The sequence below is a fragment of the Rhipicephalus sanguineus genome, chromosome 4 (genome assembly GCF_013339695.2).
Source record: "Rhipicephalus sanguineus isolate Rsan-2018 chromosome 4, BIME_Rsan_1.4, whole genome shotgun sequence".
Classification (NCBI taxonomy): domain Eukaryota; kingdom Metazoa; phylum Arthropoda; class Arachnida; order Ixodida; family Ixodidae; genus Rhipicephalus; species Rhipicephalus sanguineus.
Window position 1 is genome coordinate 60,916,177 of NC_051179.1, and position 72,089 is coordinate 60,988,265.

A 72,089-nucleotide genomic window follows, 5' to 3' on the forward strand; every position below is an offset into this window, starting at 1 on the left:
TGTGCCATTTCTTCGAGTCCCCATGCCAGTATTTAGTGCACTAAGTGAATTGAAGGACATGTTATGCTGCTGCGCAGCTGCATACTGAGCAGAACAATGAAATGAATAGAGCCATGAGAAAATAGAGAATATTGTCACGCTACAATGCAACACCAAGACAGTGAGAGTTCTACAAGAGTAGGAGGACAGCTGTTGACACAAAAAATAGCAGGCACAAACAGTCTAGCACGACTGAAACTTGGCTAGTTGGTTGTCCTTCATGATGAACCCAGCATCAACCCACACACGAGGAAAGGTACACGAAACACAGCACTGTGTATGTCCTTCTTTCCTATGTCCGTGTGTGGTTGCACTGCCGTTTCATCATGACAAACATGATGTCTTCGGCAAAATCCCAAAGACCCACTAGACATTGATGTTCATTGATGTCCCCATTGTCTTTCTCACCTGCAGAGCACACGCATCACTACATATACAATAGGATGCATTGCAAGGGTTCTTCACCTATATGCTCTCTTGTTGGAGTAATAGGGCATTGTGTGAACAAAATAACGAAGGTAAAAATAAAATCACCCTAAAATACATGCCCATATTCTTTATTGCTCAATTTTCAACCTCCACGTGTTCCACTTCAGCACCTGTGCAACAAATGGCCCCCTAAAGGATCTCGGCAGTAGTTTCTCTGAAGTGGTTTTCAAAGCTGCTATTGGATTAGATTAAGCTATTTGAATCTCATGAACTTATCCTTTCAAAACAAATAAGGGGCAGTCACTTGTTATTTTCTAGCAAGCTACCTTAGCAATTTGGCTTTGAACGTGTGCACTTTCCTGCATTGTGTCCCAAACAATATTAACTACAAGACACATCATTCTACACTCTTAAAAGAAAAGGTATGCTACTTACTAACTTTGAGGTAGTAAATTGCTGTCACAACATCACTACCTAAGTAGTACTGCAGGTAGTAAACGGCAAGGTAGTAAAGTTACTACCATGTCATTTACTACCTGCAGCTATTACATACAAAGGTATTAACAGAAAGTTAGTAAATTTACTACCATGACAGTTACTAGTTCCTGTTACTACTTATTGAAGGTAGTAAGCTAAGCTAGTAACATTACTACCACGACGGTTATTACTTAGTTACTAATGCAGGAAAATAGTATTTGAAATTAGCAAATTTCCACCGTGAATGTTAGCTATTTGCAGCAACTATTGATGAAAATTTGCTACTTCATTTGATAACGTCAGTAAACTTCATGAACTAGAAAATTGCATCTTACTTAATACAAGGAGCATGCATCAGCTAATCTCACAGAAGTATCCCTTATGAAAAAAATTAATGTATTTCAATAAGAGACTAGTCTTTAGACATCAGAATCATTAAATGTCTTTTGCCCGTCTAATGCGCTTTCTCATGCACACCTAATGAGGTCTACAAGGAATTGGCTGCTGTTAGTGTGTAGAATCTGATGTATGAGTTTCAGCGTATTGCAGCCTTATGCCTGCAACAGCATGTTTGCTGCACACAGGTCAATAAATCTTTTGTGGTTAACAATACGAAATTGTGTAGGCTTTAGAGGATTGTAACAAAACTATCAGCAGAACATTTCCAGCAATGACTATATCAACAGCGTTCTTTACATGTAAGAGTATTTTGAAGCCAATAAATAATCTTGTAGCCTATGATGCAGACATGTGGAAACAAGCTCTACATTGTCAATTTATTTAGTTTAATGGGACAATAAATGGGGCTAGTTGATTCAATTCCCATGAAAGTGCAGTTTTATAATCACAAACAACCAATAAGATGATACGAGAAGTTTCCAGGAGTAAGTGCTTTTTTATTTAATTTTCTCGACGCGGCACTGACAGAAGCTCTCCTGTGCTGCGCTGTTGTGGTGGTACAGTTGCTGTATTTGAAACCTGCAAGAGAGAGTGTGAAAATGTAGTTTGGCATTGAAGCGAACAGCTTAGCGCAACACATCAACAGATGCTGCAATTTATGATTGATGACTTTCTGTTTCGAAATAGTGATATCATTTTTACTTACACTTTTACTTGAATAATCCACGTGTATTCAATGCCCAACCCCATAGCCTTGGCTTAATGCTGCTTTGATCAAAACATAAGAAAACGAACCGCTATACAGCACTTCTGAGGGCTGTGGTGTCATAGATAGGCCAGCTATCATATACAGGACAATTAGCTCGGTCAGCTTCTTTGATGTAACGTTGCATAACAGCATCCTTTCGCTACTCAAATGGTACTCCATGCATGACTCCTGGATGACTCCAGGAATAGGCTATTCTGCCATGAGAAACACCCTCATCCGATCATGCCCTCAGTGGACGGAAACAAGTTTTACGATTCAAGTGGAACGCTCGAGGAGCGCGGGGTTCCCTAGTGCTCTTTTGAGCTCCCTAGCTGAAAAGATGCTCGTCACTCTTAGAACGACAGAAATAACAGGCCAAACAAGCACACTCGCTCTCCCTTGGCTGACGTTCCCTACATTCACGGTTTCTCTCATAGGTTGAAGAAGACTGCAGGCAGAGTAGGCATAAGAGTTTTGTGCCCATCCCAAACCATCTGGCCTCCCTCTGCAGGCTAGTTAACAGGGATGAAACAGTATCCTTTTGCTGTGACAAGAAGCACAGAAATCATTTCATTGAATGCGTGAAGAACGTCGTTTATGACATTCCATTATTGCACGCATGCAAAAATCAAAACTACTGTCTTGTCTGGACAAAATCCGACGATGCACGTTGTTCTTAAATCCTACAAAATGATCCCTTTGTGAACATGCCAAATCTTTAAAAGCAACAACAGGCAGGAACCTGGCATTGTACATCATGCGGCTGCTCCCCATTGCTTGACAATGTGCAAGTTCTCATGAAAATATCGGGAGTAATGTGCTCACAAAATTTGTGAGGCGCACATAATTCACAAAAGGGGAGCAGCTTGCGCTAGCGCGCTATCACTAGCGCTATTTGACGAAGAAATTAGCTGCCATGAGCCTCAATTGTGATCACTAAGCTTGTTGTCACATGCTTTTGTTTTCTTGTTTTGTTTTCTGTTTTATTGTTAGTGGTTGCAGTTTTCTAGCCTTGCTGTCACTTGCTTCAAAAACCTTTTTTTTTCAGACCCTGGTTCTTCGTTTTGTTGATTTATGAATGTCAGACTTTTAGCGGTTTAATCAGTTTGGTATTGACCACCATGTCATTGTCTTTTTTGCCATTTTTGCTTGTGTTTATGTTTCAATGAAATCGGCTTCTGCCGCATCTTTGTAAACCCTATCCTGAAAAAAAGCCGGGCGGCCGAGTCACTTGATAGCATTTGTGCCATTTTTCTAATTTTTGCTCGCCTGCCTACAGATTCTCAGACTTTCCAATAAGGAAATCAGTTGATAGTCAGCTCTGTGCCCTGTATGTTCTTCGTCCCATTGTCTGCGCTCTTTTGCCACAAAGAAGAATCCACATTCAAGTGCGTTGTTACTTGTTAAACATCTTGACAGGATAGCACAGCTACTCAAGAAAAGAGCACATAGCAGTGCTGAACTCACGACTAACTTTTCTAGAAATCACGCAGATACTTAAGATATCACCTGAACCCAAGTGTTTTCACAGAGATAACATCATTTACAATGGTCGATTCCACGAAAGATAAAAAAAAGGTGTATACTTGATGTTTCCGATTTTCCTGATAATTTTGTATGTTGTGCACATATGACTGCACAGCACGAAATCGCAATTTGTTTTCACATAAAAATTTTTTTCAACACAGGAAAATTCGACGAGCGTCGCCGGTTGACGACGACCATCTTACGAAGAGTGCGTTTTCGTAAATTCGCAACCATGCTGGCAGCTACTGAAGCTATACATTACAAATATCTTTCTATTTAGCATAAGTAGAAGTGAAGAAGAAATAGCTCTTATAATTTCATGGAATTCTGAGCAAATTATGCATTTTTAAAAATTCACGAAAAACGCTGCGTTAGTGAAAATTAGTCAAATTTGGGACGCTATGGTTACTTCTGTAAACATCTTAGTTTGTTCATATTTGCTGTATGAATAGGCCTTTATGTGAATAATGAACCTCTGCATTTGTATTTCTCTAATAATTTTCAAAGTAGTAAATTTTCATGTATTATTTGTATGGTCGCCCATTTGATGTCGTCACCGATCATCATGCACTATGCTGGCTGTCATCATTGAAGGATCCCTCGGGCCGTCTCGCCCGCTGGGCACTTCGCCTGCAAGACTACGACATCCGCGTGCTGTACCGCAACGGACGCCAGCATGCTGATGCCGACGCCCTCTCGCGCTCCCCCTTGCCTGACGCCAATGCCTCCTGCTCAGTATCTCACATTGCTGTTTCTTCCATCGACGTTCACACCATCACTACCGAGCAGCGCAAGGATAAATGGATCACCTCGCTGATAGACTTGCTCACTGATCCGTCGGCAACACCAACCACTCGCCCGTTGCGTCGTCAAGCCCACAATTTCGCCATTCGTGACAACCTACTGCACCGACGCAATTACAACGCCAACGGCCGCCAGTGGCTACTTGTGATACCCCGAAGTCTGCGTGCTGAAATATGCGAGTCCTTCCACTCTGATCCGCAATGCGCGCACTCTGGGGTATCCAAAACTTACCACCGCATTCGACAACGATACTTCTGGCGAGGGATGTACCGTTACGTGCAGAAGTTCGTCCGCTCCTGCCTCGATTGCCAACACCGAAAACCTTCAACGCACGTGTCACCAGTCGGTCTACAACCATTACCTTGCCCTAACCATCCGTTTGGGCGCGTGGGCATCGATTTGTATGGACCACTTCCTCTGACCTCGGCTGGTAACCGTTGGGCCATCATCGCCGTTGACCATCTAACGCGATCTGCCGAAACCGCTGCCCTCACAGCGGCTACAGCGTGCGATGTTGCCTCCTTCCTGCTACACCGATTCATGCTGCGTCACGGTCCACCCTAGAAGCTTCTCAGCGATCGAGGCCGTGTCTTCTTGTCGGAAGTCGTCGAAGCCATTCTCAAAGAGTGCCATGCTGTTCACCGCAAAACTACTGCTTACAACCCGCAGACGAATGGCCTAACCGAACACTTTAACCACACGCTCGGCGACATGCTCTCAATGTATGTCGCCGCCGATCACACAAATTGGGATGCCATTCTGCCCTTCGTCACCTACGCCTATAATACCGCCCCTCAAAGCACTACTTGTTTTTCACCCTTCTTCCTGTTGTACGGAAGGCACCCGTCGCACACCATTGACACGATACTACCCTACAAGCCGGATCCATCTGAGTGTGCGCCTATTTCTGACACAGCCAGGCTTGCTGAAGAGTGTCGCAAGCTTGCAAAGACCTTTACAACGCACGAACAAGAGCGGCAGAAGAGCCTTCGCAGTGGCACCACCACTTCTGAGTCCACGTTAGTCGCCGGAGCGCTCGTATGGCTCTCGGTCCCTACCACTGCAACTGGCCTCTCTTCAAAACTACTGCCGAAATACGAAGGCCCCTACCGGGTCATCGAGCGCACATCACCGGTCAACTACCTGATCGAACCCATCGAACCAGCTTTGGACATGCGCCGTCGAGGGCGCGACATAGTCAACGTGGAGCGCCTCAAGGCCTACTAACCCACTGATAGTGACAAGCTGTTAGGTCGCCGGACGGCTCCCTTTTAACCATTAAGTTTATTGCAGAGAGTAGTGAAGACAGGACAAGAAGGGACACAGATAGGCGCTATCTTTTAAGTGTTTTTTGGACTCAGATCACACATATTTATAATTTAAAAAGAAAAACTTCAACATGCGCAGGCACAGCTGCGTCCAGGAAAAATAGTTATTTCTTTGACAAGTAGTGTAATGACACACTAACGCAATCTCGGCCAAGATTATGAATACTTGCTGACTCAATAATCAATGTAGTATAGTTTCTTTACTGTTTGGCAAACAGGCAATCGCTGCGTTTCTTTACATTGTTGCAATGTTCCCTGAATCTTTCCTTGAGATGTTGCCCCATTTGCCCTCTATAATGCTTACCCCATGATAGGAGTATCTGATAAACGGTACCTTATATGCAGGGCACGTAACGTGTCCTGTGATTCTTATTGCAGCCAAGCCTCTCCTCTGAGTATCTGGGTTGCTGCTTTTCCATAGTTTAGCATGCTTATTTGAGGCCATGAACATTATGCTGATGATCCCGAGCACCAACCGTTTTTATATTGTTGAATATTCCGTGCAGATATGGCATCGTGGCAAACATTTTTCGGCCATCAAGATTTGGCTTTTTTTTTTTGGCTTGGCAACTGGAAGGTGGTTTTCTGGGTAGGGCATATGCAAACGATACAGCAAGGTGAACAGGATATCCTGCTTGTGTCAGGGGAGTTCTTTGGAAATTAAGGCTTGTCCACAAGTAATAGGAACAGAAATTTTACTGCGTTAGCGAGCCACAGTGGCATAGGCAGAAATTCATTTCGGGGAAGAGGGCGAGTGGGGGCATGGGCCTGGTCTGCTACCCCCTCGCTACGCCACTGTCCAAGCAGTGTCAGACAATGCACCTTTCTACCATTATTGAGTGGGAGAAACTAAGAGGCAGCAATGGCTTGTTTCCCATCAGTTCGTATAACTAGCTCATGCACTTTTTATGCAAATGAAATTGTACATTCAGGAACCTGATATGGTACAATCCTTGCCCGGATGCTCGTGGGTAAGCACCAGTGGGTGTTAGTAATCATGTGCCAGTGTTAATATGTTAGTGGCTTCAGATTCGAAAGAACCTTTGTGGTATTTAATAAAGAAAGACGCAGTCATCCTCATATCTAAAACATTTAAAAACTTATGTGCTTGCATATTGTAGTAAATAATCATGTTCCTATTTCTTGTGGACGAGGCTTGATTTCAAGAACTCGCTGGATGCAAGCAGGATATCCTGCTCCCCTTGCTGTATTGGCTGCAGAAGCCCTACTAAACAAACACCTTCCAGCTGCCAGGCCAAAGAAATGGCTAATCGTGATGGCCAAAATATGTTTGCCACTATGTCATACCTGCACGGGATATCCGACAATATAAGAACGGTTGGTGCTCGGGCAATCATCAGCATAGTGTTCACGGCCTCAAATAAGCGTGCTAAACTATGAAAAGGTTGCAACCCAGACACTCACTTGGCTGCAATAGGAATCACAGGACACATTATGTGCTCTGTAAGGAAGGCATCGTTTATCAGATGATGGGATAAGCATTATGTGGGGCAAATGGGGCAGTGTATCAAAGAAAGGCTCAGGGAAGACTGAAACATAAAGAAAGGCAGTGATGACTGGTTAGCTGAACACTGGAGCATGTGTGGTTGCTTCCCACTTTTTGATGAGAGTTTCATCGTGCGTATGCACAGCAACGAAACTACTACATTAAAATTGAGTCGGCAACTATTAATAATCTTGGCTGAGATTGCATTAGTGTGCCTTCACTATCTTTAACAAAGAAATAATTATTTTTCTTCGATGGAGCTGTGCCTGCGCACGCCCAATTTTTTTTTTTTCATGGCAGCACCACACAGTTTCACCACAGTTTCATGGCAGCACAAACAACACAGATGTTCGATGGAAGATGGAGGAGGCTTGAAGAGACGAAAAAAATCTTCAAACGGTATGTCACTGCAGCCAACTCTTGTACGAGTAGACTTGCCTTCATCAAGATGGCAACATCAAGAATTAACAGTTGCTCCCTTTATGAAGACAACTCCAAGTTTCAAAACGTTGGCTCTGGCGACATCCCATGTTCAAAGATTACAAGTTCAACAATGCAAACTATTCGACGTTCCATGTTCAAGGAATGCAAACTAAATAATATGCATTGCACTGAAGTGCAGAAGGTACGTTTCTCACTCCTAAGCTAAAGGCCAGTATATGCTGTATATCAATAGACCTTATGCAAAATTGCTGCCATCTGTTGGAGGTTTGACGAAGCTAACGATTCGGCGCCATGTTGGAGGCTTGTGCCCGAATTCTATTGCTGTCGCCGCTATCACTTCTTGCTTGTATCCGCTTTGGTAGTCGGCAATCAGGGCATAAAAATGTCAGGCGGGCCTGTACACGTTACCGGCATTTCCTAGTTTTTACGTTGACGGTTATTACATGTAAAGAACCGCCTCACAGCGAGAAGAAGGTACAAGTTTGACACTGCGAGTCACGTGCAGGCCTGTCGTCGTCGATAATGAAGCTCTGCGCTAGGTTACAAATTGGCCTGTCTGTTTTCAGTGTAGCGAATAAAGCGTTGTTAGCTATCTGAATATCATGCTTGTATAATGTAGGATGGTTGGGAAGAGGCTTTATTTAGCGCGGCTAGGCGCAGCGATGACGGTAAGAAAGTGCAGTTGACCCAATTCAAAGCATATTTCATGAGGGACAGCCTATGTCGAGCCGACGTAGTGTCCATCTAATTTTAAATAAAACGTTGTCCTCTTTTTATCTTTGAAATAATATTATTTCGCTGTTGTAGTCATCCGACCTATGTTATGTACAGAATTACCGCGCGATTAAAATGCAGAAAATTGCGCATCTCATGCACGTGGAAAGTGAACATGAAAAGTGTAGTGTCTCCTAGAAGTAGATGCCGATCAGCTGGTATTTTATTGAATATCCTTCCGATATGTGATCCTATATAACAGGAAACGCCAAGAATATTCGTGTTCACATTGTCGCTTTAGGGGCCTACTGGTGCTTTACAATTTAAACCCGTTGCGGCAAGGCAGTTTTGCTTCGCCGACTGAAACCGCCTCAGCGCGTAACCAGCGGTAGCGCACCCACGGTAGAATGTAGCACATTTCCCGGAACAGCATTTTATTTAGTTTCATAAGAAAAGTACCACGCACTTGAAGCACCTGTTAACATTTCATAGCAAACTGGAGTGTACAGAGGATTTTTCCGAAGGGGGGATCAGCTTTTGGGAGAACCTGATTTGCTCTTCCTGGGGTATAAGTTAAACAAAAAAAAGTAAGGGGTGGGGGCGGTCAGGACATCCGGGCAACCCGTCTGAACCTGGCAGTGATACCACATGAAATGCTTGAAAAATACGCATAGTGAAGAAATACGCACGCAAAGCAACCCACCAGACACTACCTTGTTAAACTCCACCATCGAAAACAAACTACAAACAACACGCTCCAGCACAATCGGTCCGTCCGCTGCAAATCAATGACGCGCACGAGCTATCTGTCTAACATGTAATTGTTACCGCAATTTAATAAACAAGCTAATATCAACAGCAGCGCAGGCATGCGCGAGTAGCCGCGATGCAGCTTTGAAGCTCGTACACGAAGCGGGTTTGTGCCTGCAGCAAGCACACGGTGCGAAAACTTTCTTGTTCTGGCATGACATGAAAGAGTGTTCTCTGATGAGTGCCGATGCTGTCACATACCGCATATATTAACGGCGAACGGAAACACGGCGTTAGTCGTAAGCAGTAACCGAAGCAACGGAACGATCTGCTGATTCTCGTCGGCCACGAGGAAATGTACTAACATGGAGGCTTGTTTCCTGCAAACCTTCTTTCAGCATCCCAATTTCCTCAATCTCAGCAACACAGCACTCGAAAATATGTTGGCATTTTCGTTCTTATCAGCCGCCACACGTTGATATGTACGCTCCTTGTCTACATGCGGAGCGCGCTTAGCCTTCAACATGGCGGAAATGCACACAGCGGCCGCTAGATGGCAGCAGATTTTGCATAAGGTCTATAGGTGCTATGTGTCCAAACTGTCGCAATCTAGTGATGAAAAGAAATGCCTACCACTCATTATGGCTTGCCCGGGCTTGCAGGAAGTATGCTCCTATCTTGTACTGCAATCTGTCCTCTGTGTCGGTGCCATGAACAGCTCTCATCGCTGATACATGCATAATAGATACCACAAGGAAATGTTGATTTTCACTCAAGACAAACCCAACCACACACAGATAGTGAGTACCAAACATGTCTTCAGGCAAGTCTATATTCATATATTAAAGAGATCGATCCTTGAATGAAGGGATCAGGGTGCAATAAGAACAGGTATTAGTGGACCAGCCACTTGCAGACTATTGAAAGAGTGCCATTGCGTGTTCAACATTCACACATGTACACAGTAAGCAATCAGTCATGGGCACGTTACCAGTAAAATGTAACAGTGTTACAGTTACCTAAGCCAAAAAAGTGGGATAGGTTTCAAACAGGAGAAAGTGCCTCAGACAGGCTGGCCGACGTTTCCATAGGGGGACCTATCTTTATCGAAGGCACCTTGTCATCCTTGGCGTGTTAGTTTTAAAGGGTTAGTGTTGACGTCATGTCTAGCGGTGGTGCTTGTCGCTGTTGGTAATTGCTGCCTGGAAAGAGAAAACTAGAGAGAGGAGTGTAGCCCTTGCCACATCATTTCAAGAAAGTTTGCAACGGCGCTCAGGCCTCTCATCTCAGAAGTAAGGGGAGCTGCAAAGAAGGAAAAAAAAAGCAAGAAAAAGGAGAGAAAAAAAGAAAAAAAATGGAAAGGGGGGGGGGGGGTCTACTGAGCGAGAGCCGTCAAAGGCAAAAAAAAAAGAGTGGAGTATGAAAGCCACTTGGAAAGGCTGCAGAAGGGTGGCACGTCTAGCCCTCACAAAGGGCTGCAGAAGATGGTGGGTAAGGCAACTACAGGCGGGGAAAGCGGGCGGCGTACTTTTAAAAGCCCACATGTGGAATTTAAGTGATATTGAGAGGGGTGTCTGAAAAACACGTGCTTGATGGGTGAAGTCATTGGCTCTGTTAAAGTAACTGTTACAGTTACAGTTACAGAGTTTCCAAAAGTAACCTGTTACAGTTACAGTTACTGTGACAAGTAACGTCGTTACTTTGTTGGAGTTACTGTGACGAAGTAACGTCGCTACTTTTCCGTTACTGTATAAAATAAATAATAGATTACAAACCAAACGATAGAATTCATTTATTAAATATGTACGAAGGCATGCGGGCAGTCAAAATTGCACGTGGTAAAACCCTAGACGAAGTAAACCTAATAGGGGGCCAAACACAAGCATTTGTTGTGTACACCTCATTTTGTTGCATCAATTTTGTTGTTCATGCACCGTTGGTGAAAAAGGGAATTTATTTGCAAATAATAATAACAAATGTCCTCTGATACTCAAAATGGAAAATGTGGTTGATGCACTAGAACGACAGCAGTATCATAGGATGTTTATTAACGACACCCAGAAGCGCATGCGAATAGCAACGGAGAGTGTGTGACGAATGAAGATGACGTCCATTGTGTCTGTTCCATATATATGTTCAAGGTGTATCAGACCCTGTTCGGTTAGCTTTGCGTCCGCTGGGCATACAAACCGTTTCTAAGTCCCGTTATACTCTGGGGCATGTGTTCGCGAAACCCAAAGATTGCACACCTGCAGACGATCAGAGTAGGGTGATATACAAGCCCGATGCGGGCATTGCGACGTGACTTGCATTGGCGAAACGGGAAGGAAAGAATCAACGAGGCTTAAAGAAGGCAAACGGGATGTTGTTAAAGCAACTCATGCAACGCATTCTAAGACGGAGCTTGTTTAACACTTCCGGAGAACGGGGCATAGGTTTGACGTAAACACTGTGACGATGCTGGCTCGAGAACGAAGGTGAGGGGAAGAAACTCCTGGAATCGCGGTTCATTCGCCGCGACGCGTCGGCTTGCAATATAGTTACTGTATATGGCACCTTTAGGAGCCATGTCGTAGCATATACAGTAACTATAGTCGGATACAACTTAAGAAGTCAGGAGAGACTAAAGAAAAGAAATAGTCCCGCTCATGCACGCGCCGATGTTCTCCAAAGGCGAAGCCACCGCCATCCCGCTCATGATGTCCGTCCCGAGTGCGCGCCCATTGGTGCAGGCTTGTGTTCATCTGCCTTTGAGGAGAAAATGCCGCTGACTTCTAAAGTTGTATCCGACTATAACATGCAACAACCACATTCCCCTACTGGTTTACACGGACGTATGGGACACTGGTCGATCTCCGCAAATTTTTTTCTTTCTTTCCTTTTCTTTTTCTTGTTGCCAGTGTATACTGAGGATGTCACATGCATAGGAGGCGAAACGTCCATGTGATTTTGTTAATAATTGTTGTATTAAGTTGGAGTAAACCTTTTACAATTAGTTTCAAAGAGGTTTTGAAAAATTACTTAGTTCACGGTATTTGTGCCTCTCAACCATTTCGCGCTCTGCTGCTTTCTAGCCGTCAGTCAAACACGATTATTGCGCAGCCTCGGACGAAGGAGAATATAAACTTGGCGTCGTGATGTTCCACCGGTACACCAAGAACCGAGCTAGAAGCTCAAGTGACAAAAAGGATATATATACGCCGGAAAAAAAAACTACTTGAATTTAGCAAGTTGTTCAGTTCCAACATGATTGACTTACGACATGTAGTTTACAAGTAAACTTAAGTTGTGTTAAAGACTGACTGCTGACCTCGGTCTTCTGCAGGGTAGATAATTCTCTAAGCGACCTCCACCCCTAAATTGGTAGGGGAGCCGTGCTGTGGAAAGATGAAAGGTGGAGAGGATATGGGAAAGTAACTGTAACGGTATTTCCCATTACAGTTACTCTGTAAAAAAGTAACAGTGTTACCGTTACAAGTTCCTATAAATTAAAAGTAACTAGTTACAGTTACAAGTTACCGAAAAAAGTAACTAGTTACCGGTAACGCGTTACTAGTAACTAGTTATTGCCCAAGACTGTAAGGAATACCCGAAATATGCACATAGCCCTATGGGCGATCCACATGAAAATAACGATATGCACACTTTTATCGAAATATAAAAAAAATGAAAGAGTGTGCGTGGTCCATGTGCACTTGGTGTGAGGTGGGAATGAGCCATGCATATTGTATTGCATCATGAATGTAAGCCATTCAGGGAACAAACTTTTGGTTCTCTAAAGCGAATTCCCGTGTAGTTTGTCTTGTAGAGTTGAGCTGTCAATTTGATTTCATTTTAAGTTATGTAAGGCCTTCACAAAACCGATAATATTTTCCAACTTTCTGTGAACTTCTGGAAACATATATGAGAATTGAGATCTTTTTCTTTTAATTTATGACCTTACAAAGCTCAATAAACCCTAAATCACTGCATACTAAACCTTGGTTATGCATTTAAGTAAGAGAGCAATATTGGTACTATGCTGAGTAAAAAAAAGCGTGAAAATACAATAACTTAAAGCACCACACAATAAAGCAACATTCTCGCAACATGAGCACAATCTAAGTTATTTGTGATAGAGAACCTCGTGTGCTTAAAGATGCTAAGAAAAATATATAAAGGCAGAACACGAGCTCACGCATATTTTCTCAAACACACAATATTGAAACAAAGAGTAGCATGTGTTAGCTTAATTAACCTAATTGAATTGACATATTCGTCTACTAACACTATTTGATATAAACATGTGCTTCTTCACATTAAGTACACATTTGTTGGAGTGTGCACTTAGTACCAGTACGTAACATAATTCACTCAAATACATTACTTCGAGTGAGCTCCTTTAAAACATTTATGAGGCAGCTAGGTTAAAATCCTAACCACAAAACAACTGCATGGATTTCTGGCGAAAAGCTCGGGGACGCAACCACGAAAACATATCCATCATCGTGTGCGCGTGTCAGGGCTGTGTGTTTTGCTATCACGTCAGGGGCGTAGCCAGAAATTTTTTTCGGGGGGGGGGGGGGGTTCAACCATACTTTATGTATGTTCGTGCGTGCGTTTGTATGTGTGCGTGCCTATATACGCAAGCAAAACTGAAAAATTTCGGGGGGGGGGGGTTGAACCCCCCCCAACCCCCCCCTTGGCTACGCCCCTGTATCACGTCCCCAGTCTTGTGATAATTTTGCGTGTTATTGCCGAGTTTGGTGAACTCTCGCATCACCACAGTGAAAACATTATGGGACGACCCCATGTGTTTAAAAGCACACACTTTCTAACGGCGACAAGGGATTCTAGAAACACTCTCAAGCGATGATCTCGTACAGTAAACAGTCAAGGAATAACAGCACAACGACACGAGGCCTGCATGATCGAAGCATAAGATTGCGTAGCGCAATGCGCATCCTTCAAACATGTCATTTATGGTGGTGTATATAAGTGCACCCAAAGCACAAAACATACCTGCCTATCGGGTATCTGTTGATCATCCTCGCTGTGCCAACACGACGGTTCCTGCAAACAGTTGTCATGCAATGAAGTAACAAAGTTACGTAGTTCAGCGACCTTCTTCAACTTACCCAAGTTTGGCATTGGCACTCTTCACAGTCGCTCGTCAAAAGGCTCAAGCTTCCGCTCCTGTGGAACCGCGGTCGCCGCTTGTCAAAACACTCGGACGCGGATTGTCTTCGGAAGTACACTCGATCACTCGATCAACGTGAGTAATCGATGAACGAAGCAAGAAAGCACTTTTGAGCGCGGACACAAAGCTGTGCGTCCCGTGAGGCTGTGTTGAGTGGCAACGAACAACGACCATCATCCGCCACTGGATCAAGGCAGGAGAACGCCCCAACACGCGGAAAATGCCCAGTCGACGAATGTCGCGTACGATAAGCACGCAATAAACGCACACAATACACGATAAACATGTAAGCGCGGCACACATGTGAAGCTGGCGGCGGCGCTCCGGCAGTACAACGAGACCTGTTGCAACTGTTAGCTTACAGTCTAAACCAAAAAGAATGTAGGTGGCAGAAGTGTCGTCATATGCTACAGGTCATATTTTTTATTAAAAATTTGTGGCTTTTCACACAGGCCAAAGTCAGGGAGGCGCGGCTGTATCTTGAATTCACCGGCCGCATTCGGCGCCAGCACAGGAAACACTACGCGACGTCAACGTGGACTTCGAACTTTGAGCACGCTCGCTCGGCGCTGTTGCTAGAAGTTTCTCTCTCGCTTCTCGCCGCGGCGCCGATTTCAATTCCTGCATAAAACAACGGACTCTGTATATATAAACGTTGCGTTCGCTCGAGCCATTTTCGCGTCGGGCTCCATATAAGCGTTGCGTCCGCTCGAGCCATTTTCGCGTCGGGCTCCATATAAGCGTTGCGTCCGCTGGCGGCCGCATATAGCGGGCCCAATCCGTCACCGCAGAATTTGTCACGCTTAATGGCGATTGAAGGGCCGCTTATATGCAGTACCTTGTGGTGGAATAAAAATGGGCCGTTTATGTGCCGGACGTTATACGGTACTTGAATAAGAGTGTAGTAAGTATTGTAGGAAACTCTATGCTGCGAACGATATTGTTCCATGGTCAGCTGCTCGTGATATCGAGATATCATAGCTTTCTTCAGCTTGGCACTGAAATTGAGGGATTTGCAGCGGCTGAAACTTTGGTAGAAGACGGCGGCTCCGTTCTGTGCTGCACATGACGTCACACGCGCCATTACAAAATGGCGGTCGCCGGCGGCGGGCGGGGTTTACAGCCGGCGACTTCTAGGGCTTGTTTTGCACTGAAATATTCGTTTACGGCCCACTTTTGAAATCTGTATAGGCATAATAGACTCTCTACTTCTAGTTTTCGCTGAAAACCACAAATCTGTGGGCGACCGTGTCATGGCCCCTTTAAGATGCATGATACATTCTTTCATGCATTGGATATACAGAGACTGATACGCGTCTTGCCAGACGTATCATGACACAGATACAAGATACCCAAGGAGTGTCAAAGACGCTATCTAAGATTCACGTATCTTCGATACTGCCTAGCACTGCAACTTGTTCCCGATCACACTTTAGGTACAAAAAAAATTATGTTCAACGATTCGCAAAGATAGCGCGCAAATTATCATTGGCTTCATAGACGCTGCCTTAATGGATCAAGTTGCTGCGCAGTCTGCACATTGCTTCCTCAGCGCACTGCTTAAATCTACAATTAAGCGCGTGCGGTATTCTGTCGCACTGTGACGTTGACAAAGGTCGCCACGAAAGCAGCAGCCTTGCCAGTTCGGTTCCCTAATGTACCAAGTGGAGACGCCTACGCTTCTAGCGACTAATCAGCTAAGTGCTCTCGACATTTCGTTTGTCTGTACGTGTAAGTGGCTTATGCTGCGTTCTCATACATAGTATCTCGGTCGCGGCGACGCTCGCATTTCGACGGAGGCTAAATGCTAGAGGCCCGTGTACTGTGCGATGTCAGAGCACGCTAAAGATCCCGAAGTGGTCGAAATTTCCGTAGCCCTCTTCTACGGCGTGCTTGTAATCGTACCGTGGTTCTGGCACGGGCAACTCTAGTAATTATTATTATTATTATCATACACAGTGTGTCACTGTCGCGAACTCACACTAATGCCTTAACTGGACAACAAGGCATCAATTATCCAGTTGTTTTTGTACCTTAGCATAACCATATTTATCAGGAAATGCAGCTTATACTGTAGGAGATTTTATCTCCTATATCGCGGATAGCCATCTAGGGACTTGTACTCGTAGGTTTTAGGGGCGAAGCTCCTTAAGGCGGCACCCGTTCGTCCCTCGTAGTCGTAGTCGTAGTGCGTAACCAGTCTTACGCTTTGACCTCCAAGGTGGTGCCGGTGGGAGATTTTTCCTGTGTGTTGTTGAACAATAAAAAATTCGCAGCGTGCGCGTTAACTAAAAGCGGAATTCTTCTGTCTCTCATTCCCCATTAGCAGCCATTGGCATGTTCCAGTAGGAAACGTTAGTTGAAGTAGAAGTGTAAGTGTTAGCTAAAAGCCGACTTCTTCTGTCTCACATTCCCATTAGCAGCAATTGTTTACCTCCAAGGTAGTGCCTGGTGAGATTTCTCCTGTGCGTGATTAAACAATAAAATTTTTGTTCAAAACGCCGTTGATTGATGAAATAAACCAACGAAAGACGCCAGATGTTTTGTAAAAGCAAAACAAAAGACGACAGATGTTTTCTAAAGCAATGGTTTTCTAAACAATGAAAATTCACAGCGTACATGTAAAATTAAAGTGAGCTGCAAGTCGTCATAACTCATCGAACCTTTAGTATAAACGCGCCCGATCTCACGTCGGTGATGATGTACTGGGCAGAATTCACGGAAGACTCACGGTTTACCGATGAACCTCCGCAGCTTCGCCCACTCATCATCATTCACTCCGTGGATATGCTGTGATTTTTTTCAGACAATCTGGTTCTTTATTTAAAAAAAAAATTTAGCGCGGCTTGCACTAAGTCGCGCAAAGCTGGGTCACAGCAGAGCTGGTGGGCACCTAGCTGGTCTTGGCTTGGCTTTTACCCTCTCACCTCCCTCTTTCCCACCCCTTCCTATACTATACTATACTATACTATACTATACTATACTATACTATACTATACTATACTATACTATACTATACTATACTATACTATACTATACTATACTATACTATACTATACTATACATGGCTGTGCTTGCTCCCTGCAATAATTTCTCTTTCTCTTTCTCTGTACTTGTTCTCTCTCCTACCAGAGTTATTACATCCTACGCTGGAGAAATAGGCGCACGTGTTCTGGGAGCGAAGCAGAAGACGACAATGAAGACGAGAGCGCGTGGGCGTTCGTGATGATGATAATTTTACGTCTACGACCCACGGCCAACCTCCATCTTAACAGCTCTGCGGTAAAAATAGACGAGCTATTCCACTTTGCTAAGGTGAATGGCTAGCTAAGCTGCTTAGCGCACGACACATAGGTGGCACAGAGTTTCGAAGTTAAGCCGATCACACACACTGCAACCAAATCCAAAATATCTGTCCACAATGCCCCTTTTTAGTTTAGCGTAGGCTCCTTTATAGTTATCCATTTTCTGGCACATTCGCGAAAGGCGTCGCCTATAGTCTGGCTTGCCGCATGCGCTTTGCGTTTTGTGCACGGTCTTAATTGGTGTTTGCCGCCCGTGTGTTCTTTTCTCCATGTTTAGCGGACCAGTGGTGAGTAGTGGAGTTTGCCCACTTTCTGTGGCACATACCTGCGCTAGGGGTTTTAGCACACGCACACACACACACATCGTAGCAATATACGGCTTCGCCGTAAAATGCTATGAGAGTAAGGCACCTGTCGTCTTCGCACACGAACTCTACATCGAGGAGTCAACACCCGGCTGCTGTTAAAGTCCCCTTGAGTACGCGAATTAAGAAAAATTTGTTAATTGACTTTTGCTTGAACTTTAGTGCCCTCATTTCCACGGGGTACTTGTAGGACGTTACAATTTATGGCATACCAATTTTCTAGAAAAAAAAAGGTACACGCAGTTTGAAATATTATTAATCGAATTTCAATGGTTATGTTAAAACCGAGCGTGCCGAGCGCGTCGGAAAGGCGACCTCTGTGTTACGTCAGACTCGAGCTTCTTGTGACGGCAGAAATATCGTAATTGTTTCGCAGGAATCAACGTCATCGAGCACAATGCACCACTGCAAAATGACATGCATGTAGCACCCATTACGGACTTACCTTGAGTGCACCTGCAAAGGATCAGAGGTACAATACAGCTATCGCAAGTTTAGTAAATACCTGTGAGGTGTTGCAACGCCTGCCATTATTAACTTCTTGCCTAATGATGCACGGGTCTTACCAATTATTATTTAAAGAGAGTGCTTAGTACATGTACAAATCGTCTGTTCGTCTAAATTGAATTTGATGTTGCCTATTTATACATTTGAACGTGAAAGCACAGTTAATTATCTTCATGTTTTTTTTTTTTGGCCTAACATTATGTTAGATTCATATTATTCCGCAACCTAAGTAAGGACCAGACCCGTAGCCAGGCGGGGGGGGGGGGGGGCACGCCCCTCCCCCCGAAATTGTGGTGACACATGGTGTTTTATCGAAAATAAATCAGGAAAATAGGCGTTTTTTTTTTTTTTCAAATAGTCAAGGTTTTCAGCAAGTGCCCCCCCCCCCCCCCCCGAAGAAAATTCCTGGCTACGGGCCTGTGCGGGACATACCGTTAGCAAAGCCGACTGCACAGTGGGGAAACAGACTTACGAAAGAGAAGTGTGAGTTCGGCCCCAGAGAGAGAGAAGAAATAGGAGAGAAGGAAAGGCAGGGAGGTTAACCAGTTTAGGAAAACCGGTTTGCTGCACAGCACCCTGCACAGGGGTCATCCTGCACAGGCGTCATGTCAGTTGAAGAGTCTCGTTAGCGGCTATTTAAATTGGAGATCATTGGGAGAGGTCTTTGTTTTGCACGGCAAGCGTGTGGGAAGGTGATGCAGACGGGGCCCAGATAACGCTATCGTACTCCACTTTTTCAGGCGAAGCTTAAGAGCCCGCTAAGGATTTTTTTTTTCTGATAAAAAAACCTGCGACGCGAGGAGTGACCGGTCATGGTACCGGAAGCTGATAAGAAAAACCATTTTGGTCACAGTTCTCTTTCAAAGACCCGGCTAAAATTCAGCAGCTATTTAAGATACGATTGCTTTGGCATTTCTGTGTACGTACGGCATTTGCCCGTTTCCGTCAAATGCCGGCAACGGCATTTCGATGGGGCCGAAAAGCAAAAACACCGGTGAATTCATATTCACGCGCACGTTAAATAACTCGAGGTGGTCAAAATTAACACAGAACCCCCACTGTTGCGTGCCCTACAATAATGCGCTTTTGGCGCGTAAAACTCCAGAATTTGATTGTGTATCTTAAAAGCTATGAGTCCCTTTGGGTTAAAGGACGTTAATATGTACTTCATCAAGGTAAAAACCAGTCATGTATCACCTACTGCTAGAACTCACACTAATTTTATTTTGGCAGGGGTCGGGTGGAGGGGGGGGGGTGAGGGGAGGGGCTACCATAAAGAGGAAAATCATTTTGTTTCAGTTTTATTAAACTTAGTGAAGCCATGTTGCAACAGGCAAAGTTTCAGTGCGCAACATGCAAAGTCTTTGTTGAAGGAGAAACTAGCCTTTCTTAGACCTTTCAAATGCCGTATGTCCTGGTGGCTTCATAGACACTGAATAGTAAAGCAATGGCGGCAACAGGAGCGACGTTAAAAAAGATTGTCTACCATGCTTTATTGTTTTTCTGTTTTGTGTCGCAATAAAAGCATGCCGTGTGAAGTGTCCAACCTTGCAGCGGTTTCTCTGGAAAGCGAGTACAAATTTTTAAAGCAGAATTTTTCAATCTACGTTCTGTCACCTTCAAATGGTGTAGGGACGCCCTCAACATCGGTTACTGCACGCGATGACAATCGTTGTGTCGGTGAAAGTCGAAAACTGGAACCACATGCAGTTCTTGCAGGCTTAATTAGGTTTTGTTTAATAATAAAACCGTTAGCGTAATGGTCGTTTAGAGCTCGCAAACTGTCAAATAAGGTATTATTACCACATTCTTTCAAGCTTTGTTTAGTCAGCCTGAAAAACCACCGCAGTCGAGCGGAAAACTTGGTGTGTTCCAGCAACACTGGTACGCCGGCATTGTGAAACGAACTGTAGGGGTTCCACTTATACCAAACGTGCGACTGAAATGAACATGAGAGGTGCTTCACATAATAATAGAAGGTCCTTGCGGTCTTTGAAGGACCATTTGTTCCCATTACCCTTCAAAGAAAGGGAGAGAGAAAATTTTCGACGTAAATCAAAGTGGTCCCTATGCTTGGTGGAAAAAAAAAAAACGCCAGGCCTGCGCGGAAAGCGCAGCACAGTCACAGCGAAAGCTGGAAGAGCGGCATTTCTAGAGCCCGTTATAAACTCTCCTGTGGCTACTAATACAGGTACATTAGCAACGTACCCACTACGCCACAAAGCGTAATTTTTGGGAAGTTGGGAAGCACCCAGCACGACATTATTCGTTGTTCTGCGGAGAAGCGAGGTACCATATGTAAGCGATTATGTGCAGTTTGTTGATGCGGCGGTTGATGACGATGAATAATCATGGTTGCGCCCTTTGTAATGGGTTGGAAGCTTTAAACGACCCACTAGTTACGTAATGCATATTGTGTGACGCCCGGTCATTATTTAACTGTCCTACCACGCTTTATAACATACGTTAATCGGAGAAACGTAGAGCGAGAGAGAGAGAGAATTGACTTTATTGAGACCCTGAGGAAATGGATCATGGGAGCCTTATGGGCTTCCTTGGCAACCAACGGAAGTGCACTTGCGAGGAACCCACTACGCTATAAATCATTGTAATTTTTTAGAAGTAGGGCAGTAGGCACTGTGCCATTTTTCGTCTTTCTACAGACAGCCGTGGTACCTGCTAAACGCATGTAAGGCATTATGCGCACTTTGTTGATGCTGTGCATGATGACGATGAAGAATTATGGCAGAGCTCTTTGTAATGGGTTGGAAGCATTCAACAACCTACTCGTTGCGCAATTCGCATTGTGTGACGCCTGGTTACAGAATTCGCGTTGTGCGACGCTTGGTGCTTATTCTACTCTTTTACCACGCTATATTGCATAAGCTAATGTGGTTCCTTCCCGACATGAAGCCTGTATAGGACCTTTTTGCAAAGCAGTTTCAAGCACCGGCATGACTCAGAGGTTGAATACTGGGCTCCCACGCAGAGGCCCCAGGTTCGAACCTCGTTCCATCCTGGAATTTTTTTCTTATTTAGTTTTTTTTTCTTATTTCGAGAGATACTGGTTACGGACACCGGCGGCGGCGGCGGCGGCGGCGGCGGACAACTACGGCACCAAAAACGGCCGGTGAAATGATCTGATAACAGCTTTCGCTGTAAAACAGATACTGCTGAAAGCAGACTCTTCCTTGAGCAGCTCAGCCAAATCTTGCAGTCGTGAGCGACAAGGAATGTTTAGAAGCGGAGAGTGAAGTTGCCACATTCTCAAGCGCCCTCTTTCATACAGAGAGCCGTCGTCGCTCTCATCGGAGTTCTATTTCGTCATAGAGCAGATTGATGCTATTGGTCGATAGCTGACACAGATAAACAGGGGCGTTCGATCAGGTGGGCTTGTTGCCACGGTGTGCCGCCGCATGCCGGCGCCGCGCTCGATAGCGAGCTAACATTACACAGCGGCACAATAGCGCGCACTGGAATCACAGCGGTAGTGAGCGAACGCATTTCATGACGCACGCTGACGCAACCTTTTTTCCCATTGCCCCGTATAGCTTTCAGCGCGCTCGTCGCGACGAAAGAGAGAGAGCGCTTAAAGCGTGCTACAAATCTCCGTAACCCCTCCCGTTCTTGACGAATTCGAAAACGTTTTGCGGCAATCGATTCGCGCTGCAGTAAGCTCCGATACTGAGGCCATTTGCTGATTACCTGGAAATGTGAACAAAGGGAAAATAGACAACAACCCGTTTGTAGCACGAAGCCACAAAGAAGTTGTGGCTTCTTGAAGTTGTGGCTTCTTGAAGTTGAAGCTAGCCAATTGCTAGCTTCCTGGTTAGCTCATTTGGTAGAGCGACCGCCCCGGATAGGCGTTGGTCCCGGGTTCTATCCCCGGACCAGGACGAATTTTTCGGCAACTAAGAGGCTTTATTTTTGAGAAATCCGTATGGATTTCCTTGTGGCTTCGTGCTACAAACGGGTGGTTGTCTATTTTCCTTTTGTTAACCCTTCCGCCACCTTGCGGGTTTCCGCAGAACTGATTTGCAACCTGGAAATGTGTTTCAGTGCCCCTTTTAAGTAATGCTGAGCGTTCAGAGAGATTCCGCTGAGTACTTTGATTGTTCTACTGTTATAGGTGCGAGAACGAAAGTAAAGTAGGGGCATATACCTGCAGTCCATAGTCTGACCTCAACTATGTTTCCGAGAGCCATTATTTTTAAAGTTTTGACAAAGGAAGCGAGAACGTGGCTTTAATTTTAAAGAAGGTATGTGCAAGGTTCTATGAAAAATCCGCTATTTTGGATGATAGATTTTCAAAGGCCAATGGCTTTTCAAGAAACAACATTGTCACGGAATCCTAATACGTACAATGGTGCGTTCATAGCGAAGCGCATTTTCTTAGCGTCTTCACATCACTGCGCATGTTTAGTACATTTTTATGAGGTCAGCAAAACGCGGTTCCACATTAACGCACTTGGGAAAAATTATGGCCTATTAAAAATTCCATTATTTTTCTCCCGTTTTGCTCTGCCGTCATCTTCAACCAGAGTATCGGTCTTAGAACCGAGGCGGTGACCAGTAAAAATGGACATTACAGATAACTTACAAACCACGTTGTAGTTTATCAGTGCACACGTCAGCTTTTCAGTTGCAAGGCCAAGAGGTTGCATCGCGATACGCTTATCTTTAAGCACTTTATTGGCTTTATTCCTACTGTCGCAATGCTAGTCGTAGACCGGCTAGTCGCATCCACCCTTAATGAGAATTAGCGTAATTCTGCAAAACCGACACATTAAGTAGTTTTATTCATTGTTCTATACGTGAGAAACGTTTAGAATGTTCGTTGGTATTCTTCGAGTGTAAGAGTGTTCTACGAACTGATGAAACTCTACAAAAAACAAACAAACATAAAGACGACAGAAACCAGCCCCGTTGATTCTCAACTGGGTGCAACTTAGTGCGTTCTCTCGAAACAGCCATCCTTTAAGACTACTGCGCAACTGAAATAAGCACAACAAATAATGGGCACCAACACAGCGCTGTTCGTGCCCACGCTTTCTTGTGCTTGTTTTATTTGCGCTGTCTTAATCACGTTCAACCACCTATTCAATGCAGATACTGACGAAGGCCAAGAGAGGCGCACAGTAGACAAACACGGTCCTGAACCAACTAACCCAATCTTCAACCCTACTAAGTTACGTGTCCTTCATTGTTGCGGTCTACTAGTACGACTCCACATGATGATGTTGCCAGCGTTTGTCCGAGATACCGCCGAACCTATACCATTTACCTGTGCGTCCGGATTGCGTACAGAACAGTAGCGTAACCAAGTTCACCCCAATTATCGAAAGATAATCGCAACTTCGTAATGAGATTACCGTCCGTTCAAGCAATGTGGTATGTATTAGAATGCGTAATAGTCGATCAATCTGCCGCGTCTGTAGTTGTGAATGCACTGTGGACCGTCACATGTCTGTGGATTTCGTCTTCGGTTTTAACGCGACAGCGTTAAAGAGCTTGTTTCGCAAAAATTGCGGTGTCGGTGTCGGTGGCGGCGGCGGTGGCGTCTTTGGTTGTGAGCTAAACAGCAGCGTTGGCCGTGAGCGACAATTCGAGGTAGATCTAAACAAAGGTAGGGGCCGGAGGGCGTTTGCACTTTGTCTTTTCTTGCGGCACAGTTTAAGTCTACACCGAGAAGCGAAGGCAGGCTAGCGATTGTGAAAGCGATAGCGTGTGTGTGTGTGTGTGTGTGTGTGTGTGTGTGTGTGTGTGTGTGTGTGTGTGTGTGTGTGTGTGTGTGTGTGTGTGTGTGTGTGTGTGTGTGTGTGTGCGTGCGTGCGTGCGTGCGTGCGTGCGTGCGTGCGTCCGTGCGTGAGGATATCTCTTTCTTTTTTTGCTTTTGTACTGTAATTGCGTGTCATGGCGTAACCAATCAAATAATCGGAGGTTTTAGGAAAATACTTGAACAACATGCAGGAAACGCTGTATGTTCGCGGAGCCTTAAAGAAGCTCATTCTCTTTCCAAGCACTGCTCGGACGCGTCACTCCCCGTTTCCTTCGCGACTGTCGCGAGATTAGATATCTAAGGAAGCCGGGCAGCTAGGCTCTGGCAGACTGCTCGTCGCCTTTGTGAATCAACAGGAGACTCTCCACGATGAAGGACGGAAAGATAGCCGGCGTTCCATGACGTCGTACGCCAGCGACGTCAACGGTACACCAGATAAATCCAGTCGCACCTTTTGTCTTTACTCACCGGAAATGAGGAAATAGGTGCGTGGTGATGTCCGAGTGGGCAGCGAAAAAAAAAAAAACAAAGGCCAAGATAAGAAGAAAAGAGAAAGGTGCAGCTTTACGCCGTTTTCACGCACGAAAGGTAAGTGCTAGCTGTTGGAAAAGTGATAAGGTTTGGGCATTGCTTGATGTCCGTGTTCTTTCTTTTTGCTTTCTGGAGACTGCAGCCGCAGTGCTCTTTTTTCTGTATTTGAGCGTATTTATTGCTTTTTGTCTGGGCCATTTCCGAGTACTAGCGTTCTGGGATACAAAGTCGCGTTGCAACGGGAGCTTCCTGCCAAGCACCACATGTAGTGAAACAAACCCTTTGCGAACTTGGCCAAGGCGAAAACCTCGACGAACTTGACCAAGGATATGTCATAGTAATTGCTTGATAGAGGTACGCGAGCAGATATAAGAAAGCAAGCCCACGTGGGATTGCACACATGCGACGTTCTAATGAATGAGATCGGCAGCTGTGCAATAGTTCTCCGAAGAATGCTACTGTCCTCACTGGTAAGAAAAAAATATTAGTAATACATTCGGCGGAATTCGGCAAGAAAGCCGAAGTCCTTTCATTCAAGCAATCCGCTCCTCACTTCTACTTTTATATACTGTTAGGTAACGCGGTTGTGCTGTTGCTACCACCACTACTACGACGAAGTTACTATATTTACTAACCGGTGCTTCTTTCTTAACAACTATATTCAACATACGGCTGATAACTGGATGCTTAACAGGTTCATGAATATATCTAGAATATTTTTCACGCGAACTTCACCTGCTTTCATTTTGTCCGCGTCAAGGGGATTAAGAAAGAAGACAAAGAGTGACAAATTAATCACTGCGCTAGAGCATTTCGTTTTAACCAATCGTTAGGTTGGACATATTATCATCGAAAGCGTGTGACTCAAGACAGATAGGTCTTGCGAAAGAAACCTTTCAGAATTGAACTCGACAGCACGGTACGGAAATGCTTCGACACTCCGCCTGCGCAATTTATCAATGGAAGATATTGCACACAACGAGTGCGAGAGCCAAGGGAGCCTAGCTGGCTTACCTGGTTACCTGAGCCCGAGTTATTTCCGAACTTGGCTTTTATAACGTACGTAAACAGGAATACACATCACAAAGCTTCCCACGCATTAACGCACGTGTCCGCCCACACATGAACCACTCGTGTAAGAAGAGAGACGAAAAATGTCAAAATAATCTGGTGAAGAAACCAGAGATCGTTCGGTACAAGCCCTTATAATGAAAGCCTACGCTTCCGGATACTGCAGCGCGCCGAATGAATCTGCCATTTGGTACTCGCGCCCGGCCGCGTACTCGCATTAAGCTAACACCCACATACACGCAGTAATGAATAATCTCGGCTCCTCTGCAAACCTCGGTTGTGCAAGCTCCTTTTTGACCTTACGCCCTTTGTATACAGGGCAAGCCTTTTTCTTTGTTACTGCGCCAATATTGCAATTTCGTCAAAGGCGGCGGAGTAATCAATTTCAGATCCTGAAAATTCCCCCTTTATCAACACTCCCACTGCCGTAAAGCCGTCCTTTCTATAATTTTGCTTTTTTCTCTTTGTGAGCGGCAAGAGGCTTTTTCAAAGAGAGCCGAGATTTCTTTTGTTCAGGCAAATGTTAAAATGAACGGCGTAGGCGACACATTGGATTTAAATATTGCGCTGGGAGCGCTACGTCAACAAAGAGCGCATTGGTACGAGAAATAGAGTGAGTGAGGGAAAGAGGTTTGTCTCCGACACCAGCACGTAAACAAGTTGAAGGTCATTCGATTCTTCAAACACAGCCAGCGAACGAGCGAGCGCGCTGCTTGCCGCTTTTTAAGTCCTTCAAGCATGGCGGTAAGACTGCGCTAAGCTTACTCCACTTTAATTTTTTTTACATCTGGTCTTTTTTTTGTAAGTCGACATGAGTGCGCAGTATAAAAAACAAACAAACAAACAAAAAGTGGAGTAGCTAGGGCAAGCTGCAACACAAAGAGGTCTGAGAAGGTGAGGACCGGCCCCGTTCGATGGATCCACGTAGCCCGCTCTTGTGTGTGTCCCTTCATCTCTCGTAAGCAAACACCTCGCCCCTCGAAAAAAGGTTCGCTTCTCAAGTAAGACCCTTTTCTTCATCCCGAGGAGTTCATTGGATTTGTCAGAAACGTTGCCATGACAACAGATCAATGCCGAGGTCACCCGCCAAGGTTACCCGTGACCCGGTAAGGTTGGCGGCCCCGTGGCCCGAGCACCGGTCGCAGGAGACGCCGCGGCGCGCTCTTATTTCCGCGCAGTTCCGTCGTCGGCCGACAGGTGGAGTAGGGAGCGCGTGTCTCGTGTCTCGGCGCCTTCTAGAACCTTTGCAGCATCGGTTGCGCAGGTGGCGGGGATCCTTTAATGAGTACGCGCCTCCTCGCCTTCTGCGTCACATATAAGGAGCGAAGGCTTTGGAGCAGGTTGCGAAAGCTAGATGGCGGCATGACCGCGAGCGAAGGGCTAGAATTGTGCATAGCTACTGAGCGTGTACAGTTCGAACGCTGGAATGTGTAAAGAACGACGCTGGAATGCCAAAGATGGCTGACATTCTTAAACGTTTAATCGTTGATGCGGTTGGCATTCATGATTGCACAGTGCACCGCCAGTGGACGCGGACAGAGAAGAAAAAAAATCACAGCATATCCACGGGCTGAATGATGATGAGTGGGGCGAAGCTACGGAGGGAATCATCTGTAAACCGTGAAACTCTTCCGTGAAATGCGCCCAGTACATAATATAAAGAGTGTGAAACATCGTGTGTATATTAAACATCAAACTTTTATTGTACTGTTGGTTTACGTGGTCCCTTCATTATCACTTGTGATCGGTGAAATGCAAGGAAGAAGTCCGCTCCCGAGCGAAAGAGCGCCAAGAGCGACCGCATTCCCCGCTCGCCCTGTGCGAATTAAAGGCAAGGCTAGAGGGAAGACAGGACGCGCGTTCCACGACGCGAGGTCGGTAGCATGCCCAACGAAAGCCAACGGAACGCGATCGTGCAAGTGCTCCGGCTTCGCATCGCCTCATGGTTCCATTTAGCGTCCCAAAACCAAACATATTGCTCAAGGTGTGCCTTGCGTTTTTCGTAGAAATAATTTCTTTATCATGTACATTAAGACGAAAAGTTGAAAGCTCACTAGAGTGTATCGCCCGCAAAGTATGTCTTTTAGTGTGATTTAACTCTCGTACGGCAGGGTCCTCGCGCCGTTGCCGGTCCACCTCGCCTGTTGACGATCGGGCGAGGTGGCTAAATACAACAACTACTACTACTACACTTTAAGAAAAACATCTGGCGTTCTTTCGTTCTGCTTTTACAAAACATCTGGCGTCTTTCATTGGTTTATTTCATCAATCAACGGCGTTTTGAACAAAATTTTTATTGTTTAATCACGCACAGGAGAAATCTCACCAGGCACTACCTTGGAGGTAAACAATGGCTGCTAATGGCAATGAGAGACAGAAGAAGTCGGCTTTTAGCTAACACTTACACTTCTACTTCTACTAACGTTTCCTACTGGAACATGCCAATGGCTGCTAATAGGGAATGAGAGACAGAAGAATTCGGCTTTTAGTTAACGCGCACGCTGCGAATTTTGTATTGTTCAACAACGCACAGGAGAAATCTCCCACCGGCACCACCTTGGAGGTCAAAGCGTAAGACTTGTTACTCACTACTACGATCACGACGACTACGAGGGACGAACGGGTGCCGCCTTAAGGAGCTTCGCCCCTAATATATCACTGTGGTGTCTGTGTGTGCGTGTTAAGGTGTTGCGCTGTTAAGATAAGGCCTCTAGATCTATCAAGGCCATAAAAATTGCATGTCGGCAAAGGTTAAATGCCAATAACGCTTGTGCGTTTAGAATAGGATGCACAAACACGGTAAACAAAATGAATCCACTGTAGCCCAACTCGTCTTCCTCACAGGTAATCAGATCGAGATTTTTTTCACTGATATCAGGACGTCGCACCGACTTGCGTAATTTCCGAGCGATTCCCATCCCTATTGTCTGTTCTCGCCAGTGCACAAGTGCATAAGCGGCAGTGTTGCGGAGTTGCCACTCCGGAACTGGAATGACTCCGGAATCATTCCACATTTTTGCGACCCCGGAATGGAATCGGGACAACGCTTGGAGGAATGGAATGGGTATGGAATCAAACGCCTTTTGCACGGAATGGAATGGGAATGGAATTACGCCCCTTTCCGAAAATAGAGCACAGCCTGATCTTTATCTCACGAGTAGTTTAGTACCTGACACACGTAAATAACATTTGTGACAAGGAAGACATTGCATAGCTGCGCACAGGCGAACATAGAAAGTTCTCCTCACCTTATCCATGCTTGCGAGGAGCGCTTGACAAGCGTGAGTGCTGACGAGCACTGCGGCCCAGTGTTCCGTATTCGATACAAAGGCGCAAGGTGCCCGAGCGGTGCACTGTTCCAACTAATACCAGCAGATCTAGAGGTTTTTGTTCCCCATTAACCAAATCTTAGTTTTCTCCATATTCACGACCACTCCAGGCGCGTGGCAAAACTGCTTAGTGTTCTTAATAATAATATCTGGGGTTTAACGTCCCAAAACCACGATATGATTATGAGAGACGCCCTAGTGGAGGGCTCCGGAAATCTCGACCACCTGGGATTCTTTAACGTGCACGTAAATCTAAGTACACGTACCTCAAACATTTTCGCCTCCATCGAAAATACAGCCGCCGCGGCTGGGATTCGATCCTGCGACCTTCGGGTCAGCAGTCGAGCGCGATAACCACTAGACCACCGTGGCAAGACGCTTAGTCTTCTTGAACACTAGTTTTGTCAGCATCAAAATACGCTATGTGGTCATTTTAGCATGAACACATTTAAGCTTAAACAATATTAAAACATCACCATTCGTTCAAACATGCTGACCGTGCAAATACTACAGGTAGCGGGAGAGCTGCGCCCCTCTGGGAATTAGTAGGGGCGTTGTACTGCACGAGATATGTCACCAAGCCCAATCCCTCCACCTTGGTAACGTATTTTGAGTACTTTTGCACTTCCTAATGCATCTGATGACATCAGCTTTATGGGGCATTCATTCTTAACTCGATAAAAATATCAAGATGCCTTTACTACATTGAGGAATTACAGGAATGGAATTGAACTGTCCGGCCATTCCAGGAGAGGGAATGGGCTAAGTTTTTTCATTCCGAGGAATTGAAAGGAATGGAATTGCGGCAAGTTATAATTCCCCGGAATGGAATTGGAATGGAATGGAGGCGCCCATTCCGCAACACTGAATTAAGCGGGCATTGGAATCCGCAACATACGATAATGAGCAGGGGCGTAGCCATGGGGGGGGGGGTGGATTCAAACCCCTCCCCTTGGAAATGTTTGAGTTTTGCTTGCGTATATATAGACGCACACATACAAACGCACGCACAAACGTACATAAAGTATGGTTGAACCCCCCCCCCCCCCCCCCGAAAAAAATTTCTGGCTACGCCCCTGATAATGAGGCAGGAGCTCGGCGGACTCCCGACATCTGAGTCGGTGTGAGCTCGATCTTTATTCATTTCGTGGATTCAGCAGAATGGAGGGAAAGAAAGAAGCTAGGAAAAGCATGGAGGTTTAACTGAGAGAAAACGTGGCGGTGACCACGGTGGGAGGTCACGTGTCTTCTGAAACGTGCGAAGAGGAGAATAAACTGGTTTAGGCTTCACATTGATAACATATTCGAAGGGCTTATTTTCCGATTACGTCTGCCTTTGACAACCAAAGGAGCGCCATTTACACTCATGCAATTAGGATTATTTGCCTTGCAGCCTGTTAAGTGACTCTGTGCCTTCATATTGTTCAGGTCAAACCCAATATGCGCTAAAATCCGCGCGATGGCGACAAGCTATGCGACAAGCGATGAAAAGTGGGCGTCGCGCGACAGATCGTTTGGTCGATCGCTTGATTTTGCCAGTCTAGAAATTGTAACTCGTCGTCCGGAAGTCGTATGATCGACTAGCCAATAGCAAGAGGCCGGAACAGGATGTACACGAGTGACACACCGCGGGCACTGTACAGAAAAAGCAAACGGCCAAACGTTCGCGCACGACAAGAAGAAAAAAAAATAGTGCGAGGCTTACAGAAATATTTCATGACGCTTTGTACAACAAAACATATTACTTTACATTAGATACCGCTTGCATTATGGCAGTTTCAGTACCGAGAAGGCGTTGTCATGCCAGCAACACTGGAAATTTGTCGCCGAAGCTGTCGGCACGTGAATTAGGTTTGGTTTGGTAAGCGACAGCTTACGAAGCCAAACACCATTCACACGACAGCTTGAGAGACGGTATCTCCGTCGCGTGAATTTTCGCGCATGTGGGGTTTATGTGTTGTTCCTTGCGCGTGCTGGTGAAAATACGCCTGATAATCACGAGCACGCGAGAGAGAAGGCAATGTCATTAACATAAAAGGGCCCAAAGAAGTGTGTGTGACTGAGGTCTATACAGCAGACAAAGCAAAGCTTTAGTTATTAAGTCAGGCCAAAAACGCAGCCTATAATCGGACGATCGAGTAGCGGTCGAGGTGTGCGCTCTTAATCTGTGTGCCGTTGTCGCGCCGCATTACAACACTATATATATATATATATATATATATATATATATTGCATTCCGCTTGCCATCACATAGTCGTATACAGTTGTGTATTAAATTTTAATGAAGATTACCGTGTAGTTCATATTTGTTGAAGAGGTTAATTACTACACACTGCATTCGTTATTGAATGTACAGTGGAGTTTCGTGTACCGATGGAACGGCCGATATAAAATGCTTTGGTTATCTGAAATTTAAGGATATGAGCGCAAGCATTTTCAAATTGTTTTGATATCATCACATCCGATCGCTCAAGAGAGCGGAAGAACGGCGTTAGCTCTGAGCGAGGAAGGTGCTTATTATCTGAACAAGGACTTTGTTTTGTTATCGCTAGTCTCCGTCATTTCAATAACAACAACAGTATTGCATAAGCAAACGTCGTGTCCATAGTACACAGGTCACTGAGAAGCTTGGAAGCTTGAGCCGATTTGTAAAACATGATGAAATAACTGCACAGCGACGATGAAATGAGACGGTAACAAAGAAGAGACATGACAGCGTCCATCCTTTCTGATCCGTGCTTCACTTCCACTTCGGTGCCGCTCTGCTTTTCGAACCACGTCGTTTATTATCCACACGTTTGCTTACGGCGCACCGCACACGGATCACGTAGGGCAGCACATAGGAAGGGTAAGAGCGACGTTTCTTATCGTAAATAACAGCGAAAATTGCATGACATTAGACAATACGCTAGTGCCGCGAGACATTCGTACAGCTGTACCGAGATCCGTAAACAAAAGAAAGCCGGTATATGTTGGAGCTAAAACCAGCGCTCTCCTTTGATCAAAATGGCGAGGCCAATGTTGATTCTCCTCGTTGTCTCTACAGGTCTTGTCGGTAAGTGAGAGTTGTGCGCATGTGCCAAGGACAAAATATATTCCAGTTGATTAGTATTTACTTTTTTTTCAACTGCAATATTGATAAGTCATTAGGGCCATAAAAAAATGCACGCAACGAGCTCAGAATAAGGCTCAACAAAAACGTCATGTAAAAGTGGGGTTGAAGATTGGGCTAGGTGGTTCAAAATGATTAAGACTGCAGCGTAAATAAAACAAGCCAAAAAATAATAATAATAAAGAGTGGGTACGAATGCACAGTGTTTGTGCCCAATTTTTTCTCCACTCAGATGCCACTGCACTGAAATGTCCTTAATTACCATATACTATTCGCAACGTACACGTTTTGGCCGCTGCAGTGTGACATACAAAGCAGAATATTCAAGGCGCACGTACTTTAAGTGAGCTTCTATACGTGACCAATCCAAGCTGCGAACGTATAGATAGATACCCACATAAGTAGTGTTGATTTGTGAGCGAAATAATCACTAACTCTCCAAACGACTACGCAATGACCACCTGTTATGCACTCCATGCTACAAACATCCCCCTCCTCTGTAAGGGGCAACCGAGTTGGTTTCATGCCACTCGGTTCAAGCTGCAAAACACAACTTGACAGTTTCGGAATAGGTGCTCTTGAGCACAGTGTATGCCTGAGTGCACCTTTTAACGCGAGAACGTTAAACAGCTCGTTTCACAGAAATTCTGGTGTAGGTGTCGGCGGCGGCGGTGGCGTCGTCGTCTTTGGCCGTGAGCGAAAAATCAGTGTTGGCCGTGAACGAAAATTCGAGGAAGATGCAAATGAAGATAGAAGCCAGAAGGTGTCCGCACATTGGCTCTCTTGCGGCACAGTATAGGTCTCCACCGAGAAGCGAAGGCAGGCTAGCGACTGGGAAGGCGATACGAACACGACCCGATTACGCTATCGCATTCTAGTCTTGATATTTACTGCTATTGTTACACTCTTTTGTTTGAACTTGGTGCCTTACGCAAAGCGGGCACGAGAAAGTGTTGAATTCCTATATTGTTCGCGCTGTTGTAGTATGTTCGAGGACACTGGTAAGACACGATTTCTTCTTAAATGATTTGTACAAACGTTTACCTGCCATTTGATGTTCTCCTTAAGCGTTTCTTCTCTCTGACTCGTATTATAATATGAACAAAGGTGTTCGAATAACCAACACTAGGAATACGTATTGAATAATCTGCAGTGTACGATTCGTATTCAATTCCAGAATTTGCTACTGAAAATTCGAATTATTCTCGAATAAAATTAACACTCATAGGGGTCCTGAGGGTAATTACTGGCGCCAAGCGGCGAGTGATCTAATTGATCTTGATGTCAGGCGACTATGGGTGCCGTAGGTAAGCACATAGGCGTGCGCAGGGTTCCCCATTAGGGGGGGGGGGCAAAGGTTCGTCGCAGCACCCTCCCGCCATAATAAGTCAATGTATGGGGCAGATTTTGCGCCCCCCCCCCTCTTAGGTGACTAGAAGGGTCTATGTACGGGGCAGATTTTGCGCCCCCCGTCTTATGTGATTATGGGGGGGGGGGGGGGCCGCCCCCCCTCCCCTATGCGCACGCCTATGGGTAAGCAGCAGTCTGTCAGCGAACACTTGGAGCAGCCGACTGCTGCACGCTAACTTCCTGCAGTCGATTCAGCTGGCATCCTTTGAATAAGAAAGCTTTGATTTCTTGCTGGACTGAAAAAAAAAAAAACATAAGGAGCTTGGAAGTGTGGGCCCTTGACACGAGTAATAATTATACGCAGAACACTCAATTGGTGATTACAATAATCATTTACAAACTGATAAAATCATATTCATTTAGATACAACCCTCACTACAAGTTTTACTCATGTGTGATACCATCCAGAAGAAAAACAATCTTCAAATGTGACGTTATATTCACGTCATTAGTTTCGTGCGCTTCCTTCAGAGTGATACATAATATCAATTGTTGGGGTTTTACGTTCCAAAACCACGGTAGGAATATGAGGGACGCTGTAGATAAGGGCTCCGGAAATTTTGACCACCTGGGGTTCTTTAAGGTGCACCTAAATAAAAGCACACAGGCTTCATGAATTTTCGCCTCAATGGAAAACACGGCTTGCACGGCAGAGATTCGATTCCGCGACCTTCGGGTCAGCAGTCGATCACCATAACCACTAGACCACCGGGGCGGGTTTTAGAGTGATACACTTACATCTCAAGCTGCAACGTGGATGTATGCAAGCTTACCTGATGACGGTGCTTTTGAATAAAATGTGAAGGCGTTGCTTTATTGTTTTTGCATAGTAAGTTTCTGAGTCAAGCGCACGCACGAAGCTAGGTCTGCATTCCTGCACCGATTGAAATTCGCGCCAAAAGCGCCGGTGTTGTTCCCATACGTTACGAGATGGCAGCACAATGCTAGCCGCTCCTCTGTTAGTGCGCTTACGTGTTATAACACGTAAACAATATATTTAAGCAGTTCTTGAACTAGCCCATGTATAACATACGCGTGTTTGCTAGAAATATAAAAAAGATATTGTGCCGAGTGATTTTATTAGCAGAAAACATTTACTTCATTTGCCTTAACTTTTCAGAGGGCTTTCACAGGCAGACGTGGAAACATTGCCGAAGGCTGGGCGAGCAGGTACGTATGCCATGTATAGAACACATACACTATTCTATTTTTCTGTTATTCCTCGGATGGACAGTGTAGTTGAGTACTTGTCATTCCACAATTCTTTAAGTAAGGCCATACTCTGTTTTGGCAAAGTTTTATGCTTTATACAAAGTTTATACAACAGCGCTCAATCTCAGTTACGGTCGCCGCCGAACAAACACGCGTCATATTATGCCCACATCAATGTAATCCAGGGCAAGGCGACCGCTAAAAGCGCATAATTCTCCTCATAATCTTTATAACAGGAACAGTGAGCGATGAACGTGCGGGTAATCTCATACAAAAATTTATGTACTTGTGTTGCGCTTGTGTTGTGTCACCTTTCTTCGCCCCGTTCCTTTGAGCGCTGTATTTTTCCTACAATGTATTACCAACTCGTCGAACTTTAATTTTGCATAAGTTTCGATGCATAAAACTCACAGGTTCCCTCATGCACTCCCATAAGACGACTGGAAGGCGAAAGCCATCTCCTTTTTCTTTTCGGTCGATGTATTATTGATCCTGCCCTGCCACCCTCCTAAAGCTTTCTGCACCTAACGTGGTATTCCACTTCCCCAAGATCGGAGGCACCTGATCAGGTTTTCCGCTGCCTCCGTGATTGGCCCACCTTTGACCAAGGTACAGTATCGTGTCATGACGTCATCATGTGACGTGACGTCACTGCGACGTCTCGATGACGTCACACTGAAGTTACCAGTTTTAGCGATCTCTGACGTCAAGATGATGTCATATGGTGACGTCATCACGTGACGTCACCATATTTTTGCGTAGCTCGTGTTGACGCCGCCGACGCGGGACGCTGGTCAATTTTCGCGTTTGATGAGGCATCTAAGGCCTTAATAATCTTCCCAGCTGTAGCTTTAGACACGATGCTATCCACCTCCTTTGGCCTTGTTGTTACAATACGAAGAATTATAAAGGCGAACGCTCAAATTGGCTCATGAGAAAGGTCCCTCGGCGAAAACCGCCGTGCAACACAAAAAATTCACATGACCACCCGCGCGCCTTGTGGATCGAGGCAGGCAATTTAGCTGCGCGATCACTTATTCTTTTTTCGGCGTTCGCGTGACTGAAAAATGAAAAAAAAAATCACACCATCTCCCGCTAAAGGGGATCATGAGGCGAGGAGGAGGAAAAAACTTTATTAGAGGTATATACAGGGAGTAAGCGCGAGGTGGCCCGGAGGGGGCCACCCCTCACAAGCACTAGGTGGGCTCCTCATTACAGGAGCCCATTGGCGATCGCCGCGACTCGAGCTCGGTCGACCAGGGCCTTCTGGCTCGCCAGGTCGGAGCAGCCGAGCAGGGCTGCCTCCCAGTCCTCCCGGGTGGGGTGTGGTTTTGGGGCGAGGTTCGGGGTTGACTGGCATGCCCACACCATGTGGTAGACGTCCGAAGACTTCTCCTCACAGTATGGGCATTTTCCTGTACAGGCCGGATCAAAATGTTTTAAAACTGCCGGGCACAGCAGCGTTTTGGTGTAAAGGCGGAGGAGTGTGCGTTCCTCCACCTTTGTAAGGCCCTTACAGGGTTTAGGATAAATTGCGTGGCTCGGCATGTCCAGCCCACGTTTCAGAGGGAGGGTGCAGAGGGGAAGTGGGGACGGGAAAAGGGGAGAGGGTCTGCGCATGCGCAGTACAGGTGGTCACGCCGCACACCACCGGTTTGAACTCCGCCATAAGATGCTTGGCATCTAAAAAAAAGGCCGGCGTTCGCGTCATATAAAGCTCACGGTAAATAAAGCCTCTGTACAGGTGGGTGTGCCGTGCCAGCCACGCGCGACGACGGGAACACTGGGGCCCTTGACTTCGCTGTGTGCGGTGTGTGTACAATACATATCGCTCGAACTCGTGTCTCTGAAGTAGGAACCTTTCCGTATCTAGGCGTGCATGCCATGTCGACTATGCACAAGGACGCGTTTGCTAACAACGTAACAACGAACAACTTAAAATTTAATTTATTGGATGCAATGAATGCGTGCATGTTCGTGGTTATTGTGGATGAAGCCCTTCTTCCAAGGGCCCCGCAGGGCGGGCCTGTTCTCATTTACAGTCCCGCGAGTCGCGCCTTCCACGACAAGCTCAGACCTAGGAGTGTAGTCCAGCAGCGGCGACAAAGCAGCCTGCGGGCGTAGCATGAACCGATATGTGGCGTGCCACGATTCCCAGGACGTGGCCTTTTGAGATATAGCTCTGTACCTTTAATATATGTAATAACGGGGTAGCAGTCACCTACTTCATAAGTTAATCGGCCTTCGAGCAACGCGATCGGAACTGTGAGCGCATCAAAAGAAAGCCACTCTGTATCTGAAACACAAGTCTGATCAATAAGCGAGCGATAGAAAATTATCATCATCATGAACCGGCATGCGATCTCTTCGTCTCGTTCTTCTACTTCACTCCCAGAACATGTGTGTCGATTTCTCCAGCGTGGAATGCAATAACCCTGATGGGCGAGAAAACGAGTATAAAGAGAAAGCGAGAAATAGAGAGATAGAAAAAGAAAGAGAAATTCTTGGCGAAAAAATTTCGTGGCGAGGCGAGGTTCGAACCCCCGTACCCGCGATCCGAGGGCGAGCGTCAAAGCCACTCGGCTATCCAGACGCGCTAGCAGGGCATAGCACAGTCTTGCATAGTATAGCACGGGGGTGGGAAAGTGAGGAGAGATGTGAAGGTGAGAGAAAGGAGGAGGGAAGAACGAGTACAGACAGAGAAACAATGAGAGGGGAAGACAAAGAAAGAGATTGAAAGGGAAGAGATAGAAAGAGAAAGATAGAAGGCGAGAGAACAACTACAATGAGAAAGAAACACACAAGAAGAAAGAGAACAATAGAGAGGAAGAAAGAGAGCAAGACGTAGAAAGACAGATGAAGAAATAGACAGAACGAGAGAGAAATAGAAAGGAACAGACACAAAAAGGTAGAAAAGAAACAGAGCAAGCATAGCCATGTATAATATAGTAAGACAAGGGATGGAGAAAAGAGACCGGTGAGTGGCTAAAAGCCTAGCCAAGTGAGGACCAGCTGGGTGCCTACCAGCTCTTCCGTGACCCAGCCTTGCGCGTATTAGTGAAGGTTGCGCAATTTTTTTTTTTTCTCGCTAAGCAGTCAGCGAGCACAGCGAAAACAATGTGGGAGAAACATTCACATGTACGCACGACTGCCTTACAAACGCGGCCGATAGGCGACCTTCTACTCAAGGCGATGGTTGTCCGGAGCCGAACGCACTACGTAAGGTGGGAAAGCAGTAGGGTGTCCCTGCCTGCCAAACGGTCACGAACTCGCAGTAAACAACTGCCAACAGGTACAAATGCGCACGTGTTTGCAAAATACAGAGTTGCATCTTGTCATCTTAAGCCACAACTGCAGCTGAAGGTATTGATTTCAAGTGCACCAAATCTCTACTATCGATTTTCATAAGGAAGTGAAGTTCACCTCAAATGCAGTGGTATTTCATTCGCAGCGCATACCTTTTAACATAGCATCCCCCTTATCCCGTTTCTTTTTTTTGTTGGTTCGGTTAGCGAAGGTCTGTGGTCTTGTCAATCTATGTTGCAGTACGCTAAGGACAGTAAACTATAGTACGCTAAGAACTTTTCGCGATTGTGATAGTAGCAGCAAGCGTTGTACCTCAGGAAACTTCCGGTCACTTCATTTATCCTTATCTAACACCGAAGCGGAAACCGAATTTTAACACGATAACATTTTATGCCAAGGTCCACCAAGACTTTCCTGACGTATTTCCGTCACGGAAATGACGTCGACAAAATGCACACGATCCGATGGGAATAAGAAAAAACTTGAATAAAAAAAGTTTCGTTAACGGGAGTCGAAACGCGCCGTTGCTACGCGTCCGTCCCATTCGGTGGTATCCCTATTGCAAAAACCAGCGCCATTCCAGTACCACCAGCATGATACCAGTACGTTTTTTGGCACTAGATCGCACTGGGAACACTGATACACGCTCGGATTCACTGGGACTTCGGCGAATGCACTGGGAAAGAGCTGCGTCGCACTGGTAGGGGCACTGGCGTCGCCGCTGTGACGCTGGCGCTCACTGGGAAGCGCTGGAGATGCTGGAATTTTCACTGGAGTGCGCTAGCGCATATTGGAGCCTTTACTATTTCTGCCAGTGCCGCGCGCTGCTTTCAGTATTGTGCGTGACGTAATGTTTCGGCAGCGTTGAATATCGAATGCTTGATTCGATGGTACCGATGGATGGTATCCGAGCAGGTCCCAAACATGTGTCACATATTCCAGCTCGGCAGAGAAAGAGGATGAGAAGCGCACTATTTTCGTGATGTACGTGGCATGTGAAATCGCTGTTATTTTTACTGTGTCCCTACAGAATGTGGAGAAAGATATGCTAATAAGCCAAAGCAGCCAACATCAATGATTTTGCTTTCTAGGACGCTTTCTTTTTTGTTCATGCAGTGTCAATAGCGTCGTTAATTCTTGCGAAGCACGTAGCAGCAATGAATGCACATTTTGTGCATGCCCCGCACATATATCAGTTTTGCATCCGTGATGTGCTGTTGTAATGATTCCATATTGCAGTGTCTGTAAGTCTGGAGGCGGCGGTCCGAACAGACACAGCAAATCGTTACATCGCTGCGCAGTTGGCGAGAAGTAAATGAGCTCTGACTTCGCGAGTCCTCCCAACGGACGGGGATAGAAAAGCAGCCGTCGTTCGACATCGCCTCACCGGAAACGCATCTCGGGCAATTCTTGCAGTTTCAGTTACTTCAGCTACACTTTAGGTAACAGTTAGAAAAGTTCCGAAGCTAATATGCAGAAACTTCAACCATCGCAACTCACCTGCGCCGAGATCCGTCCTAACCAGCGCGACTCCCAGCGAGCGTTAGGCCTACCGCGTACTGGCCGAGTCCGTCTACATGCCACCGGCGCTTCTTGGCTTAAGTATGCGCAATTCCTATGTGTAAGAATGACTGTAGAGTACAGTTTGGACATCGGTTAACCCAGATGAACCATTTTTCTTCAAGAACAAATACTTGTCAACTGGTACGCCTTAGTGAACTAACACACCGTCATATTTTTTCTGCGCATCCTATTTGTTTTTGTTTTTTTCGAGCGTTTTTATAGTTGCAGGTATCGATATAGAACTGCAAATCAGTACAGGCATGCCCGCAGTACTGGCATATCGTCGCTTGCGCGAGAAAACTATACTCAATACGAAATCGTGTACGCGCTTATTTATCGAACGAGTAATCATAAAGCTGCTGTGCATGTTGACCAGTAGCAAGAGCGAGAAGCGGCCATTAAAAATCGGCACTAACAACCGGCAAACTGTACTCTGCTCCTCGATTCATTTGATATTTTTCGGAGTTAAGTCAGGAATTCATAAAGAAACCTAGCGCTCTGCCCATTATCGGCATGTCATTCGTTGTCGGCAGCCATTTGTTTGCGTCTAATAAAGAAGCAAGCTTGATTTAGAAAGGAAGACCGCGTGTTTCTTGAGTATGCGACACGAAAATATGAAACGAAACAGTGTGTTATTGTCTTGACTAGCCCTTTTACAGCGAGGTCAACATATTTCGGTGTGGCGCAGTGGTAGAGTACTCGGTTGGGGACCCGGAGTCGGCGACTTGAAATCCTCGTTGCGGAGGTTTTTTGTATTTTCATAGAGCTTTTCTTTCTTTTTGTGTTGCGTTAATGATTTCTATATCACTTTCTTTACTAATATGTTTATACATGGCTGGTAGGCACCGCCGATTTAGCGCTGCAGAGCCGTTTCGCGCTTGAGTACCCAGCGCCTCCCAGTAAAACGCCGCTCCAACGCCCCAGTATCGAGCGCGACACTGGGCCCATCACCAGGCATTGCACTGTATGCTGGTACCCAGTGGCGCTGGGTTTTGCAATATAGATGCTTCCAATAGGAGAAGTGCAATTTTGTCAGCGCCTTAAAGGGGCCCTGCAACACCTTTCTTAGTTATATTGGAATAGTCTCATTATTGACGTATGACTCTTCACGAGTCATATGCCGCAAAAATTTTTCGAATCCGTCAAGTCTAAGTGGTGTTACCAAATTATAGAGATCACGTTCCGCAGCTTTCTCCCTCAACTCAACGTAGCGAGCTCGCGGAAAGCTGCGCGCGGCGTGAAGGGAGGGAGGGAGGGAGGGCGAAGGTGCGAGGAGGCGACGTCAGCGCCGGCGGCATTTTTTTCTCTCTGGCGTCTCGGCGCAACCACGTGGTCTGTGGCGCCACTTCCGGTCGGCTCGCGCGGTCGTCGTCGAGCGGCGGAGACCATCGCACAGTGTATCGCGCGTGCTTGAAAACTGCGAGTCGGTTTGGTAATGTTGGGTGTGCACCTCGAACTGCCGTAGTGTTTTCATCGCTCTGCCAACCATGGATGCAAACTTGCGTGCGCGTTTGTAACGAATGACAGCTGAGATGGGTTTCGACCCACACTCCGATACACCGCCTCGTCGCACTGCTCGCGCTTGAATCGTATTCAACACGGCAAAGCTGCGTGCACCCTTCTCCCAGTGGCGGTACTTCGATGCTGTTTGCTCTTCGAATGCGGGCGCACAGCGAGTGCGGGCTGACAACAAAGAACTAAAGACTAGAAGAAAGGATCGTGGGGCATCGGGCTGGCGCGGACCCATCCCCCGGCTGTCTGCAGCTACCGTGAAAATGCGAGTCTGCTTGGTTGCTGTGTCGCGGTTTCTCGGGAACCTGAGACTATGGGGAGGATACGCCGAGGTACGGCTCGATGACATACTGAACAGACAGCGAACGGCGGAGCCGATCGCACTGTGTATCGCGCGTGCTTGAAAACTACGCGTCGGTTTGGTAATGTTGGGTGTGCACCTCGAACGCCGTAGTGTTTTCATCGCTTTGCCAACCATGGAAGCAAACCTGCGCGCTCGTTTGGAACGAATGACAGCCGAGATCGGTTTCGGCCCATACTCCGATACACCGCCTCGTAAGACGGCACTGGCAGACGACCCCGAAGCGCCGCCATTACCGGACGCCAGCACTGTTATCGGAGACATGCTGCACGGCTGCCTCGGTCGGTCGTGAGAACGTGCCGACGATGCAGTTCCCGGCTGACGAGGCAACACTCGAACGGCTGCCACTCTCAACGGCAACCGGCGATGGTCAAAAGCACAGAAATATTCACGTTTTCAGCACTGCGCATGGCGAAGAAAACGGAACCACGCAACTACGAGCAGACGAGCTGTCGGTGAGACCGGAAGTGCTAATATTAATGTTTGTTCGGTGTTTTTAACGCGATAACAGAATATAAACATACATATTATCTACTTATTGAACTCAAAATTAACAACGAAAGTAATAATGAGGGTGTTATCGTGATTATAACATCAGCCAATGGTGGAACTGCCGACAATCACGTCATATTTTGCGGACTAATACATCATTTGTCGAGAGAAGAGGGAGCGATTTTCAGCTGACTTTGAGAATTTATTGTAAATTCCAGGCCGTGCGCATCGCTATAATATTTGGCTCGCGTGTTCTCGGGAGCCTCGACTACCGATCGGCAGCGCTTTTTGAGCATGCTGGAAAAGTGTTGCAGGGCCCCTTTAATGCAGCATGAGGTAGCCCATGCCTCGGCCGCGCTCAAAGCACCCGTCTATATTAAAAATAGCTCTGCGACGCTCGCCCGCCTTGCCCGACTGCCACACCGCGTTCCCCGCTTACGCTCGCCCCGAGAGAAATCGCGGCCGGGCTAGAGGGGAGACACGACGCGCGTCGCGTTTCCCTTTAGCCCAGCCGTGGTGTGATTTCTTTTGTTAACTATTTAACATGCCGCGGGATGGCGACCTTATCCCAAGTTCTGCGTCCAATCAGCGACGCTCCTCTGGCTGTCGCACCGCTTTCTCTGATTACGCTCTCACCGTTAACTACTGCAGCTACCACAAAGGTTTAATCATGATCAAGGACGTCAGTCGTCGAAATGGAGACGTGCCGCCAGGCGTCAACGTGGGTGCATCTGCGTTATGCGGTGCTAGAACTGCCAAACACCAATAGACATTGTGCAAGCTCTTGTATATCAATATGCAGTAAACATTCAGCTACTTCTGCGAGTATACGTTTCACTTTTGTGGTATACCGATTCCTATGGCGCAGAGATGAACGATGTTATTTGTTTAAGTTGTCCCAGAGTAAGGCAGGTCTCTTTTTACGTTTTCGGATAAAAAGGGGCCGCATAAAATTCAAGAGTACGTCTTATCATCTTGTGCATATAGCTTAGATTGCGGGCTACTCACCAAGGCATTTCTTCCCCACTAATGCTAGTATGCTACGCCGGTGTACAATACCGAAAGCCTTCCAGGGTCTGTGTTTGTAAACAGCGAAAAGGTCAAGCGTGCGACTAAGTATATATGCATTGAAACTTGATATCGGAACAAAAAAAGGATATTGAAGATTGAAGTGAGTAGGGTTCAGCTATAGCGTACGCAGATTTTGTAGATAGATAGATAGATAGATAGATAGATAGATAGATAGATAGATAGATAGATAGATAGATAGATAGATAGATAGATAGATAGATAGATAGATAGATAGATAGATAGATAGATAGATAGATAGATAGATAGATAGATAGATAGATAGATAGATAGATAGATAGATAGATAGATAGATAGATAGATAGATAGATAGATAGATAGATAGATAGATAGATAGATAGATAGATAGATAGATAGTAATATTTTTAATGGTAACCCTGTTCAAGTTACCTTGCTTATAGCCTGGCTTGCTACCCGGGCGAGTGTGGAATCTAACTGCAGCATATCTGACGTTAAAATGACATCTCAGATTATTACGTCATTTTTGTACTTTATACTCGAGCTTTAGAGGAATAGTAAGTACATTAATTACGGCAGGAACGTCTTGTTTTTGTCTAAATGAAATCCTCGTTTATAATTCTACGTTTCCGCTTGTCATTCTAAATATAAGTCACCCGTTCACTCACTTGCTCACTCAGACTGTGCATTAGGCTTTTACTTTTCGCAACTCACACCTGGAGTGATTTTAGTTATCCTTTCCAGCCCACCGAGCACAAACCAGCAAAGCAGTGCTGGTTTTACTGCTACGACGAAGGAAGAAATAGAGTGCACCGAAAGCTTGAATCTTACGGTACTCCGTGCCTCGTAAGTAAACATCATAGCGTCTGCTGCCACTCCACGAACTAAATGAACAGCTTCTGGATTTTTCAATAGCTATACCCATTGTCAGGAGTTCTATATTGTTTCCCCCCGTATTTAGGCAGTGTAACTTTTCGTTGAAATACCGTTATAGCGAACCTTTCAGAACTCATCTATAACTTCAGTTAGTCTGTATACTTACAATCAGCGTTCCCTTAAGGCGCCAGAGTACGCGGCGTAACTGTTACTGATTGTTTACTCATCTTACCAACTGCCAGAAAACATTTCGCTAAGCGTACGTGATAAGCGGCAGCTTCACCTGCGAACGCTTGGGCGTAAAAAGAAGTCAACTTTCAAGTACCCTTCTCAATGGCCAATTGGCGTTTCGCTATTCACGTCATAAGGATCCTCCGTAGCTATCGGTAAATTGTTCTCTATAGTGCAAAAATCCTCACGGTGGTATCCGCCACAGGTAATGGGAAAGCCCCACTACCGTGTACAGCAGGTGCGGGTGTCAAATGAAAACGAACACGTAAAAAAAAGAGAGAAAGGAAGCGATAGAAAGAAAGAGGAAGAGAAAAATAGAGAGAATAACGACATAAAAAAATAAACAGACAAAAAACATAGACAGAGAGAGAAAGAGAGAGAAACAAAGGAAGAGCGAGAAAGAAGCTGAAAGAGAGAGAGAGAGAGAAAGGGAAAGAAAGAAAGAAGGAGCGATAAAAAGAGAGAAAGAGAAAGAAAGGAAAGAAAGAGCATGAAATATAGAAAGGGCGAGAAAGAGAAAGAAATAGATAGAGTGAGAAAGAAAGAAATAGAAAGAAACAGATACAAAAAAGCAATACGAAAGAGAGAAAGAGGAGAAGAAAGAAAGAAAAAAGTAAAGAGAAACAAGGACGGCCGCCCAGCTCCGCTCTCTCTTCAGGCTTGGCACCACTAGTGAGAAGCTACCATATTTTTTCGTCCATGTTTTTAAAAGATTATAATCAGTGGCGTAGCCAGGGGGGTCGTTAGGCAAGTTCAGACCCCCCTACTCCAAAATTTTACCTTTTGCGTATGTGAGGGGACACATAAAAGCACACGCACAAACGTACGTGAAGGGGGTGGGATGGTCCTTACCCCCCGAAAAACATGTCTGGCTACGACCCTGGGTATAACGATAACTTGTGACCTAGTTCAGCGGGTCTTGACTAAAGGCCGTCCTCAGCTAGGCACAGTACAAAGTCCATTTGTGCGGTAACGAAGGTAAAGCCGCGACATTTCGTGTAACCAGAGGAAAGTATTTCGCGATGTCAGTCTGATTTTTAGTGTGTCTCCTTTGATTCTGTAGGTGTCAACGTTAACCCGTTAGCTGGCTTATCATTACGTGGAAGCAACTATTTCAAGGTGTGTAATGAAAATGACGGATTAACTTAATTCACTCTGAAGCTAATAACGGGGTTGTCTAATCACATTCAGTCATATTTCGCCTCCTTCTCTGGCGCTTTTTTGTAGCGCTGGCCCCACCTTCCCCTTGGCTTTTGCTGGGGCTCCCATTGCTATCAGGACCGTTACGGCAGGCGCCCTTCCTGGACTTCCCCTCCAAGCAATTCCGGCCGAGCAGGTGGACAGCCGATTGGCCCGGCTTCAACGACGACTGGAATGCCGCCGTCAGCACCGTACACGCCTCGTACGGATAGACCACCTAACGGGAGCACCGTAAACAAAAATTCAACGGCATACGATGAACCGGCCACGAAACAGCCACGAAATAAAACTTAACTTGGCTGCAGTTCCAATTTCGTTATTGAAATATAATTACAACGCTGAAGTATTTTATTATGACGTATATTTTGACATTTCTTATACATTTTTCAAGCAAAGATGATTTGCGGCGCCAGATTGGCTTCCATATGTACCACATCACCTCTACCAATGATAATAAAAACTCACAGCGAACGCTCTAGAGGACCACAAGGTGGTAGACGCGGCATTCAATGCTTAGACAGAAATCGCCTGCAGCTATGGCCTCTTGCGTTGCGCTGGCGGTGGGGCCTCAGAGGGCACCGCTTCTCTACACAACCATAAGAATTGTTTTGATGTGTTTCTTGTATGATAAACAGAAATGGAACGTTTTAAAACACGCGGAAATGAAATTTGAATTTAGAACGTAAAATCTATAGCTTCTCGCATGTTATTGGTTCCGCATATTTTCGAACATGTAAAGTGTCGCAAGCTTCCAGTAGCACTTCGTTAAGCAGATTTGAATTTCAAGACTTAAAGTAACAGCATCACGTAGGCACAATAATGCCATAATACAGAAATCAATATATGTATGACGACAATCGTGGCAAGAAAAGCAGCAGGAACACAACTCAGAAATGTCTGAGACATTTTGACTCCTTTCACTTGGATATACATATAAAAGAAACAATACAAATAAACTTCCCGTTTGGAAGTCCACATAAGCCACAAGAAATTTTGAAAAACTCTCTATGCCATTTCGAGATTTTCATGTATTGCATTCGTCCAATGCGATGTGTCTTGCACGTAGTAACAACAACAACAAAAAAAGTTGACGCATGCCGTGATGGCTGCACGAAGCTTGCATATGCGAAGTGTAAACGACCTGACCTATGTAACTACTTCTCCTATAATCGCACAGCTCACGATAAACATATAGTTTGCGCGTCAAGTGTCCTTCATTATTTAAACTAACCAAGATCACTGGGATTTCGAACTACGCTTGTGAGTCAGAGAATAAATTATTAGCCACACCTAATTTACATAAAAGACACAACGTCTCCGAGCTGTATGTGTCCGTCACAGCCCGCTCTAGAAAGCAGCTTTATTTTTTTAATAACAAAAGAAGCAGCACTTCACCTTAAAAGATGCATTTACAACCACGTATCTCATGAAACATCCGCAACGTGTATTTCGTTCCTTTAAGATATTTTCTTTACTTTTTTTGCTTTAATTTAATCGTTTTAATATACTTACGATCAGACAACATGTATCAGATAATGATCTAGGTAATCTAATAACAATATGTTGGACAATGCAGGTTATCTCTGATTTTGCGCACGTGGCATACGCGTTGAAATGTCCAAGACATTTTGCAAGGTGCGCTCTTTATTGAAAACACAGCGGTCAGAGCACACGCATGCGTCCGTTTTCATCGCCGTCAGAGGCGGCGAAGTGACCTACTGAAAATACAGCCGTCTCGTGCTGAGTCAGCATTTCGCAAAAGGTCAGTCCGTATGAGGTGATGCTCTTGAGCGTGAGCCACGTTGCTTATAGAAGAATAATCAGAGCGTTAACTTGAATTCTTCCGTTCTATGTGCACAAAAACAGGACATTATTTATTACGCGGCACGCTAGTAATGAAAGCGTAGCAAGACATCGGAGTAGTTAATCATTTATCACGAGCCCAGTGGTGAACTTAATGCCAGCTTGCAAAAGTGCGCCAGCGTGGCGTGCTGGTACAGATGAACCTCTACTGTGGTGCTCTTTCCCTTGACACCTCAGCATGTTGATTGTCTGTTGCAGCATGTTGTTTGTTTATGAATCGGATGCACTGAAGAGATTGAAGTAGAATGCATCTTGGCTACTCTACTTGGATACGTTTCACAGCATAAACAAGGATGCGGAAAATAACAGTAAATCTATTATGCAAATGCAAATAAAGCGAAAAGTTTACATCACCGAAATCAGAACTTAGATAGTGTGAACTACTTGCCGCAACGGAAATTTCACTTAACGTCAACTGTATTTCCGCCAGCCATACATCAAAATTCTGCACACAGATTACAGCCTAAACTACGTCACAAGTGATTCGCGTACTAACTCAAATAGTCGTTCCATTTGCTGCGCCGTTCAGTTCAATCAGAGCTCATGCCACAGAACATAACTGGACTGGTTCCTTCATTGCTGTACAGTAACCGCTTACAACGAACGTCGATATAAGAGAATGAATAAATAGGTGGCATTTAAGATATTCACACTTCGCTGCATAACGCTGACGGATCATTGTCCAATTGTTTTCGGCACGGTAAAAAAAAAATGCTTTCTCTATCTAGCAGATTAAAAAATTGCTTGTTTCCACGGAGTATTCTCGAATTGTCGTGAAAAACGCGGTATACAGCCGTTGCTTTTTTTCTTTGGCATTTCTCAGCAAGCATTCGCACATGGCGGGGCATATGTGCACATATATACTGATAGGTCGGATCGATCTTTCTTAGGTAAAAAGACGCTTGATCTCGGTCGTCGTATTGCCCTTAACGATTTTCCAGTAAATGAGCGTGAGTGAAAGCTATGGTCAAATAGAACAGCGGGAATGAGTCACACAGCTTCCACGTCTTCATGTCTCACATCCACTATGAGCGTAATGCACGATCGATTAAAAAAAAAGCAGTGACCGACGGCAAATTACTCTTTAGTTTACCTTTCTTGAACACCACCTCTTCCTTGGTCTCTTCAACCCAAGTTCTGTAATGAGGTACGATGAACATTCGTGACTGAATCGAAGTACCGTATTTATTGGCATACTAGCAGCATCTGTTCGCACTGCCCAGTCGGTAATATTTGAAAAAATGATGGTAACATCGGCTATTGCTCATTATTGCTGCATAAGGTGGCTAAATGATTGCTCATGTTGGTTAATGCTAGTTAGTATTGGTTGTTCGCAGTTAAAACACTACCGTTATCTTCATTCGACCTCAATGCAGTTAAGTTGCTTACGAATTTTTCGTTTTTGTTGTCAAATGGGGCGTGAGTTAATGAACACTCATGCGCATCTCAAATATAAATACCTCCCTGCTTGTGCATATAGCTGCGCGTGCTGCACTTGCGGCCGATGGAGTAGCCTGTCAAAGCTCTCGCCTGAGCTACACCACAGTTAGTTTTCCGTAATAAGGCTACAACGCGCCCCTTGTTTTTTCCAGCACTTAAGTCCCGCAGAACACTTCGTTGACCATTTTTTTCAACAGGTGAAAGTGTGTCACTATAGAAAAAGTGTCGATCGTTAGCACGCCTCGCGAAGTGTACTAACAGAGGGCGCGCATAGGCTGATTGTTGAGAAATTAGTCGAGGCAAAAATTAAAGGTGAAAGTGAACGCTGGATGACAGAGATTCGCGAAAAGAAGAAGGCCGCGCCTAGGATATTTTGGAGCCACCTAAAAGCGCTAGGTAGGAAGTCTGTCACAATGCAACAACGTTTGGTAGATGAAGGAGGAAATCAATTGGAAGGGCATGAAGCGCTAGGTTACATCCGAAAGATAACAGCCGATTCGTTTAAAAAGGTCACCCAGGGGATTCCCCCGGTAGGTAATAGTACGCAAAGGAGTGCAACTGACGAAGATGTAGTACTAGAGAATTTCAATTGGAAGAAGGCCGAAGGAAAAATTCCTAAGCGCACTACTCCGGGCTTAGATGGGGTTCCCGTCAGCCTCATTAACGAACTCGGACATAACACTAAAGAAGCACTGCTGAAAGCCGTAGAAAAGTGCTTACAGGAGCGGGAAATACCAGACAGTTGGCGAAAAAGTAGAATGAACTTAATCTATAAAGGCAGGGGAGAAAAGGATAACATTCGCTCGTATAGACCGCTAACCATTACATCGGTGCTATACAGGTTGGCGATGCAGGCAGTAAAATTAAAAATAGAAGCGTGGGTAGAACAAAATGATATTTTGGGAGAACTTCAGAATGGATTTCGAATCGACAGGCGGTTAGACGATAATCTGTTTGTTCTTACCCAGTGTATAGAAATATCGAAAATAGAAAACAGGCCCTTATACATAGCTTATCTAGATATCACCGGAGCGTATGACAACGTTAAGCAGGAAATTTTGTGGGATATATTGAAAGAAGTGGGCATAGGGGACGTCTGTATACAGCTTTTGAGGGAAATGTACCGAGAAAATACAGTTTGTATAGAATGGGAAGGAATAAGTAGCAAGGACAGCGTTGAAATTAGCAAGGGGCTGAGACAGGGATGTCCTTTGTCCCCGCTGTTATTCATGCTGTACATGGTGAGGATGGAAAAAGCGCTAGAAGGTAGCAACATTGGATTTAATTTGTCACACAAACAGGTCGGCACGATGGTTGAGCAGAAGCTTCCAGGTCTATTTTATGCTGATGATATTGTCTTATTTGCGGACAGTCAAGATGATATACAGCGACTGGCAGATATATGCGGAAGGGAATGTGAGGCTCTAGGACTAGGATTTAGTGCAACCAAATGTGGATTGATGGTATTCAATGATCACGAAGACCATGCGGTCTTCATACAGGGCCAAAAAATACCGAGGGTAAGCGAGTACAAGTACCTCGGAGTATGGGTAAATGAGGGGGATAGATATATGGAGGTACAAGAGAAAGCAGTGGTAGCAAAGGGAAAGAGGAATGCTGCAATTATGAAGCACAGAGCTTTATGGGGATACAATAGGTACGAGGTGCTTCGAGGGCTGTGGAAGGGTGTGATGGTCCCGGGGCTTACATTTGGGAACTCAGTGGTTTGCATGAAGTCAGAGGTACAATCAGGATTGGATGTAAATCAAAGGACGGTGGGCCGCCTCGCGTTGGGCGCTCACGGGAAGACGACAATTGAGGCTGTAAAGGGTGATATGGGATGGACAGGCTTTGAAGTGAGGGAAGCTCAGAGCAAAATGAGATTCGAAGAGAGGCTGAGGAAAATGAAGAAGAGTAGATGGGCAGACAAGGTTTTCAGGTATTTGTATAGAAAAAGCGTTGACACGCAGTGGAGAAAGAGAACTAGGAGGCTCACCAGTAAATATACGGCTAGCAGTGCGGGCGATATGGCAACAGGGAGCATTAAGCGGAAGGTCAGGGAGGCGGAGAGGACTTATTGGATGACAGCGATGGAAAAGAAGCCGGCTCTGAGTAACTACCGAAAGGGAAAAAACGAAATAAGGAGGGAAAGGTTTTATGATAATTCAAGGGGAAGCGCTTTACTGTTTGAAGCAAGGTCGGGCTGCCTTAGAACGCGAAGCTATAAAGCGAGATTCAGTAACGAAGACGAACACTGTACATGCTGCGGGGGAACTAGGGAAACGATGGAACATGTACTGATTGAATGTGGCGATATTCACCCAGGTATACGTGTGGGCACGAGTCTAGAGGAAGCCTTGGGTTTTAGGGACAACAATGGAAAGCTGAACACGTCCGCGATAGAAATAAGTAAGAGACGGTTAGAGTATTGGTGGAAGAAGAGTAGAGATAAAGTACAAAAATAAATAATGGGGGGGGGGGGGGAATAAGGTCATTCTGCTTTAAGAGGCAGAGAGATAGACCGTGAATTTATAAATATTTTTGGTATAATAAGATAGATTTAATCAATGTAGACAAGGTATTAGGCCAGCATGAAACAAGGAAGTTTTTCCTTTTTCTTCGAGCATGGTGGCAGACATGTCACCGCCCCGTTATAAAGGGGACGCTCATAGCATCCATCCTTGAGAGAAAATAGAGGAAAGGTTAACAGAAGGCCTTTGCGTTTCGCGGCCTGACAAGGGGCAAATGACATCAAGCATCACGGACAAGTCAAAATGGGAGGGAGAATAACAAGCATCAGCTCGTATCACACTCGCAGTTCCTCAACGTATTGTTTTGCACTGAAAATGACGGGCCACGTTTGATATGCCGCGGTAGCAAGCACACTCTACTCATGTTGGTTGTAGATAAGGGGGAGCAAATAGTGAATTTTAGAACCTAATCTAATACAATACGAATCAAATGCTATTTGAATAGTTTCCGAAAAGCAATGCAACATTTTCAACACTGCCCTAGAATTCCACAGCATTTTATTCGGAACATATGTTCTCAGACTTTAAGAAAGGAACATTACCATTACCTTTAAGCTATAAAAAATACCGTAATTATGTGAATAGTGGTAATCTTGTAGAGTCGTTGAAATGTTTTATTAATAGAGGCTTAAATACAGCAGCTACGACAGTATTCAAGGTGTTACTTTGTCACAAGCTTTTAAATAAAAGTTCGACATAAAATTAAATGATGTTGAACGGAACACCGCACACACACCTAATATGTAATGAAACACATAAATCAGTTACTACAGCATCGACCTTAGCGCCAAAAACAGGTAAACAGCAGTGTTCAACTACAAGAACAATTTACACACGCTCGCACGCCCACACACGCCCCCCTTCCAAACACACACACACACACACACACACACACACACACACACACACACACACACACACACACACACACACACACACACACACACACACACACACGCACACGCATACACACACACGTAAACAATAACACATAACTTGTTCTGTGTACACTGCTTGAGCAACAACGATGCAACATAAAGCTCGTTGCCCTGACTAAAGATGCAGAAAGATCAATGATTCCCCTTAGATGACTCAGGGCTCAAAATGAACTACCGTTGGACCTGGGGCGTAAAGATGCATCTGTACTTTACATCTACGATCGACGACGTCAGTGATGAGTGGAAACAACCAACGAAAGTTCAAGATGATGGAGCGCGAAATGAAGCAGGTGCACGTATGCCGGACGCACTGATGCCTCGGCGATCGGCCTCGACAGCTCGCCGTTCTCGGAGCTCAAGCCATACTGACCGCCAATATTATCGGTCCGCTCATGGTGGCGACTCTAGGCATGAGCGCCACAGCCCTAGGACACGCGACGCAACAAGTTATAATGCGAACTGCGCCACTGTGGAAGTAAAATAACTTACACCACGGACGATTTCAGCTGGATTAATCTTAAAGGGGTGGTGCCATAAAATTTGTAGCCTGCGCATTCTTTTTTGCAAATATTTCTCATTGCTCTGGGAAGCACGATATACGCTCTAACATTCATGTGTTGTCGCTCAATAATTTGATATCGCCCTATTTAAATGAACGCCTTTCGGTTTCAGTTTCTGGTCGCCGAGTTGGACGGTGACGTCACTGTGCAGGAAGCCTGAACACGTGGGCCCACAAAGCTGTGTGACGCACGCAGTGCTGCATCGTCTGCTCTCGCACACACACGCAAGCAACCGACCGGATGCCTTCAACACTCGCTTAAATTTTCTAATAAAGAATATTAGCGTGTACGGTATTCCGGTATACGCAGAGATGCTTCCGGAGTACCGGGTTATCGGACGATGGTATGGACATCTTGTGACGCTTCGTGCAACCACGATTTAGGGGCGTTTCTTGGTTTTCGCTGGGTGACCGTGGCGAAAAAATGTTTTAAAAGGCAACGCATTCGGAACTACGCCACTGCCGAGAATTTACACCAGCAGAGAAATAGAATACATTAGGTTTCAGCAACAGCAATTCTGTACTTGCCTGGTTCATCTTAGCGCCACCAGGCAGTCCCACTTATCCGGCCTTTCACGTTTACAGCTACGACAACGCGGTATGATAAAGCAAAGAAGTGAGCGAGCGAACTATACTTCTCTAATGTTGCCTTCGCAGGTTCGCGTGACGATGCGGAGCAGTTTGCCAAATGCGAGCAAGTTTGGCTACTTCGGCAACAAGCTAAGAAAAAATGACTGTATAGTTCGCAGCCGATGCTCTCTTAGCTTGCCCGGTGCAGCGGAGCTGTGGGTCACCGCTCATTGCTCGTCACTCTAATGTGGTGTAACGTCCCTAAATCTTTCATTACACTTCCTACACAGTGATGTAGGTGTCAGTCGCGCTAGCGATGGATCTCGATCGGGAGAATAAGCATTTAGGCACACTTTGGAAGCGAATTGAAATATATTCTAAACGTTTAATGCGTCCAACACTTCGTGCTGAGTGTCCTTGCATACAAAGAAAGCATACAGCAGGCTTTTTATGGCCTCAAAATTTGCCGACACCACCCCTTTAACGTCAGTCTGGAACTTCTCTCTTTGCGAAATAATGTTTTATTGCGACAGAGCCATGGGGCTTCCAATCCAGCGAAAAGTTGTGGTGTATACATGCGCTGCGCGTGCACTTGGTCAACGCGGAGAACCTCGCTCGACGTAACGCACAACTAGTTCTAGAACACTCTAACACAACTAAGGCTGTAACCTAAGGGCGAGCGTGTATGTCTGCCGACGGTCGCTCAATGATTGAGCGGCCGTAGGTAGAGATATGTTACAATGTCAGGACCGATCCTGACGTTGTAGCTAAAGAAGAACAGCTGGAAGCAGGCAGGCTGAGAAGATGTAGTGAACATGCAAGTGAAGCCACTGCGAAGATAGATAGCCGTCCCACGCTGATGCTAAGGCCAGGAGAAACGTGCATGCTAACGAAACTCCCGAACAGCGATAACGCCGCGTAGACGCCAACGGTCCGGTGATTTAGGGGGTTTAACGTCCGAGACGACTCAGGCTCAAGGAGGTTTAAACAAAATGCTCAGGCTTCACGAGAGACGCCCTAGTGGAGGGCTCCGGAAATCTCGACCACCTGGGGTTCTTTAAGGTGCAATGGCATCGCACAGTCACGAGCTTTCTGCAGTTTGCCTCCACTGAAACCCGCTTCTTCCGGTTCAGCAGCCGGACCCCTCTACTTCTAAGCCGCCGCGTCTGTTAGACGCCTACGTTCAAGCTATAGCTACACGAGGACCCGACGGACGAAAAAAAGGGGCTAGTAGTCAATAGTCCGTGCTTAGCCGGAGCTAAACCTCCAAGCAATCTTTTTTCCCTCGTCATATTGTATAAAAACTCAAGAACGCTGTTTTATTGATTACGGTTTGTTATTTCGTTAGCGCTTCCCTGGCAACAAGTTCTGCAAACACAAATCCGAGTTCTGACAAGACATTTACAACTGTACGCCCTCTCATTTTCTTCTAAATTGGTGTTCTAAAATGTATAATATGCCTCTAGCTGCAAAATATGGTCGAATTGTAGCTCGACTGGTATACAATTCAGCCGAATGGTTGGAAGTAAGAAACATCCCAGTGTGTACGAGGGTGGATAGAAATTGTCATGTATTGTTTGCGCGTTAAATTTGTTAGTGCCATTCAGCTTAAACGTGGGATGAAGTTGTTCTAAGCATACTAGGAAAAGTCGTTATCTGGTGAATGAAAGATATTACCACAGTATCGTCGATTCTGGACGGCTTACTGCTCTGTCATAGTAGACAGTATTCCATGAAGAAACATTCTAAGGCGATAACCTTAAATGTACGTGTTTGAATGTCGTGTGAGACTGAGAAAATACCACGTGTCTGCTGCGCGTTCAATTAGTCTTTTCGGCGCTCGGGCGAGTAAAACAATAAAAAAAAATTCACCGACGATTACGATATACTGCCTAATGCGAATTCTGAGCGCAGCTTCGTGTTGGGGCAACACCAACTGTGTTTTAAGTTTTCGCTATACGCAGTTGTAGCAATGTAACCTTCGATACATATTGTTACAGAAACTACCAGCGATCTAGTGCTACGCACACCACTCTGTGCATTGCAGGTTCCGCTTCCCACATCACGCGCAACGCTATGGAAGCTCGCGAGACTTCTTGCAGCGGAAGCGTTCGCATGAATGAATGAATGAATGAATGAATGAATGAATGAATGAATGAATGAATGAATGAATGAATGAATGAATGAATGAATGAATGAAAACAACTTTTATTAGGTCCAGCAGGGCGCGACGAAGTCGCGCACCCGGTTTAGTCCCACGTTGGGGCAGACAGGTTCAGCCTATCCGCCACGCCGCGGGCCCGCCGGGGTGGCGGGCCCGCGCCGCTAAGGTGAATAATTAAAAGCGCTCCAAGCGCCTGTAATTATGAAATATAACAGTTTTAATTCTTACAGCCAGTTTCGGTTTCAATCCCGTAGATTATACTGTATCGTGATGTAATGACCCAGATCATGGCTTCGAGGAGGCAGCCCTACTTGAGAACTTAAGCGCTCGTCCTGACTACTAGTGCGGTGTCTCGTCCTCACCGAAGCACTTCTCAAATAGCGCTGCTTCATCACCTACATCATGACCAAGGATATCACCTTCTGAGTCACGACTGCGATACAGTAGAAAATCTGCCGTATTTAAGTAGTTATAACGCGCTGAAGCAAGGCAGTATTATTGTACGGTTTTTAGGCTCCGGACGTTCACTCAGAAATAGCGCTAAGACATATCAATGGAGCCCACGAGTTCCAAGAAAGTCAGTTATCCTTGGTCTGGCGAGTTTGGCGAGGTCGCAGGTGCTTCTTCAGGTGTTTACATCAGCCTCGAGTTTTGAGGAGGCAAAGTGCCAGCGTGAAGGTCAAGCGACTGGACGGCTGTCGAGAAACACGAAAGGTCAAACTGGCACGTCATTTTTGACATGCGACTGAGCCTCTCAACTTGACTCTCCTAACAGTCACAGAGCCTGAGAAACTGAAAAATGGCCATGAATAAGCAAAAAACAAAAAACAACATGGCATTAAGAAAGTCTGTGAAGTCTGCCGCTCAACGCAGAACTGACGGCTTGATTCCCAACTGCGTATAGGCAGCGTGTCATGCCAGCCCAGATCAACCACCTCGAATTGATATTTTACCGCTATAGCAGAAAAGTTCTCAGTACATTGCGGTTCTTAATTTTTCTTCTATAAGCTGTCCCCAAACAGGCAGATAGCTCACCTCAAGCCGGATATTTCAAAATGTCTTTAGGGACCTTGCCATTCTCCTTAATGGCTGCCATTTTTCTTTCTGGATGGAGGGAGTACAGCTAACGCATCCCCAAATATGAGTTATTGGATGCAGAGACATCATGCTACAAGAAAAATTATCGTAATTCTGAACTCAATTTTGTGTGTCGCTGAATGCCCCATTTCAGTTTACCTTCCCACACCGTCACGGTGAGGCACTAAAAAACTATACGCAGCAACGAGGTGGGTGGGGCATAGTTGTCAGGCTTTTTCCACCTTGTCGATGTCGATGGCCATGGCATTCGGCATTGGGAGGCGTGCTGTAGAATTTCGGAGCCCACGGCGTCATTAGTTCCAACAATTTCGAGGGGCGGCTGCTTCCACACCGTGTGCTTCACGTATCAATGCCTTGTTTCCGTGGTTGTAGATTCTCGGTTCATAATTATGTAATAATTAGTTCATACCTCAAAGAGTTCTCGAAAGTAACTGTATTTTTGCAGTATCTTCAAACCAGGTGAACGTAAACCGCACGTTAAACTTGTCAGCAATGATCACAGTGCGATACTGGGGACGAAACTTCAGAGCTATTCCACTGCTGTAAAGGCGGAAGCCAGCGAAGCTGTGAATACGGTGGATCTGCGGGTATAGTGAATATTGCTATGGTGAATTTATAAATTCTCATTATTGACTATACTGAGCAAATACCGGCGGTCTCAAAATGAAATCCTGTTGAACATCAGAAAGTACAAAAATTGCATGACGTTCGTTTCTTTATGCGAGTAGTATTGCATTTGAAGCAAAATTGTTGACGACATTTCAACCATGTCGGCGACATCATACTCCTTTATGTCTACTTTTATGCAAGGTCAATTTTTTCGACGCAAGAACAGTGGATTTGTCGAGTTAATCGGTTCGTCGCAAATTGTTTTACGTGTCTTCTGTCCGCGGATGCGATCCACCGGAACCTAGCCATATGAAGCTTCGCTGTAAAGTTCCCTCGCATTAAAGCTCATTGGAAATAGCCGCATTCTGATGCTGGTATCAGCTCCGCCCAACAACCTACTTTATCAGAAGCGTAGTATGAGCTTTTCGCACTTACGTATACAACACGCAGGCATGTATAATAGAGACACAAACATACACAGTAAAAAAAAAAGAAAAACGAAGAATGACGAATGAAGAAAATTAAAATGTCACAAAACGTTTTAAATGTATAAAATTATGAACATTTGAATATTACAAGTAGAAGATGAGCACAGAAACCAAAGTGCCATACAAAGGCCCGAAGTTGGGCCAGTTTGTCAGGCGATTGACAAATACCATGCTACACAGATCTCTCCGCAATTTTGGTGCAACATTATGTCGCTAAAGTACACTGTCAGGGAGTTTACATTCCGCTTATCCGTCGATGTAACAATAAAGCCTGGGATATGTGTAGCGTGTTTTGTCGAACCTTGACTTCAGTGTTACCTTCACTTAAGGCCTCGTTTCCTAGCTGTGATATTGACTACTGCCATGTCAGTGGAATAACGTTTCAAAAAGAATTTTTCCGTTTGTTGAATAGAGTTTAATTAGCCTGGGACGCCTATGAGTTTTATGATTGTCGGCAAACACGACGCTTGCAAATTTTAGTCAATGTTCTGCATGATCTGAAGCCTATGTTATTTGTTCTTGATAATTTCTTTACGGTTTCTCAAAAATATTTATAAGCCAAAACATGTGGCATAGGCCGCTACTTCGCATGAAATTGGTTCCCACAACTCATAGGATTTGCCGGAAAATGTTTTCGCTCACGCAATTAAGAATCAGTCAGTAAATCGCCTATAATATCCTCATTAACCTTATATATCCTATAGGCTGCACAGAGGTAAAGACGCGGTCGTTGCCTGCAAAAAGCAGACAGCACCAAGAGATAAAGTGCACAGTCGCCCACGTCTGTAATGCGTAGGTTAAACAGCGAGCGACGTCAAGCGCTTGCTTTTTACGTGCTTCAGTGAGCACTTACGTAAGGGATATGACGACTGAGATGTACGAATACACCTGTCCGCTTTTAGTGACATCACTCGTGGGCGGTACAACGGAACGGTTCTGTTTCACTTCATTTACTTCTTGTGCTTCTACAGTCGGACAAGCAGTACTCCGCCTACGCTATTTCCAAATAGGACTGATTGTGAGTGGCGGGTGATAAGGAATATAATAGAACTAACTATGACTTTCATATTGAACGAACACGCTGTGCGTGCAGACGAAATTTCGTACTTTGACCTACTCCCACGTGTGCTTAGCTTTCGTTTTTTTCCCTTTCCTTTTCGATGGCTGGTGTCTCATTTCAGATGTTTTCTGCGCTGTTTTTCATTAAATCTAAGGACAGCCATTAATCTCTGGCTGCCCACTTCAAGGATTACATAGCATTCAAAGTAAAAGGTGACAACAATAAATTTCCTTCGAGTTTCACTGCTTATGTAATCACTGTATATATGTAATGTATGCCACTATGTATGTATGTATGTATGTATGTATGTATGTATGTATGTATGTATGTATGTATGTATGTATGTATGTATGTATGTATGTATGTATGTATGTATGTATGTATGTATGTATGTATGTATGTATGTAATCACTATGTATATAATGTGTGCAAACAAATTGGATGAGTCTACCTACCCCTGCATCTGCTCAGCAATCTCTCTTAGGAGTTAATGCAAAGCGCCGTCCATATTTTTTTGTTCCTGTTGAAGTTTTCAATTTCCTCTGTTGAACACAACAAGGGTGATTTCATATATATGTGTAATAATGAAAAGAAAGAAAAAAAATTGCACCATTTCCCGCTAACGGGGACCATGAGGCGATGCGAAGCCGGAGCACTTGCACGATCGCGTTCCGTTGGCGTTCGCTGGGCATGCTACCGACCTCGCGTCTTGCAACGCGAAGAGGAACGCTACGCGCGTCTTGTCTTCTCTCTAGCCTGGCCGTTAATTCTCACAGGGCGAGCGAGGAACGCGGTCGACAGGCGCGCGAGAGGGCGGCAGCGTAGGAGAGGAGAGAGAGGGGGAGGGTACGCACATGCCCTGGTGCTCATCGCGGCGTTGCGCATGAGAGAATTTCGGCATGTCTAGCCTGCGTTTCAAAGATTGGAGAGGGCAGAGGGGAAACGGGAGAGGGGTAGTGGAGAGGAGGTGGGGAGAGGAAGAGTGGAGAGGGAAAGTGGTGAGGGGGGATGGGAGAGGGGAAATGGAGAGGAGGGGTGGAGAGGAGGAGTGGAGAGAAGGTGTGTGGAGAGTGTATGCGCATGCGCAGTAAGGGTGGTCACGCCGCACACCACCACCACCACCACCACCACCACCACCACCGGATTGAACTCCGCTATAAGATGCTTCACATCTAAAACACAACAGAATGACAGAATTGATATCACTTTCGAGAATAACAGCGGCATACTTGGCTCAGAAACCTATAGATTTACAATATAATACATGTAAATGAAGCCAACTTGCACTAAAGTCGCAATTGCAACGCACTCTTCAGCTATCATTACAGGTGTGAAGAAACACAATATGGACGCATTAGTTTTGCAGTTTTGTGCAATATCAGCAGGAGTCATACATTAACAACAACCACTCTAACGTGGCACGGCCTGATTTTTCAACAAGCTGTTGTTGAAAAATTGTCTACCTACGCTCTATACTTCACTTGAGACACACGAATTATGTGCGAAATCGACAACCTGCGGTATATGCCACCAGTTGAGAAACACGAATTTTGCAGATTTTAATATGTATAACATACATATTACCTTGCCATGTCCAAGATAACTGACAAGTTACTCAAATAAAGGATCCACATAACAACATGCTCAAAATAGACATCTTTCACCTTAAGATAGTAATTTTTCCCTCAAGAACTATTAACCAATAGAGAACGTCCACGTATGAGCAGTCATACGCCGAAAAGTGGAATGATCTGCGGACAAAGCGATGACATTAAAATGCCCATGCGAAGTCATCAAAAGCAAAATTTGGATAGGTGGACGTCCACTGTTGGGTATTGGTTTTATCATTTCTTTAATGTCAATGTAGCCGAATGCCCTTCTTTTGCCCGGTACTCCTCAAATGCTGGTCAGACAAAAACCCACTTTTTTACGAGGTCTTCAGTCGTTAATTCGTGTGAAGAGCAAGATAAGAAGACGACAATAAAGACCGCTGCCAGGGCACCGTCTCGGTGCTATATTTTTCGAAAGGTGTCGTTCACAGCGACTAGGATAACGTTTGTCCTTAAAGGTGAGGACGTGCACGCGAAAGCGAGGCACTTGACAGAGTCGTTCAACTCAAAACTTGCGTGACAATACCGACCGTCGTGTAAAAAGGTGACGTGCACAACATATCGTAGCAATAGTCCCGTCGTATTTGTTCCGTAGTTTTGGCTGACATTTTCCTACGCGGTTCACTTTCCGAGTTTGGCGCGAAGAACTTTGGGCAACTGTTATTTTCGTCTCGGCAAACTTTTTCAAATTCATTTAAATAAAATGAGAAAAACATATTGCGCAGTCAGAGCTTCTGCCGACAATACGTGGTCTCGTGAACAAGCTTCTATGATAAACGTAATGCAGCGTAAAGTCGAGAATCTGCCCTAAACAATGATTTGTTTTCCAAAAAAAAAACGCACTAAATTAAAGAAAGACCAGTTCCTGAGCAGTCCGTTGAAATAGAAGCATGAGCAACGCAGGGGTTATGTTTACCATTGTAACGGAGAATCTCGCAGCTGCTTTTCCAAACGCAAGGTGACGGGTTCGCAAATGTCTCGAAGAGGGATATGAAGACTATGGTTTTACAAAAATAAAACGCACAGGGTCCCTTACGCAGCTGCCCCAGTCGACCAGAAGGCGAAAGCCATCTCTTGTTTTTCTTCTAAGTCGATGTATTGAACCTCCCGCACCCTTCTCCGAAAGCTTTCTGCAAGTAACGTGGTTTTGCAATGCCTCCAGGATCGAAAGCACTGTAAGCTTTCTGCATCTCACCTTGTTTTGCACTGCCTCCGGTATCAGCCCACCTTTGACCAAGCAATGATGTCATCTGACGTCACGTTATGTGACTTTACAGTGACGCCATGATGACGCCGTAATTACGTCACAAATACTGAGATCTGTGACGTCATCGAGTGATGATGATTTTTGCCTCACTCGTGTTTACGCCGCCGACGTGAGATGCCGACGCGGGTCGCCGGTCAATTTTCGCGTTTGATGAGGCATCTAAGGCCTTCGTTTTAATAAAGTGGTAGCGTTATTACGCTTAGGAAAGTTTGTTTTGGTGGACATAGAATTAGTAATGACGGAGTTTAGGTGTTCTGATGACCATTACGAACAACTGCACATTCCCAGTGGCGCATATTCAGTGATTCAAGTTGGTGCCAGAACATTGACCGATAGGTGTTATATAGATGCTTGCAGGTAACAAGTAGCATATACGCAGTGGCAGGCCCGTAGCCAGGAATTTTTTTCGAGGGGGGAGGGGCACTTGCTGAAAACCCTGACTTTTTGAGAAAAACACCTATTTTTATTATTTATTTTTGGTAAAAACACCTACTTCACCAAAATTTCGAAAGGTCCCGGGCCCCCAGCCCCCTTTCCCCCTCCTGGCTACGGGCCTGCGCAGTGGCACTGCTCAGTCGCAGATACCCGATGTTACACGACCTGTGGTACATATACAATGGTACATAAGCCATGGCACCTAACCCATTGCCATGCACCCCACCACTAAGTAGCGGGCTAGGAAGCGAGCTATTTGCCAAAGAGCAAACGATTAGTTGTAGCTGTTCTTACAAATTTTCTAAGATGGCGTATAAATGATGAAATGAAAAGTGCTTATACACAGTGAAACATGTCCAGTGGTACATATCCAATAGTCCACACCCAGTGGTGCCTCTATAGTGATCCAAGTTGGCGTTATGGAAGTACGCAGATACACAGATAAATATCGGAAAGTGCAGGAAGTGGCCAAAGAATGGTAATCGTATTACACAGAATTTTCTTGCGATAAAAAAAAAACACTGAAGTATTTTCGTGCTACCAACCCTTTCCGCAGCGAAACCATTGCCGATATAATGAAACGATTCTACTCCAATGCTATTCCTTTCAGCATCTTCGTTGTTGGGCCGAGGGCACTCAATTCGCATACGACGCAGATAGATTGTACGAGGAGAGCTTAGGAGTAACGAATAGAATTAAGCGACTTGAAGCCTTACATTATGCTGGGAAAGCTGAAATAAACCAAAAATTCAGTTCCTCTACGCAGTGTGGAACTGGCCTTTTGTGAGAAGTTGTAAGGATGGGACCGTCGTAGAAACGTCTTTAATCACCTGCGTCACTTTGTGCCCTCTTTGCCAATGGTCTTTACTGCCAACTGCAGTTAAAGCGATGACCTTGACTCTAATAAGCTTTTCAGCTTAAAATTGTTTTTACCTTACTGTAAAAGACGAGGACGTCATGAGAAGCACAATACAGCAAAAAGTGAGGTCAAATAGCCTAATGGTCACATGTTTACACTCATCTGGTTTGATTCCGTTCTAACCTGCCTAGCAATAAATAGCACAGCATGTTCTGTGACACTGCAAGCCACCCTTCACCTCTTTCTTCCCATTCTTCATTATTATCCCTCCGTCCTTCAACAGCGCCGGTTCCGCGGCCATATGACACTATCCTTCTCCTTACCGGCATAGGGGTACCTGGTGGAGTTCGTCAACGCTGCGCTGAAGAAATATATCAACGACGCCTTGGCCTAAGAACAACCATCGACTCGATTACTGGTTCTAAATAAAATGTTATCTCTGTGCCTTTTCCTATTGTTCTACAGAGAGAGAGAAATGTTAATGAAAGGTATGGAGGCAAACCAGAAGAAAATTATCCGGTTTGCTACCCTACACTGGGGAAAGAATAAGGGGGCAGCAAGATAAGAGAGGAAAGAATGCATTGTTTTACAGAAATATAAACGCAGAAAGTCAGTCGCGTCAATTATTAGTATAGTTTCTTGAACAGCAGCGAATAATTTCTACAGAAGATTCTCTAAGTGTAGCCGCATTCCATGTAATCACAAAACATGTAGTGTCCACCTCTTGATCATAAAAAAAGAGTGATAAGAGAATGGCTTGATTATCTATTGACTCATGGAGTCTAATAAAAACAGGCCCCTCGATCCATTCCCATTTTTTTACAAGAACGTTAACTTTGGTGAGGTGTTACTCGTTCGTTGTTCCTATGATCAAAGCCCGAACACTGATGGACCTTAGATGGTCCTGTTGTTTCCGTGCCTCAATTTATCGTCAACATTTGTACTTCAGAAATAGTTACGATGGCGTTGTTTGACATATGTGTGTTGGTGTGTTTTCTTCCTGTCGTCTGTTTGTGTGTTTATTTGTTGTGTTGTATGCTCTGTTCATTGAACAGCTAAGGAATAGCCGCTCCTTTATTTGCGTGTCAACGTATTCTTCACATCATATCAATAAAAAAAAACGAGACATTACGTCCTGTTCCGAGTCGTGTAGTTGGGAAAGCGTGCGCAGATCGTAAACTATACACGCCGTGCAGTTCACCGCCATCCGCACAGAAAGTTAGGCGACAGATGGAACGGCGTTTAAAAAAAATGTTTTTACGAGTGTATGCGTATGTACTGGAAACACAGATCATCGCTTTTTTTTTCTCTTCCCGGTTTCTTTAAGGCTATTGTAGGGTAGCAGACCCAATGCACACTAGCTTTCCTGTTTTTCCTCTTCTTCAGAAGGCAACCACGACAGTGCTCGTGACCAGAAAACTATGTTACTGATCCCTAATCACGAAACCTTCTCATAAAGATATATGAAATATTGTTCTCGTAGAATTCACTTCAACATTCCTTGCGTTCCTCCCACTCGCCATGTTGTTGTTCTTTTAATTTTAGGGGCGAAGCTCCTCTTAGTCTAACCTTGTCATGTCTCCGTTGTCCGGCGTAACCACCTTTGCAAACTGCCCACTCCTTCGTTTTTGCAAACATCCCACTACGACCCATCACCGATCCTTTGCAAACTGCCCACTACTTCGTCTTTGCAAACATCCCACTACGATCCAGCACCGATCCATCACTTCACCGACCATAAAGCCGTTATAATGAAGGGGGAACGGAAGCCACGTCTAGCTACCACTTACGATTAATAAAATTTCTCGTATAAATATATACAGTGTTTGTCACGTCTTTCATGATGTACTGGGCTATCGCTTTGATTACTGGTGGGCGAAACCACTGAAGATTTCACGGAGTAACCATGATTGCTTCAGGAGCTTCGCCCAAGCTCTTCATCATTCACCCGTGGATATGCTGTGAATTTTTTTTCCGTTTCTATTTCCCAAAGGTAGGTCATGAAACCAACATTAATTTCTCAATAATCCCCATCAATTTCTCCCTCTTCTTTCCTTACCTATATTTATTTGAAATGTGGCATTTCTTTGTGCAAATTTGGACTTCGTTCAGTAACCTAAGACACGTACGACATCAAGCTTAAATTTTGACTGTAATGCGTAGATCCCAGATTATCATTCCCCACACTAATTTATATGTCTAGACGGATACCCTCACACGAATTGTTTTCATGAATGTGCGTCCAATTTCGAAGACTTGCAGTAGTTTAAGGTAGCAATTTCTTGAAGTGATTGGCGATAACAAAGCATTATACAACCGAAGCACTGAACGCCACGGTCGTTGCTGTTCGAAATCTTGATGACATTTTATTTCCTATCATTATGATACTATCGCATTGAGATTGCTGTGTACTTCCAGCTCTGCTGTGATAGGGCAGAGTTAGCAACTTGGCCTCTACTAGTCCACGCTGGTCACTGGCGTGGAATCTAAGTTGTTCAACTACTCTGCTCACAGTCACTTTGATATGACTGGCGAAGGTAGATTGACGATCACCAAATGCTGTTTAATGATTTTACAGTGTCTCTCGGTTAGGTCACCGCCTAACGCTATTGCGAAGACCTTATCTAGTGTTCGCTATTTCATCAGGCATTACAGTAACGACCAGAATAGCAACGACAAGCGATGCATCCTTCCTGACGCATCCTTTAATTTCCGAGACGGTGCGCCTACAGCGGTATGCCGAGAGGCACAGTTGAAATTACAAGCTTGCTCCGTAGAACAAGCAATTGAAGCGCTGAACAGGACCATTGCTTTAATGTATCCTTGGAGAAGAGTCTGGTGTTGGGCCTGTTGGGACATAGCTTGAAAAATCGACGATCGAACCCAGCCTTTAAAGACACGTATACAAGAAGAGAAGTTTTGACGACACACACGCTGGGTGCGAGAACACAAGCATGTTTATCGAAGAGACGGTAAAAATAGAAACGCATCGTGATTTATGCGTCCTTTTGCAAACTTGGGTAAAAGCATTGCAACTGTGCGAGAAGAAAGCAACGACCATTGTCACTACAGTGAAATTGCAATGTATATGTGCGGCAGGTGAATGCATTCTATTGAAATCTGAACAGCGAGGGACGCGTGTTAGTGTGCGGGGCATTTTCGCTCCTGCCGTTGCAGGGAAAAGAAAGGCCCTTTACCTCGCCTTCGACATAGGTGAGTGTTCAGAACTTCCGTGGCGATTGCTAGTAAGTAGTAAAAACAGAGGGAAGGGCTGTCCTTGCGAAGGGCTCATATTATAGTCAAGTTCCATTTCGTAATAATACGTACGAGACGACTGGCATTATAGCGTTCAGCTTTAGCACGTATCGTCCGCAATTACTGCAATTTTATGCTTACTGCAGTCGCACAGATGCTCGTTAATGATTTTAAAACATGAAAGCTGACTTGGACGAAGTCGTGCGATCTTTATAGCCTACGTATGTCACCCAAATCGCTGACCTAGGTTCAACGACGAAATAATGGCATCAGCAATAATTAAGACATAATTTTCCAATTCCTTATCTTATAGTACATCGTAGTACTATAGCGCAAATTCTGAGAGGTAGATCCATGTTGCACAGGCGCAGAAAGTAGTCGGCTGCGAAACTTCATGTGAATTAGAATAAAATTTACTTAAAAACCCTCCGTATTTGAAACTCGCAGAGCCCTTCTTTGTGTGACAATTTTTTTTATGTTATCACCCAAAGTGACCAGTAAAGGTACCAAAAAAGCCCATAGTAAGAATCTGGAACAGTTGAATGTCTAGCCCTTCAGAGGGAAACCACAATATTTGCCCTCTTCTTCCCGAGTTTTAGGAATGACAGACACTATCGTAGCAGGGCTAGCGTCCGCACTAATATTCTCGATACTGCATTGCGGCGCAAATATTATCGGCCTAAACGTTTCGGTAAACGTGTCAATAAAAATATTCGTTTGCCGTCGCATATTTACCGAACGCCCGTGTAATATTTCACATTTTTCGCAATAGTAGTTTTTCACAGTTTTCGGAAAAACTTGCAGAGATATCGGACAGCATCTGTGCCGTTTTCAGTCCGGTTTCCTTGCCAGTGCTTTTTTCCAGCAAGCATGTCCAAAAGATGAACTTTTCCTGCCAGCTGGCAGCTCGCAGGAACTTCGTCATTCCTTTGTGTACGAGAACAATGCGTCGCCAGCAGCACAGCTGCCGAAACCCACTTGTCGGTAGTATTTACTTTACAAAAGAGCGAAATAACCGGCGTGGTGACAGAGGTGCTTTCACGAAAGCTTGTGTGTTGTGATGGCCAGCGACGGCGCAGGATTGTAAAAATTTTATTTCCCCTCGAAGTAATGATTAGTGAATAACCAGGGCATTAATGTCAAACCTGGGAGTTAAGCCATATAGGATGCCGCAGACTACCACGCCCTAGTGGTGAACTATAGCAAGAATGAAAAAAAAAGCTTTTGTGCGCAAATTTCCAGGAGGCAGTGCTGATCCCTCTCATTAGGAATCCCGGGGTTTTCGGTACAACCCTATATTTTGACCACTTATCTAGACTCAGTTTGAAGCTCCAGTCTAGAAATGGTGATGTTGCAAATAGCGGCATTTCATCAAGGATCAAGATGAAATAGTGTTTCTGCAGGAGAATGGCCACTGGAGTGATTGACGTAGGCCGAATGAGTAGAACTTTGCGCTAAAGTCAGCGCATGGATACGGTGGATTGACTTCGCCAGGACAATTACCGTTTCTGTGACGAAGAGCTGTCTTGCATCTGAAACATCTCCGTTTGTTTGTTAGCCGCTATTGATTCATAAACAAGCTGATTTGTCAGTTTCCATGACTGCGCCCACGCGTGTATCGTGCTTCTATAGTAGCCAAATTAACGCGAATGCTACAAGAACGGTCACAATTTAAGGCGTACTGCATTGTTGTAGACCTTAGTGCACTCATTGTCTTTTCTGATACGCTAGTTGATAAACTATCAATATTGCAGATTTAAGAGAGATCTAGCAGCAGCGCACGTACAAGGCTTGTGGAAACCTGAATGGGATATATTCAGAAAATACTGCGTGTACATTAACTTACCAAATACGGCGGTCGTACGTCGTACATTTGTGTCGTGTAGTCACGTCGGTTCAACATTTACGGTTTGAAGGGTTAAATGTAGAGAGCGCAGATGGCTAAAAGGAAAACAAGGAGAACAGAAACAACAAATGTATCGAGTTTTTTTTTTAAGTCATCAATAAAATTGAGACATCAATTGCTCAGTTACGCGTAGCAGTGCTCAATACAAAGAGAAAGCCACGGGGAAGCAATTTCAATATGCTTCCATTGTCTTGGACCAGAAAAGAATTACAAACATAATGAAATGGGCTATTAGAGAAAGCTGTCCAAAGAGTCGACCAAAAGTGATTCTCTGGCTTTGTTTTATGCCTGATTGTCACGAATGTTTACGCATATTCGTTAAATATTTAACAGAAATAAGTAACAAAAAAGAACATTGAAGCTGGCGACGTTGCATGCAAGGGAATGCTCTTTGTATGTTAAAAAACGTCACTAAATAAAAACAAGTGCCGAAGAATAGATCTAGAATGCTGATTTTGTAAGAATAATGCCATCACAGGGCTGATGTTGATTTCAGAATATGTTTACGCTTTTCGCCCATCATACTTGGTTTGCATATTTTACAATGCACCTTTACGTCTAATTTCTTCGACGCCTTTTAGAGAATGTTGCCAAAGAAAAGGAACATAGAGCAGTCATATCAAAATGCGCCAGAAAAAGTGAAGTTAAAAGGTTAATAAGTAACGCAAGAAAATAAGCAAGTATGAGAAAGACTACAGGAAGGAGCCATATCGTACTTCTCTGCTGCTAGCCACCTAATTAGGAGCCCTACGCAACCATAAAATTTTGTTTCAGGCAGTAAAATAGCAACTACGTAGACAGAAAACGTGAACAATGATATACTTGAACAAGAGAAGGCAACGGGTGCCCACGTTGTGTGAAGGCATTAATATATTTACCATCATTTATAGACTCAAACGAAGCGTATAAGGCCACGGTTTTAGGAATACTCCTTAAGAAATAGCTAAAGAGTGTTAACAAGCGCTAAGCTCGGAATCACTGTGATTCCGGAATTATTTTATAGGATAATAGCCTGCAAATCTTCTCAACGTTTGTGTCATATTAGTTTTTATCATGAAGCATGTTCTGGTAAAAAGGGCCAATGTAGGCTTTGAACACAAAAAAGCTTGCAATTAGTGCTCTGGCTACACTCACGGATCCCACAGGATTGTCTGCAAAAAGAAAAACTCCGCAGTTCACAAGTTATTTTTAGGCAGGAATTCGAACATGGTACCACCATGCTAGGATAGCAAACGAACAAGCTATCCGATGCTGTCTCAGCAGAATTTATCGCGATGAAACCGGACTTCCTGGGTAATCCTGAAGCCGATGTCCTAGTTGTCTACCATGAAGTAGTTTCCCATAAGTCAAACCTCGAGTGACACGAATATTTCATGACACGAAAAGACGTCCCCACAGAGCTGATCGGAAAACTTATTGCTCTGATATCATTGCTTCATACAACTACTCTCAATTTCTAGTACTGATAAGAAAAAACCGCGATAATCCTCATACCAAGGAATTATTACCGTCTCGTACATTATATGGGCCATGAAGCCATATGACACAGATGACCTGCCCGTTTGTTTATACGCGCATGAAAGTCCTTTGCCTCCATACAAGAAATAAATAAAGGCGCAATATCACACGAGGCTTTCGTTTAGGAACATGAGGGACTTTTGTATGTGAGAATATTGGAGATGGTGGCCTCCCTGCCTTTCTCTCACTTATCTTGCTCTCTCTCTCTCTCCCCGGATATGAGGTATGCGGATTTTTCGGTGTGTCCTAGCTTCTAAACGTATATTAATCGTCTTCAACTTCGGATGTAGCTTGATATATTGCTGCATATGGTCGGGCTCACACGGCAATGCATTAAGGTTGTCCAATAAGCTATACTATTCGGCTGCATTCGAACGCGTTTCTTCCGATATGAATACGTACGGGAATTCCCAGATGGAGCGCGACAGTTTATTTCTAGTTCGCCCAAGGCCACTCCACTCTGTCAACGTCTTTCATTGCAGTCCGCCTCCATGCAGACAAAAGCAGTCTCGCAAGAACCACCATCTGGGCTTCGGTTTTTTAGAAACTCTACCTCAGCCAAAGGAACTACCTGCGAACAAATCCAGTCATTGACACGTCTATAAGGATGAAGAGAACGAGAATGATCTGGTATTGGTTGCTGTCACTACCACTACTAGGTAAGAGAACAATACCCATCTCTCTGAGCTTTCGAAAGTCTATTAAGTTTGAAGCTGAAATGTTAATAGAAATTTGCGGCTAACAGGAGGAAGGTGAGGATAGCAGACGTTGTATGATAGCAATACCTATGTTCAGGATAAGATTAATCCGCGAAATTATGCGAAGTCGTCGAACAAGAAATGACGCTGAAGCCAACGTTTCAGCAAGGTGACCTACAAACGCTGCCTTCAGCTTTATTTGCTTGATGAGTTCTCATCATCTAAGCGTCAGATCACGTAGCAGATGATGTCGGCTGTGCGAATAATACTGCCAACCGCGTTACGTTGGATAACATTGCTAAATGAAGTCAAGTGCTCGTCATTCTACTACACAGGACTGGATCTGGGTCGACCTTACATATTACGCATGTCTAGAGCCGCGATATGCAACTCAGCTGATATGCAACTACTAGAATTTGTTTTCTGAAACGAACGAGACGATATGTTTCATAGTTACTTCGTAACACGCTTTAAACTTTAAACTCAGGTGCTAAGAAAGCAGCTGTTTCACCTAAGAAAAAGTCACACGTTTTCTTTTCTCTTATTAAGTTCACATCAGCTGCAACATGTCATGCACCACATTGCATGACGGCGTCACAGACTGTGAACATGACTGCCTAATTGATGTCTTACTTTTATGAGAAGTAAAAGCTGCGCATATCCACGAAGAATCGGCGCGACATAACGCAAACGAAAACGTTATTTTATTTATGACTTTATTTAGACAATGAACCTACCGGTTTGGCATACCAGTACCGGGGAAAGTCTATAAGGAGGGGGAAGCAGAAGCACTGGAAGAGAAATACAGTAGAAGATAAGGAATAGCAACAACAAAACACACTACTTTTAACAAGGAGTGCATAAAATAATACACAGGTTGTAAGTCTGTAGTCAGAAAAAAGTACAACTTCACTGAAGATTCAATGCAAGACTATGTAGAATGACAGCAAACCACCTCTGGTCATTGACTTCGATGAGAATTTCAGAGTAACTACTATCATTCAGCCTTTATCAACATTAGAATAAACATTTTACGTACGGACAAGCTTTCTGCTATAAGATCATGCGCTTAAAGGTTGGCCAAATAAACCCTAAACGGTGCATGTTTAAGTAGATTTATGAGCAAGAGTCTGTCTTCTTACTCGGGGGCTGCAATAAGTGTCCGCTCTCATTACAATTGAGAGCTAGAAAAATATAATAATAAGTTGTATCTTTGTGTTTGCCCAGAGACGCCTTTTGCTTGTGTTTTATCATGTGCTTTATCGCTGACTTACTTATGTTGTTTAGTTACTTGGGTTAACTCATGTTTGCGAGTTACATGACAGGTGCCGATATGGAAACGCACTCGAAGCATTTACAATAACGGTATAAATCTTATAATAAATGTGTCAGTGTACGCAGAGGGGATGAATAAATCCATTGCTTCGTCGGGATATCAGTGCGTGAATATTTACATATTTCAAATAATTATGCTCTAACTCATTTCGTTTGCCTATCCTCAGGAGCAATGGTACTAGGCCAGACTTCGGACGACCACACCAAAACATCGGGCATCAACTCGGTTATCACCCCAGGCATCCACCAAGGCATCAACCCAAGCACACATCCGGGTACCAACACAGGATATGTGCCAGGGATTTCAAGCGCTACCCTCGGCAATTCGTCCA

At 44.9% G+C, this 72,089-nt stretch overlaps 1 protein-coding gene and 2 long non-coding RNA genes across 3 annotated transcripts in view; 2 read left to right on the plus strand and 1 right to left on the minus strand.

Moving 5' to 3' along the window:
- Positions 1 to 9,814: 9,814 nt before the first annotated feature.
- Positions 9,815 to 15,088, minus strand: LOC125758389 (uncharacterized). Its single transcript, XR_007416009.1, has 3 exons — positions 14,284 to 15,088; positions 14,168 to 14,218; positions 9,815 to 9,893 (listed from the first exon to the last, which is right to left on the minus strand). It is a non-coding gene; the product is annotated as an uncharacterized LOC125758389 (long non-coding RNA).
- A 19,721-nt stretch (positions 15,089 to 34,809) lies between these two features.
- Positions 34,810 to 45,897, plus strand: LOC119388784 (uncharacterized). Its single transcript, XR_005182830.2, has 3 exons — positions 34,810 to 34,924; positions 43,992 to 44,093; positions 45,582 to 45,897. It is a non-coding gene; the product is annotated as an uncharacterized LOC119388784 (long non-coding RNA).
- Positions 45,898 to 66,161: 20,264 nt separating this feature from the next.
- The window catches only part of LOC119390068 (uncharacterized), a 13,244-nt gene continuing 7,316 nt past the window's right edge, over positions 66,162 to 72,089 (plus strand). The window contains exons 1-3 of the mRNA XM_037657603.2: positions 66,162 to 66,258; positions 70,207 to 70,383; positions 71,925 to 72,089. The exon at positions 71,925 to 72,089 is cut by the window's right edge and continues 41 nt beyond it. Of these exons, the coding sequence (XP_037513531.1) occupies positions 70,332 to 70,383; positions 71,925 to 72,089 (217 nt within the window). The 5' untranslated portion in view covers positions 66,162 to 66,258; positions 70,207 to 70,331. The remainder of the gene's footprint in view (positions 66,259 to 70,206; positions 70,384 to 71,924) is intronic.